Genomic DNA, 72,089 nt, shown 5'->3' on the forward strand with positions numbered 1-72,089 from the left:
TATTAGAGAAATGCAAATCAAAACCACAATGAGGTATCACCTCATACCTGTTGGATTGGTCTTAAAAAAAAAAAAAAAGCGGGGGGGTGTGCCTGGGTGCTGGGTGGCTCAGTCAGTTAAGCGTCCAACTTCGGCTCACGTCATGATCTCGCAGTTTGTGAGTTCCAGCCCTGTGTCGGTCGCTGTGCTAAACGCTCAGAGCCTGGAGCCTGCTTCAGATTCTGTGTCTCCCCCTCTCTCTGCCCCTCCCCTGCTCATGATCTGTGTGTCTCTGTCTCTCAATAATAAATATTTTAAAAAGGTAATAACAAGTGTTGGTGAGGATGCAAAGAAATTGAAATGCTTAAACACTGGCTGTGGGAATATAAAATGGTGCAGCCACTATAGAGCCACTATAAATTTAACAATAGAACCACCATATGATCCAGCAATCCCATTCCTGGGTACTTATCCAAGAAAGTTGAAATCAAGACCTCAAACAAGTATCTGCATTCCCAGTTCATGGCAACATCTTGGGCTTTTGTTGTTGTCTTTTTTCCTTTATTTAGAAATTCTGCCCATGTAGACTTTACATTCTATCAAGTGCAGTGAAGTGATGACAGGATGGAAAAAGAAGGAATTCAGTCCAGGCACCTAAGCTTTAATTAGCACTTTAACATTTACCATCAATATGACCTCCTGTAGGTCATTTAAATTGCCTAGGTCTTGATTTTCTTTTCTCTCAAGGATTATCATATCCTCTACCTTAAGGGTTGTTCTGAGAATTAAATGGGATAACTTGTGTAAATGTAGAGTATCACCCAAATGTTTGTTGTTGTAACATGAATGAACAAAACAAAATTCTACTTATCCCATCCCCCTTCACAAAATAGAAACAAATCCACTGTAGAATTTGAGTTTTCTAGTCTTCATCAATTCTGGATTATTAACTGGAAAAACTAGTTTTTCCTGTCTCTTTTGCCATGTAGATACACAAATATTTTGCTCTTAAAAAAATGGACAATAAAGTCTATGTGGGTATGTACATAATATGTTAAGTTTTCTTGGATGAACCTTTCTAAAACTGTGCACCATCCTTATGTAATAAATTTATTTTCAGGCAAGGAAATTTTAAAAACATATATCTATGTTAAAAACATACCTGATTGGGGCGCCTGGGTGGCGCAGTCGGTTAAGCGTCCGACTTCAGCCAGGTCACGATCTCGCGGTCCGGGAGTTCGAGCCCCGCGTCGGGCTCTGGGCTGATGGCTCAGAGCCTGGAGCCTGTTTCTGATTCTGTGTCTCCCTCTCTCTCTGCCCCTCCCCCGTTCATGCTCTGTCTCTCTCTGTCCCAAAAATAAATAAACGTTGAAAAAAAATTTAAAAATAAAAACATACCTGATAATTGCTATTACTTATGCTCAGCCAGTGAGTCACAGGTTCCAGGACAGAAGACTAATAATCAAAGTTGATATAGCTATGAAATGAAGCCGAAGTTCTCCTGGTCAGGATGTCCAGCACTAACTTCCCATTGCGAGCATCTATGCTGGGGAGGGGAGGGAGAAGGGTGATTTGGTCTCCCAAGATGGTACCCCTTTATTTTACATTCAACTTTCTGTAGTTCTCTTGCGTTACCCATTCTACCACATTGTTTTCTGTAGCCCAACATACCAAATCAGTTCAGTGGTACTACAATGCTTACTGGAATATGGAGACAACTTGTGGGGATGAACTATATATACCTGAAGCTAATTTCCACACAAGGTCGTACTATTTGGTTGGCTCGGTAGTTCCTTCCGAGCGTTTTCAGTTTTCCCTTCATTCCTTTTAGTTCACAGTGCCTGCTGAGTATTAGAGACTCACATGGAAGAGGTTGTTTTTGTTGTTATTCTTATTCCTAACCCTGCATTTTATATCCTGGAGATGAACTTGACACATCTATTAGCACGTCTTGATTCTGATGCCACCCACAGCTGCGTCCTTTCTGGCCCATGATATGATAGACTCATAACGATAATTAAGATTTGGCATTTAAACTTAATTTGGATTTAAATACTGGCTTTTTAATCTATAGCTGTGTGACCTAGAGTAAATTACTCACTAAACCTAAGGTTCCTCATATGTAAAATGGCATTATTACCAATTGCAAATGGTTTTGTTAAATTTTATGTGAAGAGGCATGTAGAACACTTAGACCAGTACGGCACATGTGGAAATTCTTATTTTCTTTCTGCGGCATACATTGTTGTTTTTTTTTTTTAATTATTTATTTAAAAGAAAAACACACAGGTATTATGGAGAATATTACAAACTTCCCTTAAGTTTAAGGGGGAAAATGGGAGATTTGAAAGAATTTTTGCACATACTTTGGGCTTCTCTAGGCTATACTTTCAAGCTGCCACCTATTTATTTTTATTTTCCTCTGCTATTTCAGGGGCAATTTTTGAGAAGCACTATTTATCGTTTGAAACTTACCTATTGCAAATTATATAAACATCAGCTGAAACTGACATAAGTGGAAAATGGGATTTGAAGGTTCATATTGCTAAAATGTACAAGGGTAGAATTCAGATGTAGCTGAATCCCAGATTCCAAGAATACCATATAGTAAGATTTTAATAGGTCTCTGTTATTAAAGATTGTTTCCATTCATCATTTCTCTGATCTGGATCAACTTATTTTCCTTCCCTCTGTCTCTGTCTCTGTCTCTCTCCTTTTTTCTTCTATGTTTTCATTAAGAAAGTCCTATAAGATCTTAGTCACTCTGATTCCCAAGTGTCATCATTTTCAAGTAGGTTTTAAATCTAAACTTTATCCTGAGTGGTACTGCTTGTTCCATTTCATCAAGCTAGCACTAACATAAAAGCACATGGGAATGTTGAAGAAGACCTTTATCCGATGGTATGGTGTTATATGGCAAATGGAAGTCTCAATCTCCAATAAAAAAACGAAGAAAGAGTTGGGGCACTTGGGTGGCTCGGTCCGTTAAACTTCTGTCTCTTGATTTTGGATCGGATCAGCTGTTCGTGAGTTCAAGTCCTGTGTGGGTCTTTGCTGCAGGAGCTCGGGCTCCTTACTGGATTCTGTCTCTCCCTCTCTCTCTCTGCCCCTTCCCCATTTGGGCATGCACATGCACTCTCTCAAAATAAATAAACTTAAAAAAAAAAAGTAAGAAAGATTCAAGATTCCCGCTCTTCCCTCCTTTCTACTGAGGTAATGAATAGGTAGGTCACAATCTTAAAACATTACCCTACTTGATCTAAAATATTTCACCTGAATACATTTGGAGATTTTTACATTTTGTTTATATTTTGCCAACATTACCTACTTATTTTCCGGACTATAGAATGAGTTCCCCAAGGGAACAGAGTGTCTATTTTTACATGTATTTCTAAAACTTAGCACAGTGGCTGGCATATAGTAGGTGGCCACAAAATGTGAATCTATTTTATTTTATTCCCAAATTGTAATAATCTATTGGATTAAGTTTAATTACACATTTTCAAAAGTAATCTCCTAAAATGATGCTCTCTTAATTGCATAAAATGTATAAATTAAAATATGGAATGTAAAAATACAGAATTTTTTTTTTTCTGTAAAGAAAACAGTAGTAAGTTTTTTAGGTTTGCAGGTCATATGATCTGTTACAGCTAATCCTTGTAGTGGGAAAGCCGATACACAAGTGAATGGGTAATACTGTATTCCAATAGAACTTTATTTACAAAAACAGGCTATAGGCGGATTTGGCCCAGGGGCCATCATTTGCTAACCACTGTTCTAAAGCAAAGCCGAAGGTATGCAAGGTAAACTTACGTTTTCCAGAGGGACCAACCATTCAAGCTGCCACACACTGACAGTTTCCCAGGACAGGGGACTTTCAGTTTGAAAAACAGGATGATCCCAGGAAAACTGGAATGGGTTGGTCATTTAACAATGAATACCTACTAACATTAAATCAACACTCAAAATGTTTCAAATTAAAACAAAGCACCTGCAATATTCTGGATTATCTGGTGATCATATAACATGTAATTTTGATACTAAGTATAAAAGTCTATTTTACTTTTTTCATTATTTAAATTTAGACAGCTTTAAAATGAACATATGGCAGTAATTATCAACGTAAGATAAAAGGATATTAGTCAGAGGAAAAAAATAATGTAACAATATAACAATATAAACTTTTTTCAATTTACATCATATAGAAGTTCTTCACTTAATCTGGTTCACTAACACATATTTTATTCAAGCAATAAATGATGTCTTCCTGTAATAAAAATCCCAAATTAGGCTTTTTTATAGGCAAGAAATTTGAAGAGGTTGCCAAATGTGCTTAGGAAAATCCCAGTGACTTCATGATTCATCATTTGTATTGAAAATTAGAAGGTGAGAAAATTGAGAGGGAAAAAAAATCTCACTAATAAGGATTAAAAACAAATGATTCATTTCTTAAACTTTTTTCAGAGAAGCAAATTATAGCCAAATTATAGGCCTGACAAACCATAATTAAAGCATAAGAGGAATTATGGGGGATTGAGAGGTGAAGAAGGCCATGTTTCAACTTAAATATCAATTTCATTTAGCGTCGTTAAAATTAGCTCTTTCCTGCTACAAATTCTTTTAGTTTCTGAAGTCACTATTTAATGAAAAGGGAAATGGAATATTAGAGCCTACCCATATAAATCAAATGGGATGAAGCATGGAGAGGAATTTATATAAGTTTTAAATAATGTGCATACACAGACATGCATAGTATTTTTACCTGGAGATTAGAAGAGAGGTTTCAAGTCCAAGAATCAAGAGAACAATAAAGTGCGCACATTTCTCTTTTTCCCCTTTGCAGTTTGAGTGCTTCAAGAGACTTTCTGAAATTATTGCTGTGAGCAGTGTTTCTCTTTGGGGAGTTTTAAAATTTGGAGGAGAAAATGACTCTGACTTCTGATTTTCAATCCAAGCATTCATACAGTGAAAATATAAATTCAAAACTCAATTTATTAGAATACCTTGAGAAAGGAAATGACTTTAAATTAAATGCTTGTTTAGCTGATTATTAATCAGGAGCATATTTTGCTTTTCTACTTTCCATTTTGTCTCATATTGTATTAAAATGACATAGGAGAACCATACTTTGCTTTTGATAATCCAATAATAACCACAAAAGAACCTGTAAACTGAACAGGATTTGTATTTTCTATCATTGTGTATCACAAATCTATGCTCTGTACAAAATCTAGATGCTTTAGGTGTACATTAAATGAGGGCAAGAGGGTTTGGTTTTTTGCTTTAGAATTTTAATTGCATTCATTTGTAATCCGGTAGAGGAAGTAAACAGCATACTAGTAACATTCATCAATGAGAATAGGGTAAAAAGTGATTTCAATGGAGTCTGGCTGCGTGAGCCTAATCAAATGAGGCCAGCAGTGTTAACGCTCTCTCTCATTCTCTTAGTAATAACAGCTCATTCATGAAAAACTTTATAATCATTTTATTAGCCATCCTTGTCAGAGGTCTAGTAACCTTAATTGAAGGGTCTTTGACTGAGGAAGAAATGGAAGGATAAAAATGTAAAGAGGGCACTTGTGGTCTGAATGTGGTCCATGCAGTTAGCATATCCCCCTTTTCCTGCTGGACAACATCCAAAAGCAACAAGAAGAATGGGAAACAAAAATGCAAACTCCATTTTCAGCAAAAGTAAGAGACAGCTCAAATCTCCAGAGCCCAAAATAGGTGTAAGGGCTGCCAAAAGCAGTGGAGACTGAGCAGAGCAGAGCAGGGGCTGTGTGGGAGGAAGTCGAGAGAAAATGCCGTGGAGGGAATTTGCTAGCAGCAGGCAGGGGCCAGCTTCTGCAGATATCAGAAAGAGCAAAGTGACAGCTCAGAGACGTGAAGGGTGCGCTCTGGTTGTTGAATCCAGATCCCTGTTTGCGACACAGGGTATGGGTGCACTGGCTGGCAGGAGAAGCAACCCTGGACCTGACTTGATTTTGAGACACTGAAGGGGGAGACCTAAATACAGAATCAGAATCACTCATGAAGCAGCCATATGTACAGGGAAGCAGGTTGGCTTGTGACAACAGAGTTCAAGATAGTCTTTGCACTATCTTGCACCTGCCTATACCATTGACAGGGGAGAAGCGGTAGCTATGTGAACCAGGGTGCAAAAAATGCCACAGCTCTGGCAATGACTCGACTCTGGCAATTCTTTCACATCGGAAACTCCTGCAATATTTGGTCCAGAAAAATGCATCTTTTCAATGATGAGTGCAACGAGAAAAACAAAAGTGAGAGACCACAAGAAAAAAATGAAAACAGAAACAGTAAACAATAAATAACAAAGAATATTCACCTGGAAGGCAGCATAGCTTAGTCATTAATACAGTGGAGTCTGGAAGCAGACTGCCTATTTACAAATCTCTGGAATAAGTTAATTCACATCTTAGTGCCTCACTGTCCTCAGCTTGTAGAACGGAGTTCAAGGTAATACATACTAAATGGAGTTATCAGGATGATTGAATGAGTGATATTTGTAAAATGCTTAGAATAGTGCCTTCAATGGACTAAATTGTATATAAATATTACTTTTGAAAGCAATATGAAACACATGTAAACTTACTTTGATTTAAAAAAAATAATTTAATGGTGTAATGACCACTGTGAAGCAAGACCACAAAGTAGAAATACAAGAATTAAGGGAAATAAGGGGGATATTGGAAGGAAATGAAAAATGAGTTAGGATTGCTCAAGAAAGGATAGAAAAAAAATATCTAGAAATAAAGGCAACATTGGACGGATTGCAAGGGAGAATAGGCACAGTCAAAAATGCAGTAGGTATACAAAGTGTAGAAATTATTAAAATGACAAAATGAAATAGAAAATTAAAATTTTTTTAATGTTTACTTTTGAGAGAGAAAGAGAGCGTGAGCAAGGGAGGGGCAGAGAAAGACAGAGACACAGAATCTGAAGCAGGCTCCAGGCTCTGAGCTGTCAGCAGAGAGTCTGAGGTGGGACTCAAACTCACAAACCGTGAGATCATGACCTGAGCCAAAGTGGGACGCTTAACTGACTGAGTGACCCAGGTGCCCCAAAATAGAGAATTTATTTTTAATTTTAGTTTTGATTTCCTGCAGTCATGTGGGATGTCAGGAGTATCAAGGAGATCTGATCAATCAGGTGAAGTGACATCACAGGCATGTGAGAGGCAAACAGAAAAAAAAAAAATCTGATTCTCACAGAAATTAAGTAATGCCCAGAATTAAGAATCTGAGGCCAGTCCCCTTGGACTCCCATGGCCATGCTTTTAAAGATTGTGATAGGTAATATCATCTCTGTCTCACAGGCTTGTTGTAAGGATCAGACAAGAACAATTCTTCTATGGCACTTAAGAAACTATAAAATGTGGTACAAATGTGTGTTGTTATATATCTACTGCATACCTGGTTTCACTGTAGAGAAAGAGAAGATATATAAGTCAGAGTAGGTACAGCTGATCAGAATGCAATTAAGTTTTTCCTCTTTCTGTCTTCTTGAAGCCAGAAATAATTTCAGCTCAAAACTATTCCCCAAGAGTCAGCAAACACATTCAAAGTCCATGCCTCTGATGGTCCCCTGCCTGAGCTATTCTACTCCTCAAACCTACTAGTCTTTTTCAATCATATTCATGTAATGAAACCTACTTCAAATGTCACCTCCCCTGGGAAACTTTACTTAACCCCTCCATAATGGTGAGGCTACCACTCAACTGCATTTCTGTCTCTAACCTTATGTAATGTAATGTGCCTTTTATCCCTCACTAGCCTATGTTCTCCTTTGAGCACAGGTACCAAGTCTGATTCTTCATTGAACAGCCAGGCTAGCACAATGATTAACAACCTAGTTGGCATTTGATAATGGCAGAACGGACAGATGACTTTGCTTAAACTATTAGGGCACATACAGTTTCCTCATGGTTATTTAGGTGGAAGAAACCATACACTGGTCCTCTAAGTTTTAAGATGTATTAGTTAATATTATATTGAGATCAAGATTTCCAAGCATTTGTTAACCACTTCTCTTCATGTTTCCAATTTCATCTTTGTTCATGTTGACTATTAAAAACGATAGATTGACATGTTATTTGCCTTTGTTGGGAAGAGGAGTTGAGTAAGTTGATGACATATCCAGGGCTAGGATATGGGATGACAAGAAGAGAAGGCAGGTAGAAATGGAAAGTGATAAGGAGTCTTCTCTCCCGTCTTGCATTCCACCACCGCTGATAAAGAGGATGGCTGATGGCATATACTCCTATGGACCTAATCCAATCACCGCTGAGGAATTTTACCAGAAGACAGATTACAGTTTACAGAACACTTAAGAGACTGGTAACATGATTTCTCAAGAAAAAATAGCATAAAAATAGTTGTTTAAAGAAAAACTGAATGTGAGAATAATTCCAGGAAACATGAAAGCTGAGTGAAAGATGCCAAAACTGAAATACATCATTTATCAGATTTTATTCTTTGATCTTTAAACCCCAAATTCTCTATTCACCAAGATATTCCAGGAACACTTTAACCACAAATTCAAAATGTTTTGTCAATATTTTCTTATGATATCTCATAAAAGCCCTCTGTGGAAAGGAGTATGATGTGTAGTCATGCCCATTTTCCAGCTGTGGAAATACCAAGTGAAAAGGCACAGGGAGGTACCGTGGGTCTCCAGGATATACCAGCTGGGGGTGTATTTACTTTAATTGTGACCAGCCAGTCTGAGAGGTTTTGTCAAACATATGTACACTTTCTTTCCAAGCAGTGTACTGACATTTTCATAGAAACTGGAGGAGTCTGATCAATCCACAGCATTACAGATGACCAGAATAATTCTCTGAACTTTGTGTTGCCTGTGATAGAAAAGAAATGTGATGAGAATAGAATCCTATCAATGTAAGGGAAAAAAAAGTTCTAATTCTCCTTGAAGACCATCCCAAAGTACCTCCTCCTAAGAGCCGTGACACATTCCCTCAATCACGTATCGTCCTTCTTCCTTTTACTCCAGGGCATTTAGTTTCAATGGGCTTATGGTGACTTATTTAAACATTTATGTCTCTATATTATACTCGTAATTCTTACCTAAACAGATTGTATGTCTGCTGATGTTCACTTATCTGTGTGCTCCATATGGTACTTAGTAGAATATTTTTTATATGGGAACTCCAAATATATTTTAGCTATATCATAGAATAAGCCTTAAAGGATTTGATCTATCAATCAGAAAACAATTCCCCATCATGTTAACTCATAATAACAATTTCCTTTTAAAGAATTGAAAAATTAAAATGTTTCTGTAACATCAACAACTAAATAAATATTCTATAGCTAATTGCATTACTTATTTAGCAAGTTTCATTACCTATTTATTATATGCCAGGCAGTGGAGATACAGTGTAGTACAATGAACAAAAGTCCTTAGCACTCATAGTGCTTAAAGGGTAGGGAGAATAAGCAAGTAAACAAATAAAATAAATTCATATTATGATACATGCTGTAAAAATAAAACAAGATAATACCATTGAAAGTGATCAGGTAGGTGGCTACTTAGATAAAATGGTTAGGAAAGACCTCTATAAGGAGGTGCTATCTGAGCTGAGATCTGAACGGAGAGGGAGCCTTGCAAACATTGGTGAGGTGAGGAGCATTCTATAGTTAGAGATTAGCAAGTACAAAGGTCCTGAGGTAGAGAACAGCTTGTGCTCAAGATACAGAAAGAAATCAGTGAGGACTGAGGTTATTTTGCTTGGGGAAGTATAATAGAAAATGATGTTGGAGGCAGAAGTAGAACTGAAATCATGTGAAGTTTTATAGACCATAATTAAAGTAGGTTTTCTAGTTATAACATCAACCATATGCTTGTCTACATAAGATTTGAGAGCCACTTTCAGCAGCATCTGAGCAGGCCCCAATGACCGGTTCTCACCAGTGAAATATGAACAGAAGGGCTTTGAGTCACTTCCAGGCCAAGGTAATAGAAGACTGTACCTCCTCCACCTTCCATATTTTCTCTCTTGCTGGAAACAGAGGACTCTGATGCCCCAAGCATGTCGGAGCTACTTGATGAAATTAGCCCCGAAGAGAGCTTTTCATCAACTAGGGACACGGGCATTGAACGCTATGTGAGCAAGAAATAAACTTCTGTTCTCTTAAACCATTGAAATGATTCGGTTTGTTATAACAAGTTATAAAATGCAGTTCATACAGATATGATGTGTGACTTGCAATTACACTGATGACTCTGGCACTGTGGTCATAACCATAGGGCTCAAGCACAGAAGCAGGGAGGCCACTGAGGTTGTTGCAAGTGTCTTGATGAGCAAGGATGCTCACTGGGCTTAGGAAGTGACATGAAGATGGAGAGCTGTGGACCAATTCAGGACACGTTTGGAAATTAGACCCATCAGAAGCTACCGACGAGAGAGAAGGGAAGTAAGGAATGTTCATCATCAGAGTAGTGTTTTATGATTTCTCTAAGAAGGCTTTACATCTGAACAATTTTCACTTTCCTCTCTTCACTGGTATGACAGGGAGCAGTTTTGCCTTGGAAAGTTCTTATCAAGTTCTTATTGGTTTTACTGATATTTAATAATCTTTGAGGAATTATTGAAATTGAAAGTAATTTGAGTCTATGGCCATACCACCCTGAACATGCCTGATCTCGTCTGAAATTAATTTGAGAACTGTTAACATAACCTGATCTTTTCAATAATGGCTTATGCCTTGACCTGAAGAAAATACAATAAAATTATAGTCTTCTTTGGTTTGGAGAATGCACTTCTATTTGAGTTGCCTAAATTTACATTTGTTTTCTTCAGTAACCACATCATATAGCTGCCTCATCTTGAGCCAATGGTTAATAAAATTTCCCAAATCTTTTTTTTTTTTCCCCATTAAACTACTTGGGAATAAGTTCATCTGTAAGTAAGAAAAATCCAACTACATGTTTGTTTGCTCGCTTGCTTGCTTGTTTTTACTTTACCTTGAATAATTAGAAATCCAAAGGTAGTGAGTCGAGGGTTGTTCTGAGGAGCAAAGCTTGCCCAAAACTTATGACATCAGTGTTTTAGTTAGACATGTGCCTGTTTGTTACATTGATAACTTGGAATGTCATAGGTGGGAAACACAAAACCTAACAGTATTTTAGCCATTGTAAGATAAGGAGTATGAATTTTCCTTTGGAAATCGGCTACAACAAAAGTATCATAAATGGTTCCCAGGCAGGAAAATAAAGATAGAAGACAAAGAGGGAAAGTGACAGGTGCTAAACTAGTCTATCCTTTTTCATTAGGAAAATAATATTTCCTGGAAGCTCTCCTGAGAAATATTCCAGTCATATCTCATGACCAAAGATGGATCTTATGATCGCCTATTGTTGCAAGGGGGTCTGAGGAGATAATGAATTATAACTTGAGCACATGATCTTTCTGAACAAAATTGGTTATATTTAAGGAAAAAAGAGAATGTATTAATTAGTGTACAGCCTAGTGTGCTATAATATAAAGCTCCCAAACTAGTGGCTTCACAGTCCAGGGTTAAGTGAATATTCATTCTAAGGCTGGTAGGTATCTGTCATCTTCTGTGAGGCCCCACTTATAGACCTAAAAGTGCACCACAGTTGCACCATTTCCCAGGCATCTGCAAGGGGAGAAGAGCCTAAGGGAGCCTAAAGGAGTATACATTTTTGGGTAAGGAAGGCTGGAAAATGTAGTAGTTAGCTAAGCATCCCTATGTCTAGCTGAAACTATGAATTTGGAAGGAGAAAATGGAGATCTAGCAGGGTGTAGGGAAGTGCAACAAGAAATTTATCAAAAACACATCTTTTCATTCAGATACACAGGGATCTGTTGGTCAGCTACCTCTGGACAAAATTATTCAGCAATCCAAAGCGTACTACTTATGTTGACACCTATCTTATGGTTCTCCATCTTATACAAATATATGATTAACGAAGAAAGGATAGGTTCGTTCACTCCCTTATCCAATCATTGATCAAATACTTACTGAACATCAAATCCCCAGCTGGAACTAAGATCCAAAGGGAGGAACAGTGCAAAAAAAGATGAGCGAAAACAGTACAGGAGGGCACGAAAGGTCAAATATGCTCAGTGAAGGATAACACTGGTTTAACGGGCTGTTATCACACAAGACAAGAAGAGAAAAGGCTGGATGGTACGCTGAAACCAGATGCCAGCATTTAGAGTTGGAATTTATTTCCTTAAACAGTGCAAAGCTATGAAATGTTGTAAATAAGAGCGCAACATTATCTAAAGTGTGTTTTGGAAGATTACCCTGGCTGCAGTGCAAGTATTTGCTGCTCAGTGGAAATGAAATTGAGCAGGGATTCATAGCATTGTGACAGTCCACATGGGAGATGACGAGGGACATCAGTTGGGAGGAAAAGAACAAATGAGGGAGAAGCAGATGCAGCAACTCGCTGTATTTGAGGAAACAAGAGAAAGGATGGAGTGCATCAGACCAGCTAATCTTTATGACTAGGGGTCTGGTGCTAAAATTAGCTGGAAGGTAGAAATGCAGAAAGAACACATGTGGGGAAATAGCGAGCTTAGTTTCAGGCTTCAGTTGGAGATCTCATTCCAGGAGGCGGGAGGAGACACAGTAACTATGATATGTGACTAATAAAAATAAGCATTTTGTGCTTTGCAACAGTTGTGCTATGGATATTCTCATATTTTTCTGGGAAACCCTCCCAACTCAACATTTGGCTGCAGTCATTATAAGCCCTTGAGAGTCATTCAGGAAATTCCATACACGTATGACTCTACTTTGAAAGTGCACACCCAGGAAAAGACCCAACAAGTTATGATGCATTTTGTAGAGTCAGGACTATACTATGCTAACAATAGACCTGCAGAAGGCTGGAGCCCTCTAGGGACTTGCTCTAGGAAACACCATATATGAGGCTAGATTCCATGGGTGATGCAGATCTAAAGGCTGACATGAAACTTGCCCCAGCCGGACAGGATAGAATGGAGGACAGTTTTTTAAAAAGGAAGGAAGGAAGGAAGGAAGGAAGGAAGGAAGGAAGGAAGGAAGGAAAGGAGGAGGGAGGGAGGAAGAAGGGAAAAGAGAAGAGAAAAAGAAAAGAAAAGAAACAAGAAAAAAAAGAAAAGAAAAGAAGAAAGAAAAGGAAAAGAAAAGAAAAGACTCAAGAATACTAAAAGAGCTAGCTGAGTCTCTAGGAACCCAGAGGATAGTTTTGTAATAATATGGCATCAAGTGTCATTAAGTTAAAGATTCACAAATCATCAATAATTGATCATGAGTTGCTAGCCATTGAGACTTAATCAAGGCAGAGATATGTGACTTATGCATAAAAGTATACTTTAATGGATGACTGATGTCAGGGAAGATTTTTCCTATAATCAAACTCTCTCGTCACTCCTGTGTATTAATATACTATATTTTGACCTAGGCCACACCCCTCCTTACAGTCCCTAATCTATTTTTCTGCCCCCCCCCTTTTCCTATTTCTTTCCAACTTGGCTTTTCCAAACTTCTGTTACTGCTGGAATCCTGTTTCAACTCATCCTGGGACTCTTTTTGTCTAGTTTGCTGCATTTGGAAGATCTTGCTGAAATTGACCTCTGGCTATGCTCTGAAACTTTTCTATTAAAAACCACTCCCTAGGGCACCCCATCGTGGCAATGCCCCCTTCAGCACAAGCCAAGTTGGAAGACAGGTAGCAATATGTACTTGGATGTCTGTGCACTCCAATTTTTAATATTTATCACCTCTAAGGTTGGAACTGATCTTGTCAGTAAAGTATTAGGGTCATGTCATATAGTTATATTCATCACCAATAAGTCGGTCTGTCTTATTCAACAAATTTTATACTAAGGATCCAGGAATAGTGTTGGGCAATGAGATCACACGGATAAAAAGACACCAGGGGTACCTGGGTGGATCAGTTGATTAAGTGTCCTACTCTTGATTTTGGCTCAGGTCATAATCTCACAGTCATGAGATCAAGCCCTGTGTTGGGCTCTGCGCTGAGCACAGAGCCTGCTTGGGATCCTCGGTCTCTCTCTTTCTCTGCCCTTCTCCCACTTGTGTGTGTGCTTTCTCAAAATAAATAAATAAACATTAAAAAAAAAAGACATGAGCAGCTGTCTGCAAAGTTAAGAAAATATTGCCAGTTAAGACAATAAAAAAATTTATTACAATATACTGTGTTCTATGATAGTTTGCACAGAGAGGTTTTCTCAGCTAGCATGTTTCTATATGTACCTAGAAAGCCTCGCTTACCCAGATAGCTAGCATCGAAACCAATTACAAAATCATAAGTACCAATATATGAGCTATTTAGTTCTAACTGATGATGAAGACTTGATAAAAAAAAATCCAAGCATGATGCTTTCCATTAACTTTATTTATATTGAACAAATATGTTTGCTGATAAACCATTCATTATACTATAGCAATGACAAGAACAGCAATTTTCAGAATTTATCCAGGAAACTCTGGGGAGGGAAGGAGTGTCTCCCAATATATTTCAGGGGATCTGCAGGCTCAAAACTATTTTCATAATTCTACTAAGACATTTTTTGATGTTTTCACTCTCCTTCTCTCATTAGTGTTGAGAGAATTTTCTCAGAGGTTACATGAGACATGATATTACAGGTTGAAAGCAGAAGATATGAGGCATTGTCTATTAGCTATACATAAAAGACATTTTTCAAAAATGTAAAATAATACCACTACATTTTCTCATGACATTTTTGCTTTAGAAAATGTTATTTTCCTGGAAATACATTATTGAATTGAACAGGTAATGGATTTATTTTTTAATGAATTGATAAACAAAATGCTTTAATGTTTTTCTCAGCTTTAATACCTTATAGGTTAAATATTGATAGATATGTCATATAATCAAAAGTGTTTGGGGTGCTCATAATGTTTAAGCACATACAAGGGCCTTGAGAACAGTTTCAGAACTGCTGCCCTAAATCAGTTAATGGTATTCAGAAATATATGGAACGACTTCTGTTTTTTTTTAAGTATTTCATTTTTTAAAAATGTTTATTTATTTTTGAGAGACAGAGCATGAATGGGGGGGCAGAGAGAGAGGGAGACACAGAATCCGAAGCAGGCTCCAGGCTCTGAGCTGTCGGCACAGAGCCCGACACGAGGCTCAAGCTCATGGACAGTGAGATCATGACCTGAGCTTAAGTCGGACACTTAACCGACTGAGCCACCCAGGCGCCCATGACTTCTGCTTTTTTAACAAAGAAAAGATGAGAATCAGAAAGTTTCAAATAGAAAATAGAAATATATGTTAGAGAATTTCACATGACACTGCTGAACAAGGAACGCATTGTTTTTACATAAGGGAAGGAGAGAAGATACATTTATTGGCAATCTGGAAGAGCTTCAAGGAGGAGGTGAGGACTGGATCCATTTGACCCTTAGAAAATCAATAACTTTATATCTACTTCTTCGGGAGTGACATAATTTGAGAAGATTCAAAACCATGAAGTCAGAGTCAAATAGATATTTCTTTAATTTCAGTAGTCAAAGAGCAAGTAAGATGTCAATACTGGCTGTCCAGGCAAGACCCCAATGAGATGCCTTTGATCTGAACAATAACTCTATTGTAATTAACACAAATGCTGCATATATTCCTTTCTCAGTTTGTGCGCACAGATCTCATGAAGCCAAAGGGACTTCAGTACATGTGGCAAAGTACGAACATATTATTGATCAAAACCTACTTTTTACAAGGGCTCTATAATTTTTTAAAAGATATATATCACCTTTCAATTTTATATTTCAAATAAAAAATTTTACTCTCATGTGTCTACAGTAAGACATGTTATGGGGCACCTGGGTGGCTCAGTCAGTTGAGCGTCCTACTTTGGCTCACTTCATGATGTCACGGTTTATAGGTTCGCGCCTCCATTCGGGCTCTGTGCTAATGACTTGGAGCCTGGAGCCTACCTAGGATTCTGTGTCTCCCTTTCTCTTTGCCTCTCCCCTGCTCTCACTCTGTCTCTCTCACTCTCAAAATAAATAGACGTTAAAAAGAAGAAGAAATGTTGCAAATTCTTTTGAAATAAGGCCGAATATTGACAGCATTCAGGGAAATGCTATATGCACTAACTCCACATCTGGTCCCAAGAAATCAATAAACAAAAATTTCTCTTACATGAGACAGAAAAATACCTGTAAAAACCAGAACTATTTTAATGTCTGAATAATGAAAGTTTATATTAAATGCTGTTTTACAGTTTAAAAAGCACTTTAAATTATAGGAAAACTTGTACATGAATATTCATAGCAGGTATATTTGCAATAGCCAAAGCCAGGAAATAATCTAAATGTCCATCAACAACAAGTGAATAGATAAAATTCACATCCATACAATGGAACACTACTCAGCAATAGAAAGAAATGATTCCGTTACAACAAATGAACGAATCTCAAAATTGTCAAGCTGCTTGAAAGAAACCAAAGGCAAAGGGTACAAGCTGTAAGATTTCATTTACGTAAAATACTAGAAAATACAGAACTAATCGATAGTGACAGAAAGCAGATGAGAGGTCTCAGAGTAGGGAGAGGGGTTCAGGAGGAGGAGGAGCAGGAGGAATGGACAGCAAAGGGGTACAAAGATTCTTTTAGAGTGATGAAAATATTCTATAATTTGCTTGTGGCAATGGTTTCACAGGTGCATACCCTGTCAAAACTTGTACACATTGTACACTTAAAATGGATTCAGTTTATTGGACATAAAATTATGCCTCAATAAATTTGGTTCTTACAATGCACTGTAACACAAATAACCTAATCCCATCATTTCAAGGACCCTGTGACACAGTAGAGAAAATTGCAATCTCATTTTGTGGATGAGGAAATGAGCTCAAGACATGCAGTGACTTTCCTAGAGCCAGTAACTCTGATTTTGAGAGGGACAGTTGTGAAGAGTAGGGACTTTCAAACTTTCTCCTGTGATTTTTTTTTTTTTTGGTAAAGTGCAATATTCTGCCAATCCCTGTTGTATAAAACAATAAATGCTGGGATGCTGTGATTGGAGTAGAGAAGGGTGTTAGAGTGGAAGAGGTTGGGGTGGGGGGATGCGGGGCAGACATCTCCATAGGATTCTAGGGTTCTGACACAGCTTGACAACCGGAAAGTGATGCCACAAACATGGATGCTGAACACTGAAAATCTTGCTTCAGACTTGTCTGCTCTGTCATTCACTAGCTCCAAGTTCATGTTTGCACATGCAATTGACTGTCTTCACAGAATTAGTTACATAGAATTTTTCAGTGCTTATGCCTCTTAATGTTTTGAATAGTTAATCTGTAGTATAATAAAATCTGTTAATTTGCTTATTAAACATGCAAGAATATATCTAGGTGTCTGATATTTTGAATACTCTCAAGAGTGTGGAGGGTGAAGAAGATCCATGCAATAATGTTCCACAAAATGAATTACTAGGAGAATTCATGAACATTGGGCCAATGGTGTTATATTTGTGTCAGCAGGGAAAGGACTAAGCAAAACCTGAGCCTTCTCTTTGACTCCAATCTCTCTCATATCTACCAGGTCACTACAACAGACTCACCCAACTGAATCTCACTTGAAATAATATCTCTTCACCTCCATGGTCACCACTATAATTCGGAACAACCAACATCATTCTCCTCTATGATAGCAAAGGTCCAGTTTCAATCTCCATCAATCTACTCCACACACTGAAGCTGAAACATTCATTATAAAAGTGCAATCAGTCCCTGCCATTCCTCTATATAAAATCCTCTCGTGGTTCCTCATTTCCTTTAGGAAAATGTCCAGACTCCTTCTTAGGGTTTCCAATGTCCTAATGAACTGGATTCTACTTTTCTCTCAGCAACATCTTCTACCACATGAAACCCTAAATTCTGTCCTTCAGCTAAATGAGTTTTCCAGTTTCTCAAACACATGACTGCTGGGCTTTCAGACATGCAATCACTTACTCTCCCAGAACACCCTTCCTCTCTTGTTTTCATTTAATGCTCATCCATGCCTCATTTTAGCTCTCACTTCTGGAAGCACTCTTTCACATCCTCTATCTTGGTCAGATGCCCTTTCTAGGGCGGAGTGTACCTATCAGAGTGGTTATCACAGTATTATAGTGAATTCATTGTGTACACATTATCTTAGGATCATAAACTCCTGGACACACAAATATCTTTCTGCTCCACCATGTTCTCTCTGGTATCTAGCATAGTGCCTGGCACAGAGTAAAAACTCAAGAAATATTTCTTGAATGAATTTACTGAATAAGCCATCTTAACAAAAGGCTAGGGTGTATGGCTCTGGACTGCCAGGTGGCACCAGATTAAGATAACATATTGGCTGCACATGGGACACACTGCTTTCTTGCAAAATTAAGGTAACAGAAAGTGAGTGTGGGTTCATGACTCAACATCTCTTCTGGCTGAATATTATATGAAATAGTTGAATTTAGTTGAAAACAAAGTTTTTCATCTCTGTAGGAAGAATATACAGAAACACTATCATTTCCAATGATTCTTTCCTTGGCAAGCAGGATCTTCTAGCATTTTAATCCATAAAGCACTTCCATGATTAGGTTTAAGGTTTGCTGTGGGTATAGGGCCTTGTCCAATGAGACTAATGCACGAAGGTTAAAGAGGAAAAATACTGGTAAGCTTTAAGCATGTTAGGATAATTGGGCTCAACATGCATAAATTGCTTTCAGATGAAAGGCTCTAAGCAATTGTTAAATTATAAACATTGAAAAAAAATTCTCTGCATCCAATCTAGAGAAGAAAAGGTTTCCATTTGTACAGCAAATTAGATTCAGGTATTTCTGTAGGTCAGCATTTTTTTTTTTTAAGGCCAAGGAAGCTCTTTTGGCGCTTGCTGTGTCTGACTCAGAGATGGAAGGGACCTGGGAACTGCGGAAGCCTTTTTGCCTTGCACTTGTCCCACAGCAATTACATTGGAAGGGGTCCTAGACTTGTGGGGTGTGGGATGTGGGATAAATTTGGAGAAAGACCACAATATGTAAACAAAACCTGCCAGTTTTCCAAAATACCTAACCACAAGACTTCACATTTTGGCAGCTTAGAAAGAGTCAAATGTGCTTTATTCTGACAACAAGTTTTATTCTCAGCAGGGAGAGTTATGAATCCCAGTTAAAGCAAGCAACCACCAATAACCAATGTTAGAGGAATTTTAAAATATAGCCTGTGTAGTAAAACTTAGCAAGCACATGTTCAGAGACAATATTCATCAAGAAACCAATGGCATCAATGGAATCTTTGAAGTGTATGTGTGTTTTCAAAATCCTTTCGATGAAGAAATCCTACAGTAGGAGAGCTATTTCTAAAGACAGATTAATAGCATTACACTGCTCACTTTATGTTAATTACATCTTCTAACTTGCAGTACCATCAACTGAATAATAGTGTTTGAGTCTTAGATAAGATTTTATTAGGAATTTTCCATTTTCAGTGTCCTAAAAGTGCTATATTTTATATTGTCGTGATTTGACTTTGACTAACTAGCACACTCCTTAAAGCAATCAGAAAGTCAAAGAATAGATAATCCATCTCAAAGCATTGTTGCATTTTCCCAGAATTTCAATAACGCTGTTGGTCAGACAAAACAATTGCTTCAAATCCCAAATAGCCCTAAACTTGTACCATATCCGTTGCCAACTCACATTTAATCATGCCCAAGGGTGCTGTTCATCTTCCCCGCCTTCTGGAGGGAAATGGTCTACAGACTCTCTCCCTCTCCAGAGCCAGGTCGTATCAAGTTTGAAGAGCAAAGGAAAGGTAAACAGCTTAGTTGCCTTTAAGAACGCTGATGACATTGCTTTGATCAATTTCCAGAGAAAAGGGTAAGCGTGGACTAAATGGTCTATGGTACTTTGTTAAAGCCTGAGGTTCAGAAGTAATGTTGGGGGTGGACTTGGGAAACCCCATGATGTAAGTGGTGGATTAGAGCATTTCCAGGTACTGTCTCAGAAGAAAATTAGGAACTATAGATTAGGACTAAGTAGTTTATTTTACTTAAATTTTAAATGCATTTATTTTTCTTTAAAATAAATATTCCTTGTATTCCCCTAAATTTGTGATTTTATTAATTGGATTGGTTTTTTGTTTGTTTCTCAAGGTTCACATTTTTTTTAATGTTTCACGTTTTTTATTTAAATTCTAGTTAACATATAGTGTAATATTAGTTTCAGGAATAGAACTTAGTGATTAATCACTGACATATAATACCCAGTGCTCAACACAAGTGTCCCCCTTAATACCCATCACTCATTTAGCCCATCCCCCCCCACCTCCCCTCCAGGAACCCTCAGTTTTTTCTCTACTCTTAAGAGTCTCTTTTATAGTTTGCCTGCCTCTCTTTTTCTTTCCCCTATGTTCATCTGTTTTGTTTCTTAAATTCCACATGAGTGAAATCATATGGTATTTGTCTTTCTGACTTATTTCACTTAGCATAATACACTCTAGCTCCATCCATGTCATTGCAAATGGCAAAATTTCATTATTTTTAATGGCTGAGTAATATTCCAGTGTGTGTATATGTGTGTGTGTGTGTGTGTGTGTGTGTGTGTGTGTGTACCACATCTTCTTTATCCATTCATCAGTTTATGGATATTTGGGCTCTTTCCATAATTTGGCTGTTGCTAATAGTGCTGCTATAAACATTAGGGTGCACGTGCCCCTTCAAATCAGTATTTTTGTATCTTTTGGATGAATACCTAGTAGTGTAATTGCTGGGTCATAGGGTAGTTCTATTTTTAACTTTTTGAGGAAACACCATACTGCTGTTTAGAGTGGCTGCACCAGTTTGTATTCCCACCAACAGTGTAGGAGGGTTGCCCTTTCTCCACATCCTCTCCAATACCTGTTGTTTCCTGCATTGTTAATTTTAGCCATTCTGACAGGTGTGAGGTGGTATCTTGTGGTTTTGATTTGTATGTCCCTAATGATGAGTGACGTTGAGCATCTTTTCATGTATCTGTTAGCCATCTGGATGTCTTCTTTGGGAAAATGTCTACTCATGTCTTAGGAACTTTAGATTAGGACCAAGTAGTTTAAATTTATTAAAATCCTATAGTGATTTATAAATAAAATGCTTTTTTAAAAAAGGCACATTCATGCATCTATTTTCCCATTCATCCAAGGAATATTTGCGTAGTACTTATTCTACCCTTGTCTGGTACTAAGCTCTGCCTGGTACTGAAGATGTGACAGTGAATAAAAATGAGACACACTCTGCCCTCATGGAACTTCTTGTCTGGCAGTTGTACAATGTGTGTGTGTGTGTGTGTGTGTGTGTGTGTGTGTGTGTGTAGATAAAGATACAGAAATAGGGAAATATAAAATTCAGAATTGAAATACCCTTTTAATTTTTTTGGCAGGAAACCCCAAAGAATTGGAAGGGGAAGAGCGGGCCTTGCTTCCCACCTTTGTACTGTAAGAGTTAATGAAAGATAGTCCTTCCTTTCCCATCTCTCAGCAGCCAGGACCAGACATGCTCTCTCCTAGGAATGTGAGCTTTGAAAGCACATGACAGTGGCTCAGAAACAATTAGAAATTCATCAAGAATGCTGTACCAGCAGCCTTCTGAATCCACAGCAAGGCAGCAGGCTCAGTGGTGAGGTCCTGAGCACAGAGGAACCCTGGTGTGATTTGGCTCTCAGCATTTAGCTGCCCTGTCTCAGGCTTCCTACCAATTTCCTCTCCCTGGTTTACCTGTGATCTCATCAATCTGTCTCCTGTACTTGTTAGTGCTCTGGTTGAACAGAGTTCCTGTCTGATGTTTGTCACAAAGAATAGCAACTGACTGAAGGGGGAGCATTCAACAATTAGAGCTGGCACTATCAATTAATTATAATCATGGTGCAGTGTTATGAACAAACGGTATATTTGTCTTTTTGGGTATAAAGCAAAGAAGATATTTAGGAAGCCTGAGACCCAGGCCATATCTAGACTGGAGAAAAAGTTTCCCAAAGACCCAACAGAATGCTAGTTATGGAGAGGAAAGTATGCTGAATCCCTGGACCCAAAGCAAAGGAAGAAAACTATACTGGAATCCAATACGAACCTGTGACAATAAACAATAGGAAGACCTCTATAGAGTTTTCACATTCCCATTAGGGTTATCTTTGCTATTCATTAGCAGAAACTGAAGAAATGCCTCAGAGATTTGTATTCCTTTGTGCACTTCACACAATACCTATATCCAAATGCCTACAGCTTTACGTCTGTCCCATTCACAATAGGACGGTCCAGTGCAAGTTCCCTTCACGTCTCCCCTAGACTGGCATCCCGGGTTCTTGTGTTCCACCTGTCCAATTTCTCCTTGTCTTGGCCATGCAGGTGATCACTCTAAAATGCTATGTGATTATGGGAATTCTCTTTCTTAGAGTCCTTCTAGGCCATTGCATCACCCCATCACCAAAAGGATCAAGTATATGCTCCTTAACAGACAGAAAAGCTCTCTCTAAGCCTTACTCACGCCTCTCACCCCCTATAACTTTGTCTTCTAGCAGCATTGCACTACTTATAATTCTCCAAACATACCAAGTGATTCCATGCCTTTGTACCTGCTCATCTACCAAATTCTCTAAGCCTGGAATACTGTTCCCCCCATCCCTTGCTTCTCCGCCTTCTCCTAATTTTAATTCATCTTTAATTATTCAGCCCAGATATCATCTTTTCCTGCAGAAACTTTCCTGGAACTCCTGGGTTGGATAAAGAGCTCCTGTAGCAACTGCATACAGATAGAGATAGAGATATGGATGTGTCATAATACCACATTTTATTGACATTGTCTCTTTAGGTCTCATCTTACCCATTGTCTTGTCAACTTAGGCTGCTTTGATAAATTACCATAGATTGGGTGGCTTAAACAACAGAAACTTAACTTGTCACAGTTCTGGAGACTAGGAAGTCCAAAATCAAGATGCCAGGCAATTCAGTTCCTGGTGAAGGCCCTCTTTCTGGCTCATGGATGGTTGTCTTCTTGTTATATCCTCTTATGGAGGGAGGAGAGAGATCACCTCTCTTATGGCTCTTCTTATCATGACACCAATCTCATTCACAAGGGTCCACTTCATGTTATTATTACAATCCAGAGGACCACCTCTAACATGAATTTAGGGATGATAAAAACGTTTAGTCTTTAACACATGAAAAAATTTATTCTGATATCCCCAACACCTAGAATAGTCTCAACAAAAAATTAGGTTTTTAAAAAATATGTTGGACAAATTTATGTACATAATTTTCTCATCAATATCAGTAACAAAATGATAACCTCTGGTTTTACTCAAGACCTTGACTTATTTAATGTGATTTCTTTTGTTTTTCTAAGAACTGTCTCTTTTACCTTACTTGCTGATAATTTCAATAATCAATAGATTCTCCCTAGAAAAGTTAAAAGATAGAGTGGATGAAGAAAATAGCAAGACAAGAAAAAGAAATACGAAGGAGTAATGTCACAATTGGAGACACTTGCAAAATGAAGAAGGAAAGAGTGGGAAATGAGAAGGCTCAATTATGGTGCGTGATTCAGCCACAGATTAGAAGGTTGTATCTTTGTTCTAGTTTCCTTCACTTCTATTTTAACTGTATGAATCTGACTTCCTGAAATAATCTATTTCTAGTAACATATATTCAGCCCTGACGTGCGTGATTCCTGTCATGGGCCACATCAAACTGTGAAAGGCAAAACACCCATATTCCTGACAATGCTTGGTGAAGGAGCACTTACTTAATTCCTGAGCCACTCAGGAAATAAGTACAGCAAAGGTCTTTGTGGAGGAGCATGTCTCCAGCCAGTCACAAGTCCCCAAGAATATGGCCGTTTCCCTCTTTGCACACACTTTACTAATACTCCTCTGTTTTTAACTGAGGGTGAAGAAGGATCAAAAAGCTAAGAGCAGAGGGTTTAGATGATAGACAGTCCTAGATTAACCTCCGATTCTATCGCTTCCCAGTTTGTATGACCTTGAGTTTAGTGGTTAACTTCTCTCAGCTCAGTTTCCTCATCTCAGAAATGGGGGCATAATAATGGCTAACTCACAAGCTTTTGGTGACAAGTAAATACTGCTAATGAGCTGTGATGCTCTTAGCACTATGCCAAGAGCACAGTGAGCATATTCAAGAAATGACACATGCATTAATTCTTTCCAACTGAAAGGAATCCATTTTGGCCCATGATGACTCACTGTGTCATATAACATGAGGCCAGACACCAATCTCCTCCTTCTGGCTGACCTCTGCTGTGTCTTCCAGGTAACTAAGTGTGCAGCAAGCTCTGCCACAAAGTCATCTTCTGAGGAGATAATTAGTCTCTAATTCTCTGGCCTAAAGCATCACTGTCTTTGGAACACTGGGATGATCCTGCTACTGTCCTGGAAGATCCTTCTCTCAGCCATGCTAGGGGCTCAGTAGGCTGAGCGTTCAACTCTTGATTTCGGCTCATGATCTCCTGGTTCATGGGATCGAGCCCTGCATCGGGCTCTACACTGACAGTGCTGGGCAAGCTTGGGATTCTTTCTCTCTCTCCCCTCTTTCTCTCTGCCCCTCCCCTGCTTGCTCTCTCTCTCTCTCTCTCTCAAAATAAAATAAATAAAAACAAACTAATAGCATGCTAGACTCATGGCATTTGCACTTTCAACCTTTGAGAGTATGGCCATATCTAGGTATGCTGCCTGCCACGTGGTTCATGTGTAGAGGCAAGTACTTAGCCAACAAGTAAGCCTGCCTGATTATTCAGCTTCTATATCTTAATTAGTATGTGTGAATTTAGGTATTCTGGAACATCTCAGGATGTCTCCTTTGTAAATGTCAAGGGTGTACCATATGTGTAGAGCCCCATTTCCAAGAAAAGCATCATGCATCACCTAGAAACAGATGTATCTTAACTGAATGCAGCTTGGAAGGTCCTGGGTGAGATCTCCTTAAATGGGTTGTAGAGGGGCGCCTGGGTGGCGCAGTCGGTTAAGCGTCCGACTTCAGCCAGGTCACGATCTCGCGGTCCGTGAGTTCGAGCCCCGCGTCGGGCTCTGTGCTGACTGCTCAGAGCCTGGAGCCTGTTTCCGATTCTGTGTCTCCTTCTCTCTCTGCCCCTCCCCCGTTCATGCTCTGTCTCTCTCTGTCCCAAAATTAAATAAAAACGTTGAAGAAAATAAATAAATAAATAAATAAATAAATAAATAAATAAATGGGTTGTAGACCCCCCTTTGAGGTACACACCAAATGTCACCACCTCCTCTGTGAAGTCCTCCCTGACTTTTCTCAGTTGTTTGCTACTTCTTCTTCTTTGCTTCCATAGCATAGTATGCATAATCTATCATAGCATTTATCGTTTTACAATTGGTCTCCTTAACTAGCCGTAGTTACTTAAGAACAGAGACTCTATCTTTGTATCCCTAGTACTTACCTATTACAGTTTCTGTAATTATCTCTCAATAACTGTTTTCCTAGAAGAATGAGCCATGAAAGGCCATACTCATTCCGTGATGGCTGCACTACAAATCATACACCTATAGAATTGGGTTCTACCTGCTGATTCCACTAGATTTTAGGTAGATTGGTCTGTTTTAGTTTTAGCCGTGCAATGTCTTCCTGGGCTCTTCTGCTACCATATAAGAGGATTCCATCTAGTATCCTGGTGTATCTTAGATTGATATCTCCCAACAAATTCACTCCTCTGGCACAGTTTGCCCTTGAATTGTCACCGCTCTATGTCTCCTGCTGTTGGTAGATGCCACACAAGACTAGCCAAAAGCCAAGCTGCACACTACTAAGACTTCTGGAGCAGTTTTTATAAGAGAAAAAAATTTCAGAGATAGGAGTAATAGCATGTGTGTGATTTTCCCAGTGCCTGTCATGTTCTGGAGCAGTACACGGGGACCCCACAAGGTCTGGGTGTCAGTCTCCAGAAGAAGAACCCCAGACCTGTGAACTGAGTGTCTAGGAAATAACAGCTCCTCCCCTGGCACAGGCAGGGGCTGAGATCCAATAGAAATATAATGGATGGAATCTCAGTTCCAGCCCTGGTTCATCAGCCAAGCATTCATGGTTAGGGAAGATACATTTTGGGGTCCAAGCGGTGCGGTTGCAGCTTTGTAATATGGCTGGGTGGTGGCATGGTCTGTACCTCAGCATTCATGGTTGGGGTAACACCAGCCCTTCTCTGGCATAATCAGGGGGGTTGAGGTCACAGCCTACATGATGTGGTAGATGGGTAACATTTTTCATCACATCAGCCCTCTATCAGGATCCATGGCCTGAATTACCCAGCTATAGCTGCTTTCATGTAGCTTTGCAGGAGGACAGCCTGTAGATGAGGGGTACAGGACAAGTTAAAACCTGATCCTTCAATGAATGTAGTCTTTTTATGGTTCTAATTCATTAGGATCTGCTGGGCCTAAGTAAAATAAATGAATTAACCTCAACCAGATTGGCTGACTTCTTATACTCAAAATGGCTAACACTCCTCTCTCTGAAACAAAAGTGATCATTAAGCCTGTGAGAGCAGGGACTGCATCTAACACCCGAATGCAACCCTGGGGTCTGCATTACTGCTCTTGTTGAGTCAATGAAAGAATGAACCTTCAGTTATGGGAGTTAGACCTTATTCTTGTTTGACTTCGACATGAAAGGGGACTCAAATGTGTTTATTTCTTGAAATCATCATATAACCAGAATAAGGGCTAGTACTATTTAAAAGGGTGATCCTTTTATATACATCCTTTTTTTTATACCATATCTCTCTACCACAGCTGTTACACAGTACCCTAATATCTACTTTCTGCCTTTAGAGTTCCTTTAGAGAACATAGTCATTGATCAGGTGAGAATTTAAGAAATGACAGCAGTATGAAAGCCCTGAATGCTGACTGGACTTACTGACTCACTTAGTGAATAGAAAATGAAAAGAGAAAAAGAGTAGCCTTGTGCTGGAGAAACCTGGCACCCATTATCTTAACCAAGTGATCAAGGTTCACATCAGTGTGATACAGCATTTGGATGGCATCTACCCTCTGGTATACCTCTGTGACATTCTTGTCAAAACCCATAACCCCACTCTACAACAGAGACTTCAGACAAACCAACATTGAAGAACATTCTACAAAACACCTCATCAAGACTTATAAAAAATGGCAAGGTGATTAAACACAGGGAAAGTCTGAGCAACTCTCACAGACAAAAAGAAGCCTAAGGAGACATGTCGTGTGGTGTCCTGAGTGAGATCCTGAAACAGTAAAAAGGACCTTATGGAAAATAAGTGAACAAATAAGCATGGAGTCTAGTTAATAGTAATGTATGAATATTGGGTCCTTACTTGTAACAAACGTACCGTAGGAATGTCAGATACTAACAATGGGAAACTGAGCGAAAGCTATACGGGAACTCTTAATTCTTTCTATCATTTCAACTTTTTGGTGGATCTAAAACTACTATACATTTAAAAAAATGTTTTTAACATTTACTCATTTTTGAGAGACAGAGAGAGACAGAACATGAGCAGGGGAGGGGCAGAGAGAGAGGGAGACACAGAATCCGAAGCAGGCTCCAGGCTCTGAGCTGTCAGCACAGAACCCAATGCAGGCTTGAACTCATCAACTGCGAGATCATAACCTGAGCCAAAGTTGGATGCTTGACCAACTGAGCCACTCAGGTGCCCCTATTATATGTTGGTGTTTTGTTGTTGTTGTTGTTGTTGTTGTTGTTTAAGTGAAAACTACTTGGGGCACCTGGGTGGCTCAGTTGATTAAGCAGCCAACTCTTGATTTCAGCTCAGGTCATGATCTCATGGTTTGTGAGTTCAGACTGCCATCTCGAGCTCTGTGCCTGGAGTGCAGAGCCTGCTTGGGATTCTCTCTTTCCCTCTCCCTCTCCCCCTCCTTTGCACTCTCCCTTTATTTATAAACAAATAAACTTAAAAAAAAAAATGAAAGCTACTTGAGTTTCCGTAAAGGAGCTTAGAGCCACTTGACGAAAGCAGGAAGAATACAGTGCCCAGAACGGGGTCTGGCACACAGTAAACAGTGGACAATCTCTGTTGAGTAAGTTTAATGGCGATAAAATTTATACGTCATATAAGCTATTTATTTGCAATTAAAGAGAGTTTTAAAAATCCTTAAATTGTAAAGTTATGGGAACAATTACTTGAAAGGAGGAAAAACAAAGTTTTCATTTACCAAAAGTTTCCAAAAGATATTCAAACCAGGGATAATTTAAGGAAAGTTACAGAGGAGGCAGCACATGCAATTGGTTAGCGAGTGGCCCAGCCCAACGGAACATTGCTGTAAGGGAAAAGGGAGAGGATCCGATTAAAAGTAGGTATGTTTTCTCATGTGAACTTTAAAAATGGATACCATTTCTTCTTTTGCCTTTTGTTTGTTGTGGCGAGCTCTAGGCTTCCATTTCTCTTGTTTTTATTTTTTTTTCTTGTGGCCTTTCTCATATTTCATGTTTCTTCTTTCTTACTCCTCTGATTATCTTCTTTCTTATTAATCTCTCATGACCCAGCAGCCCCAGGCTGAAGGTTGATTCACTTTAGGGGAAATGCCTTCGTTCCCTGTCTTCTATTACCAGGCACCTGGCTTTTGGGCCTGCCTGTTGCTTTTTAGCATTTTCTCTATGGACACTTGCAGGCACTTAGAAAGTACTTTGTGATTAATTTTTCTTATGTTGTCTATATCTGGAAACAGATGCACGTCATCTAGTTTGTTCATTTACAAATCTGGAAAACGGTGTAGATTTGGTGGCAGAACTTATTTTCCTATGAATACAGTGGCAATAACAGTGTTGTGCTCTTTTAAAATATACCCAAATGAAGTTGTATAGAAAGACACATACGTTTGTATCCCTTTCTTTGAAATATATATTTTAAACCTTCTTCAGTTTTGGTATTTTATTACCTGAGGAATCAGAAAACTTAGTTTCTGGTCTCCTTCCTGAGAGACTCTGGACAAGTCATTTAATTCTTCAAGTCTCCATGTGCCTAGTGGTGAAATGGAAATACTCTGTATAACATTTGACATACTCAGAGAAGCAGCCAGTCCTGATGCCCTTTCCAGATGTAAAATCTGTGATTCTAAATTTGAATCAGTATTTGAGGGGCACTTCTCTGCACATTTTACTTTGCAAGGCAACGAAGGTAGAGATGCCATCGAGAGTTACAGAAAGTCCAAGACAGCTTGTGCACTTGACATTCAAGGTGTGGAAAGAAGAGGGGAGGGAGACACCGCAGGTTTCACTGGGCTTTAAAATCAAGCAGGCCAATAATGTACCAGTTCAAATGGGGATGGGGCTCTCCTGCCAGTTACTCTGTAGACAAACATGATCATGTCCTTCTGAATCTACTAATGAGAAATTCCTGATCACACATCTATGTTGGTCGATAATTTATATATTTGAGTCAGATTTTTGAAGAAGACAGAAGTATATACTCAGTTGTGCTTATATAATTTACCGCTGCTGCTAAAGTGTAAGTCTAAACAAAATATTTATAGAACCATTTACTGATACATTGTTGTTTGTACAAAAAAGGTTTAACTCCTAGATGGGAGTTACAATTTCACAATCTGTGGTTATCCCTTTATTTTATTATTATTATTTTTGTAAACCAACTGTGTAATTAGCCAGCACTTTGGGCAATCTGACTGTTTGGTTTTTAAACAAAATGACAATTTCTTACATATTTTTGTTTTGAATAGTAAAGGATAGCGCTCACAGTTAATGGAGTAGAACAGAGAATTTTCACAATGTCATTATTTCACTTGTGTGTACAAAATGATCATTTCATTTTCGTACTGCTTAGGCATATTTCCTTCCTGAAAGGAGAATGATAATAACATGTCGCTTTCCCTGATTGGACTGACTCTGAAGTATTATTTGATTCTGTCCTCATACAAACCCTATGATGAATAGAATAATGCTGTCGTTCCCCCATTTAACATAAAAGAGAATAGAATAAGAATTTTATATGGAAGTTGGGGTGCCTGGGTAGCTTCGTCGGTTAAGCGTCTGACTTCGGCTCAGGTCATGATCTCATTGTTCGTGAGTTCCAGCCCCGCGTCGGGCTCTGTGCTGACAGCTCAGAGCCTGAAACCTGCTTCGTATTCTGTGTCTCCCTCTCTCTCTGCCTTCCTCTGCTCATGCTCTGTCTCTCTTTCTCTCTCTTAAAAATATAATAAACATTTAAAAATTAAGAAAAACAGAATTTTATATAGAAGTGATTGGCAAAAAGTTGGAATCAACGTAAATATTTGTTTTCTTTTTTAATAATCTTTTAAAAAATTTGAGTATAGTTGATACACGATATTACATTAGTTTCAGATGTACAACACAGTGATTCAACTTCTCCATACAGTATGCTATGCTCACCACAAGTACAGTTATATCTGTCACCATACAACGCTATTACAACATCTTTGACTATATTCCCTATGCTGTACATTTTCTTCCTGTGGCTTATTGATTCCATAACTGGATGTCTGTATCTCCAACTCCCCTTCACCCACTTTCCCATCTCCCCATCCTCCCTTCACTCTGGCAACCAGCAGTTTTCCGTCTTTACAGATGTGATTCTGCTTTTTGTTTGTTTGTTTATTTGTTTTGTATTTTAGATTCCACATATGAGTGAAATCATACAGTGTTTGTCTTTCTCAGTCTGACTTATTTCACTAAGCATAATATCCTCTAGGTCTGTAGGTCCATCCATGTTCTTCCAAATGGCAAGATCTCATCCTTTTTTTATGGCTAATATTTGTGTGTGTGTATGTGTGTGTATACCACAACTTTCTATTTGTCTATTGATAGACACTTAGGTTGTTTCCATATCTCGGCTGTTATAAATGATGCTGCAATAAACATAAGGGTGCATACATCTTTTACAATTAGTGTTTTTGTTTTGGGGGATAGATACCCAGTGTTAGAATTTGAATCATAGGGTATTTCTATTTTTAATTTTTTGATGAAATGCCATACTGTTTTCCACAGTGGCTGCACCAATTTACATTCCCACCAACAGGGCACAAGGGTTCCCTTTTCTCCACATCCTTGCCCACATTTGTTATTTCTTGCCTTTTTTATTTTAGCCATTCTAATAGGGTGTGAGGTGATATCTCACTGTGGTTTTGATTTGTATTTCTTTGACAATTAGTGATACTGAGCATATTTTTATGTGTTCATTGGCTATCTGTATATCTTCTTTGGAAAAATGCTTACTCAGTTCCTCTGTCCATTTTTTAATCGGATTGTTTGGTTTATTTATTTATTTATTTTTTGGTTCAACATGAATATTTAAACTTAAGGTAGTTCACAGATCATGATAATCCATTTATTGGAATACTATATAGCCATTAAAAATGATTCATAGAAAAATATTTGTGACTAATGCATGTACATTGACATGGGAAGTTTCATATATTCTTATAAAATTACGTGCCCCATATTCTGTTTTTAAAATGTGCATATATTTATTCCTAGAGATATATATTTGAAAAGATATATTGGGAAGTAAGTCAATACAGCAAATTGATTATAAGTATGAGTTTGCAGTGAAATAGATCAAATTATTATTTCTGGATTTAACCACATACTCATTGACTATATAGTTTTAGATCTATTATTTGTTCACCCTAAGTCTATGTCCTACTTTGTATAAAGTAGGGATAAAAGTAATGCCCTCAAAGGTTAATACTGTGAGGATCCAATGAAATGATTCATGTAAAACCCCAAGTCTAGTTTTCCACACACAGCAGTCATTCAATAAACTTTGCAATGTTTCTTTTTTAAGTTTTTTCATTGATTTTGAAAGAGAGAGAAAACAAGGAAAGGGCTAGAGACAGAGGGAGAGAGAGAATCCCAAGCAGGCCCCACATTGTCAGCCTGGAGGCAAACATGGGGCTTGATCTCATGAATTGTGGGATCATGACCTGAGCTGATATCAAGAGTCGGGTGCCCAACCTGCTGAGCCACCCAAAAGCCCCTAAATTTTGCAATATTAACAAACATCCCTAGGTCACTGGTTATGAATGGTTTTAATGTTGTTTTTCTTTTATGCATTTTCTGATCCTTAAAATGATTTAAAACTTACATTTTATCTTGTTTTGACTTTTAATGGTAACAGATTTTGCAGTCTTTCTAAAGCACTATTATTGCATTATTGATGCATGACTTGCAAGAAACTCTACAAGATAGTTGAAAATGTCAAATAGCCATTTCCAAGCCGAGGCTTTCACGGAACCTAGCACTGCCTTTATTACTGAGGAGACATGTTCTTCACTGAGACTTTTACACAGGTGTCTCTTGAGGATATCAGTGGGGTCTAGAAGTGTACTCCTTTATTAGAGATTTAAAAATGAAAGGCTTACAGGGTGCCTGGGTGGCTACTGTTCTGTTGGATTTCAGGCCACCAGCATTTGCGTCCTCAGTTTCTTGGCTATCTGCTTCCCTTGACTCTGACCATACTAGATATTTCCCTTTGTCCCTTCTGTGCTTGTGTTTCTGTTCCTATCTCATGGCCTTAATCAAACACCTGGACTTTACATCTCAACCTTGGAGTCACGTCTTGACTATCAGTGTCTGAGCTTTGCATTGAACTGGACAACTTCCATTTCTATCCTATATTCCCTATTACTAGACTTATTAGTATTGATTCTTTTCCCTGTAATCCACACAGTTCGCATTAGGTCAGCTAAATCAATGACCTGATTTTTCTAATACTTTCATGTGATCATGCATCAGTGCTAACCTCCTAAGTAATATCATGCATCTTTCCAGGAAATCAATGATGTTGTGCCATAAAGAAGTGATGGATGTGAAAAACTTTCAAAATCTGTTCTACTCTGCTTAAGCCATTGATAGAGACAGTGGTTTACAGTGGAGAAATGCGGCTCAGAAAACAGGCCAAGACCTGATCCCTAGTGCCTCTGCTGCAGAGAAGACATCAACTTAGAAAAAATGTGAGTGACACTTCCATATTTCCCACATCCCAGCAAGAGCATTCAAGTGACAATTTTACTCTATTTGATGGTTAGAGTTGGAACGCTTTGCTCTCATCTGTAGTTATTTTGTTTTATGTCTATAAATTTTACAATTGGATGTTAGCAAGTGGAAATACTTCTGTATTGAAACCCTATTCTAGTAGCCAAGCAACTATTCTGTTAGCATCATCCTAAGATGTTTGGCTCTACGAATGCTCTGCACACAATATCTGAGAAGGAAAAAAAGAAAGAAGAAGAAGAAGTAAATAGTATAACAGGGTGCCTGCGTGACTCAGTCGGTTGAGCATCTGACTCTTAATTTGGGCTCCGGTCATGATCCCATGGTTGTAGGGTTGAGCCCTGCACAGGGCTCCACGATGAGCATGGATCCTCCTTAAGTTTCTGTTTCTTTCTTTCTCTCTGCCCATCTCCCCAACTTGCAGTCTCTCTCTCTGAAGAAAATAATAAAATTTTTAAAAGCCACAGATAACATAACAAATAAGCATGTTGAAATAGGGCACCAGACAGCAAAACACCCTGCCTTGGGGGAAGGGATGAAGAAAAAAAATGAAGAGAATTTTGGGGTCATTTTATATAAAGACAAAAAAATCTATTATGTCTCTCAAAGGATGATGAAGGCATTAAAGCATTGTAGGACAATTCAATAACTGATATTAAATTCAACCATACCCCTGCTTAGAACTTTTTAGTAGTTACCTCCCCTTTGCCTACAGGATAAGAATCTAAACTTTTTAACCTGATGTACAAAACTTTTCACAGTCAGGCTCTGGACTTCTACCACTTCTCCACAAGCTATAGCCTAAGTATCGGAGTTAAGACCTAGAGAAGGCCCTGGAAATATAATCGTAATACTCGCATTATTTGACTGTTTGCTATATTCCATGTATGAAGCTAAGAGCCTTTTGAACACTATGCCACTTTATAATATAAAAAATATGGATATTGACCATTTTATAGATGAGGAAACTAAAGCTCAAGTTAAGGCTAACTAACACTATCCCAGAGTTTCTTGCTAGTAAGTAGACAAGTCAATGTTAAGTCCAGGCTGTCCGATTCTTAGTAGGTAGTGGTCTCAGTCCTTTCCCCTGAACCCCAGGCATCTGTGGTCATTCTCCCACAAGAGAATGGCTCCCACCTTGCTATCAATCCTCTAAATCACGATTTCAAAAAAAAATCCCCAAAATATATATCAATAGGAGAGATTAAGATGATTCCTGCTTGGTGCTCAGCAAATGTAAAATTCAAAGGGGCATCAGGTAAATGTGTAACAAAATGTGTTGTCTTTTTGATGGGATAGACAGAAAACAGAGGTCCTGATCCACTTCAGGTAATTAAAGGGTCTGTGACACATCTTGAAGTGAAGAGGTATGAATTCCAGGGCCCTGGCGGAATTCCAAACCACATAATTATACCTTGCACTTTCTACCTAAAATTTTTCTCAGAGTTTCAGCTGAAAAATAAATTCTTCACTTCCCCTACTAAATATTGCCACTGTGGCTTGTGAGGCATCATTAGCTTCTTTAAGCAGACCCTTCCTCTATTTCATTGAAGAATCAAGTTCCCCTGAAAAGTGGCCCAGAATAAGATCTTCCCATACCTTGTTGGATAAATATGGTAGTATGGCCAACTCAGTCCTAGGAAGAAGGTAGATAGGCGATAGATAAATAGATGGATACACAGACATTAAAACCATACAGAAGTCAGGTAATAGAAAATTACAATACTGGATTTCTTTGACTTATTGTATGAATGCTTCATTTAAGCTACCACCTACCTCTTGCACAACTGGTGGTTTGAAACCCCACCCCCCATCCCGAAACAGAAGAATCATTTTAACTGTAACTGACTGAAATAAAGATCAAGGGTCATTTGCAATGGTCTTCTGAACTGGATTAGGTTTGGCTTTCAAGTGTATTGAAATTTGTCTCAAATAATTATACCAGAAGTGTGTAACAAATGTAGCTATGTAGATGTCTCTTTATTAAACTGATTGCATCTTTTTTACACTCGTACAATGTAAGTAGAATCCTGCTAAAATATTCATAGAGATGAAGCAGAGAAACAGAGAAAACAGAAATTTGAAATGAACCGCTAATCCAATTTATAATTACATACTTTATTACATTAGGGAATGGCTAGCATTTATTGAATAATGTCTTCAACCCTATGCTAAGTGCTTTACAAGCATCATTCTGAGAAGAGGACTCTGGGCTTTCCTGAACTGCCAAAGGGGGGAAATGGGTTGAGAGCATCCACTCATGTTACCATTAAGGAAGAGGAATCAAGTAATTCCAACATTACTTATTAATTCCCAAATAGCACATTGTATAATGGCATAGCTTCAATTTAAATTAGTTTTCGATAAAACAACATTTCAAAGGAATATTGCACTTGAAATTGCTTAGATGAAGAAGCAAAACAGATGATCAGAGTAATCACAAGTTGAATGAATGGTCTGTGAATAATAATTGCTTTGATACTATAAAGCTGTATCTTATCCCAAGTCAAGAAATCTCTAGCTGTTCAATCTTTTTTTATAAAATCTGAAATTTTAAAGTGTTCTAATCCGCATTTAGCAGTTTATTCTCTCAACCATAGCAAGACTCCTTATTGGTACTATAGCTTAGTCTGTAAAAGCACAGTAAAGGGCTATGCCAGGAAATAAACTAATCTAACCATCATTATGCAAAACCATGCAAAACGATCCATACGATGTTTTGTTGCAGAATGTAGGTTGTTCCTACCTGATTTGCTATGTGTACATGTGTCCATATACTCAAACTCTACCCTTTGTTCCAAAGGGGAAAAAACAAACAAACAAAAAACAAACAAACAAACAGTATTAAGCACTTCCCACTTGCAAATTGAAATTTTCGATTTTAAAAATATCAGTCTTTTAGGATTTCATTGTTCATTTCATTTAAGTTCACCATTATCTTTATGCGATGCACCTTGTTAATTGTTGTCTTCTTCTTAAAGTAAGTTACGCTTTGTGAAATGGTCAGTGCTACTCACAAAATGCTGTCAAACTGTGAATTACAGGAGCCTTTGATGGAGATAATAAATATCAAATAACATTGCCTTTACTTTTCCAGACTGCATTTCTGTCCAAGCTTTGGTTTCAATCAATACCATTATTGCTACCCATACATTTTTGTCATTCCAACAAAAATAAAATTCTTCGTCTTTCCAACTGTCAGATAACTGTGTTAGCCATTGGAATCTTTTTTTTTTTTTGCTTGTTTATAGTTTTAATGGAAAGACATTAACTTTATAACCAGCATTCTTTGTGCAACAGAGCCATTGTCCTTAGGTGTAAAGATGGTGGGTTGTTTGCAGCATTATTGAAATAGGACCAAAACACCAAAACTTTGAAAGATAATTGCTCTACTTCTTCACATTTTTCTTTGTATACAGCACCTCAGTATCATTAACCAGTTTAGAAATAATCTGTGATTAACTGTAAGCCCTAAGTCATGTCCCAGAGACTCGGCTTACATTTAGTCAGAATGATACCCCATGAGATTGGAGCAGCAGATTCAGACTCCCAAACACTCAGCATTTCTCCAGTATACTACTGGCCACACTGATCATTATTTACATAATATCTGTCTTTCCCTTTAGATTGTAAGCCTCATGAGAGCAATGACTGCAACTTATTCAAGTCCATCTCTGCAGGACTTAGCTAAATAGCTGGCTTATACTAGTTGTTTAATTAATATTTGTTGACTGGATCTGTGAACAGAAACAGAATATGTCTTCTCAGTTTAGGTGACTATTTTATTCTTCTCATTGTAGTCTAGAACAAGCCTACTTGGTTACAAACAGCTGTCAAAGTAGGGAGGGCATGGAACAAACAGAAGTTTCTTTGGGGCCAGTCAGGGCTGGACATAGAGATCCATGGTTAGTCCTGACAAAAGAGTTCTACTCAGTCCAGACTATCGTAGTCATGTGGCAATACCAGAACTAATTTTTTTAAGAGAAGCCAGATCTTGTATTTTTACATGAAAAAATAGTTTCTGAGTTTTTTAAAATACACTTTAGGCCATCAGAATGTGTCAGTTCCCCATCTTCAGCATACACATAGCAAATTTACAATCTCTGATCTATGCCTTCTATTTTTCCTTAGTGTATAAATTCATAAAGAAATATTTCTTGGTAGTTTGCTGCTTCCATTTGCTAAGATAGCTAGTATTCATATTAAAATCAAGATTATTATCAAATTTTGCTCTGTCCCTTTCCATGTTGTCTGGTTCTTTAGTTCAATTTTAACTTCTGTCTCTCCTCCGCCAGTGGGGTTGTTCTGATGATAAATGTTGCTACCGTTCAGCCACAGTGGAGTCATAGTTTGAATGTCTTTACCTGTCTTGAGATAAGCCTGAAGTAGCTACATTCTGTCACTGTGGCCCATACTGAAGGTGGCCAAAGACAGGCACGAAACTGATTCAACCATGGGGTCTTCTCTCCAAGGTTAGTACATTCCCTGTCATCCTACAAGTATATCATAAGATTATGGTTAATTTTAATCAATCTGCAATCAGACTTCCATTTCTGCCTCCATTACTCAATTTCATGTGGACTTTACATGAGCTCTAGTCTGCCTTTGAACCCTATTCTTTTTCCTATGGGAGGAAAAAGTTCTTCAGTTACCCCTAATCAATTTTGTCTAAACTCTGACATTAGTATTCAGAAACAAGATCGTCCCCCCCTTTCATAGATCCTTCATACAGTTAATGAACCCAAGACCCCAAGTCAATGGAACACTTTCTATTGGGCCCTCACTGTAGAATCACAGCTGCATCTCTGCCTGCGTTACACCTGCTAATCCCATAAAGGGTGGTGTCTTTGTTCTTCAGTCCTGGCGCTGAAGAGAAAAATGGCATCTTGCAGTGAATCATGTGCTCCTGTCGACCACAGTAAAATAGTTACTGTCTGCTTTATTCAGTCACCAGTCCCTTCAAACTTTGACTGATTTTCTATCCTCCTTTCTCCAACCCCCTTGAAATATTTTTTCCCCTCTCTTCTGGAACAAGTTATGTGCTACTGTTTTTGACACTCATATCCCAGCCTCTTTCATTCCATTGTAAATTAGTTACCTTTGCTTTTGATTCCCTGAGAATTATTTTGTTTGGATTCTTTATTCTCTAATACCCAAAGATATTCTAAATCACTTGTTTCCCCCCTTATATATACTTTTTTTTTCCTTATCATCTATTCTAATGTCCAATGCTTTAGCTATAAACTAGGATGGACTGCCTGACCCACCTATGGATTTAGACACCAGAACTTCTATACAAAGAAATCTGAAATTCAATAAAATATTTTACATTTTAGCAAATTAAAACGAGCAATGACCTGAAGTCAAAGACTCCAGTGCATCAGCTTAGAAGCAACTTGGTCTTTGGCAAATAATTAACCTTGGTTATGCTTTCTATTTCTAACCTATGATTCAGTCATGACTTGGGCATGCCAGCCATACACTTTTTGTGATGTTGCCGTGAGGGTTAAGTGAGATAATATTTGTGGAAGTACTTGAAAACCTAAAAAGTACTAAACAAATAGATAATATTATTAAATAATGCAGCTTTATGTTGTATCATTTCTTACTGCCTTGAAGGATAAGGTCATGTACAGCTGTGAGTGTCTTAATACACAGATAGTACATATTTAATGCCATATCTTCCCAGTTATACACCATCTCCTCAAGTAAACCAAGATAATATGTTGCTTTTGGCTATAATCTGGAAAGTGGGTTGTGGTCTGGAGGGTAGGTTGTGAGAGAAATAAAGGGACAAGGAGATTTGCTTTTCTTAGCTGTTTGCTTTAGGTCTGTTCTTTTCTAATATTAGCTGCTCTTCTGAATTTAACAGTTTCTCTCACTGTATGTCAACCGTTCTTGGTTTTTGGTCAGTGCATGGTGCCTGGCTTCTGCCCATCAAGCACACTGATTTGCCTAGACTTGGAGTCCAGCCCAGCCCTTACTCTGACTGTATCTCTGCCTTAATCAAGGACCCCTGGCCCTAATAAGATATTGTCTCACTGCCCATGGCATAAAAATTCCCATACATTACATGGAATTCCTTGCATATCAAGTCTCACTTTCACATCCTGGGAGCATGAATACTCTGTGCCTACATCTTAGTGCTTATACTCCTGTCCCCCAGGGGACTCTGATTCAGTCTGCCTACTTGGACCTCACCCAGTCAGGTATTAACTGCCTGAATTGATGACCCTTTATAATTTTTCTTTCTTCACAGGGGTGTTAGTCACCTGCTTCTCAAAACTACCCCTCTAGATTGTGAGTTCCCTTGAGGACCAAACCAATTCCATTACTCACTCATCATCTCATCCCCAAAGCCTTGCCTCAGGTTGCTAGTTGATGAAAACCTTGTGCAGCCAGCACCCTGCTGGTAACTGCCTTGCTGCCAAGATATGCTCCACATATCTGGATATCTAGACTTCAGAGTGTCCTAGACCCAGGGGGTCCTGGAACCTTTGGTTTATATGTGACTGTTATGCAACTGGACCACTGACTAGCTTGCTCGGTCTGTTTCCTGTTGATTTGCTCCATATCCCAACCCAATTTGGCTGTCCCTATTTCTCTACTCTTCCAACCTGTGAGAAGCTCTTGTTGCAGATGAAAATAATTGAGATAGCTGGGCACGACCTCACATAAAGCCTCCCAGCACTGGCATCCCCTGGGAAATGGTTGGATATGCAGAATCTCAGGCCTCCAGACCTGCTGAATCAGCATGTATATCTTATTAAGACCCCAGGTAGAACGATTCATATGCGAATTAAAGTGTAAGAGGCACTGACTTAAAGCACACACACACACACACGCACACACACACACACACAGTGTATAACACAATAATGTATAATAAAGCACATCTAATATACTTTAAGATTTATATGCTATATAAATAACATATTTCATAAAATGTAAATAGAGTGTAAAAATAATAGAATACCAATTGACTTATTTAATTTCTTTGTGAAGCTTATACATTATACAAAGTTTTTAAAATATCTGAAAATAGCAACAACAAACATCAAAGGAACATGAAGCAGTAAAATATCAGAGAATTCATTTTTGTAAGACCTGGTTTTTAGTATACCTTTGCTTCAGGTTAAGCAGTCAACTCTTCTGGGCCTCTTTTCTATATTAGAAAAGATATAATGTAAAACTAGGTGAACTCAAAACTTGTCTAACATTTACGGTTTTTATAAATAATTTTCCCTGATTCCTTCAACCCACAATGTTGTAGTTATGTGATTACTGAAGCTCATCTTATCAGTTTGAACTTTTATCAACCTCTCTATTTATTGGCTCTTACCTTTCTTCTAGAAGTGGGATTTACTCTAGTCAGGGTTCTTTTGGCTGCAAGAAATAGAGACTCTGACAGTGACCAACTGTCCCAGTTTGCTGGGGATGGAGAGGTTTCCCAATAAAACGAGGATGGTTACATGCAAATTGGGATGGTTGGTCACCCTACTCTGTCCAGATTATGCCAGAGAAAGGAGCTTATTGAGAGAATGTACTGGCATATAATGCAAGAAAGCTCAATAAAACTTCAGAGAAACCATCATCACTCAGTTTTATGGTCCAGCCACCCAATCCTCTTTTTGTCTATCATGGCGTCTTTCCTTGTTTCATTATATCAACCCCATTCCTCTCTGTTCACTGACAGGTTTCCTTTGCTTAATATTTGTTTCTGTTCCTATACAACTTCAATCATGATGAAAATGTAGACTTTGTGATGACATCCTATCTCTAGAGCAGGACACAGATTTTAATTCCAAGTGAGCTATAAACAGGCTGTTCTTAGCGTCAAATGGGCCATGGCTAGAAGTAGACAAAGAAGTGAGGTCATGTGTGATTGAACACTGCGATTTTGGAGAGCAGACCTTGTGCATTTGGGCTATCCCTTAGATGGAAACATGAGTCAGGAAGGCTTTCCAATTGGTATCTAGTATACCATTTTCATTACTAAGTACTCTTGCCTCTATTCAAACTTATTCTTAGATGCAAGTTCACGTACAAACGTGAAATACAAGCATAGCAGTTCTCACTCTGTAGCCAAATGCCCTTAAATGATCTCAACTTTTCATAGCACAGCCTATTCTTCTAGTAGTTCATTTTGAAGCCTTCCTTGAGTATCCAGCCACCTGGTTCCAAACTTCATGATCTGTTCTTAGAGGTTTCCCAATTGCTATTTTCAAGGAGAAGCATATCACAATCTGTCCCAGATTTTCATATTTCATTCACAAGACTTATTCCTTCATTAATAAGGTGACTTGTTGTGTATTTTAACATCATGATTTTATAAAGCACAAGTCCTTTTACTCAAATACTTTGAGAAAGAAAGTGCAATATGGCTTTCAACACTTAAGCTTAAAATCTTACATTCTTCAAATTAATCCATAATTACTTAGAAAGAGTATGTGATTCATAACATAAATTTCTGTGGGTAAGTGCAAAAAATCATCATATTTTAAACTTCTGATATGGTAGCTTTCTCTGTATTTGAACTCTACAATGAAACCAAACAACAATTTCTCTTCCTGCTGGAGAACTCTCCCTTTTTGCTATTTCTTTATGTAATGTGATTACGGATCCATTTCTGCCTCTCATTTCAGGGCTTTAATTTGCTTTGACTATTATTTAGATTAATATAGTACAATCAAATTTAGGAAGTACTATTTCAAGAGAGATTTATTTCTATTACATATAGGAAGATATCCAGAAAAAAGAAAGCTGTAATTATAACTGATATGTTTTATCCTTTATAATTAACAAAACCAGTAACATCTATCTTCCCAAGAAATGTTTCAGATACATTTTCAATTTCCATTCGTCAAGAAATCTCCTTTAAAGAACAAGGCATACATTAGGCATAAGTGATAATTTACTGAATTTCTACTGCTATTCTAAAATAGCCATCAATAATAGCCTTAATAAAATGTATGACTTATAATCTGGCAACCAGTTACAATTTATTAAACTAAAAGAGGTGAGGTGACTCATTGATTCACAGAAAATGCTCTCTGAAATACTTATTTTATAATCAGCCAGGTACATTCAACCTTCAGATGTACACATCATCAATCACTCAAAAGATATAAATAAATAAGAACTATTCATTTATTGGGTGAATATAGACATTCATCTATAAGCTTGTGATGCAGTTTTGGTAGCTCAAGACCACAACTCATGGACAGTTAAGAAATTTTCCTGAGCTAGTAAATGAAAATCTCCTACTGGTTACATTGACTTTACCATATATCTATTTTATTCAGGTAAACATTGGCTTGCTTTGTAATCAATATATGTTTCTCATTTGTCTTTTGCACAACCACCCTAGTTTGGCCTCCATCACTTTAAACTAGATCATTTCTCTCCTACTTAATAAATTCTCTACAGTTTCTTCCCTCCATAATCCGCATAGTATATTCTGCCATAATGCTCTTCTTAAAACAGTGATCTTAAAATGGAACTCCTTTACCAATGGCCTCTAATTTTATATCAAAAAAATCATCTTGAAATACTAAAATTATGGAATCATGAATACCTCAGTTGGAAGGAATCTCAGAGATATCCAGTCCCTTCTCCCAAAGCATATATGCTTTATTTATCCTAGTAATACTTTATTTATCCATTCCACAGATATTTGTTGTATATCTACTATGTTTAGATATGAGTATAGGCCTAAAGATATGGTGATGAACAGAACAGACTATAGTTGCTTTTTGGAATTGACATTTGTGTGAGAGAGAAAAACAATAAGGAAACAGGAAAAACAATCAAGTAGTGGTAAGTGCGTTGAAGAAAATTACACAGTGATGTTGACTGCTTGGCCTCTTTAGATTATATGCTCAAGTGAAGATGCATGAGTTTCCTAGGGCTGCCATAACTAATTAGCATATAAAGGGTGGCTTAAAACAAATGAATTTATTCTCTTATGGCTCTGGAGGCCAGAAACCCAAAATCAAGATGTTGTCAGGCTTGTGCTCTCTCTCGGGGTTCTGGGACAGGGGTGGGGGAAGCATTCTTGCCTCTTCTAGCTTCTGAAGATAAGACATTGCTTGACACGTGCTTGCATAACTCCAGTCACCACCTCAGTCTTCACAAAGCCTTCTCAGCTCTCCATGTCTCTTCTCTGCATGTCTCTTTGAAGACCCTTGTCATTGGTTTTAGGTCCACCTGGATAATTAGTTCATCTCATCTCAAAATCCTTATATATATCTGCCAAGACCCTTTTTCAAAAGAAGTTCAAATTCACAGTTTCCAAGATTAGGATATGGACCACCATTCAATCCACTACAGGGAATTTCTCTAAAGATGTAATATTTAAGTTGAAGCCTAAATCACAAAAAAAGAAACCAACTATGTGAAAATCAGGGAAAGAGATCCCAAGAAGAGAGACCAGCCAATAAAGGAACTCAAAGCAGAACCAAGCTTGACATATTTAAGGAAGCAAAAGGAAATCAGCATGGCTGAAGCTTCATAGTGGAGAGAAAGAGTCATACAAAATGAGTTCACAGTGCTATGCTGATCATGGATATCATGTAGATATTTAAACAGTTCGCCTAACTTACTGCCAACATTGGGAGTACAAATTTTATGTTTAGTGAAAAGGAAACCTTGCAGAATTGTATGTAGGACAGTGGTACAATGGAATTTAAGTTTCAAGAATTACACTGGTTCCTTTGTTGAGAACAGATTCTAAGGAACCAACATGGCCTATAGTTTTTTGGTAGAAAATGTTATTATTTCCTGAAATGAGAAAAACCGTGAGAGGAACATGTTTGCGGTAGTGAAATTAAGGGTTTGATTTTGGCCATTATTCATATGGAAATGTCACATAGTTGGATATAGGAATCCAGCAATTAGGATAAAATGTCAGAGCTGAATATATAACTTTGGTAGTTACTCTACCTCTGCTTGGCCAATATTGCTGATCACTTAATTTTTAGGAAGTCAACTGTATTGTTGCATTAGTAATTAGATTACAGTAATTAGATTACTAGTAACTAGTAATTAGAGCTAGTTTATAAGCCATACAAGCTCACTGCTCTCTTTAAAGACTTCATGCCCTCTCTGCTATGTTGCTTCCTGACCAACAAGCACAACAAAAAGAGACTTACCTAACTTATTCACTTTGTCCCCAACACTCAAGTTTTCACTGAAATCACAGATGTTCTGAAAGAGACTCCAAAAAAGGAATTGAAAAAGTTGAAATTCAGGCAATATAGTCCTCGTGATTCGTATGGCTTCCCATGGTATCAAACTATCTGGAGCTATACTCATTTGGATATGTAAGTTGTGGAGTATTTTTTAAAAGATTCTTTATGTTCAAATCTTACATAGATTTATATCTGTGCATATGTGTGTATATTTATGCAAACATACACATATGTAAAACATGGTCTAAATGTGTGTGTATGTGAGAGAGACAGAGAGAGAGAGAAAGAGAGAGAGAGAGAGAGAAAGAGATAGCAGATATGGTTGGGAAGAAAAGAAGAAACACATCACTGCTTTAACCAAGAATCCTGTAGTAATTGTGTGAAGACCTTATACCCGTTGACTTCAAGTTAAATAAGTTTAGTAATTAAATAGTCTAAGTTATCAGATTTGGTCTGACCCCTCCGTTTTACTTTTATCTCAGCAACCATGAAGCAAAGTTTTTTCCAGGATAGGCAAGCTGACTACATAAAACTGCACAAAAAGCTCTGAAGTGCCAGCGTGGAGAATACTTTGATACAGAAACAAATAAACCTGTGTAAGTTAGCTGTCCCCAGGGTCAGCACTGGAGAGTGGCAATTGCAGTCTCCAAGATCCGCTTTATCTGTCTGGGAGGCAGTGTGATATTTGGGCTTTGAACCAAAACACCTGGGCTTGAGTCTGGATTGAATTTCTATCACTTAGGAATGTGACTTTATGAAATTCGTATAATTTCTCTGAATCTTAATTTTCTTTTTGTCTGTAAAATTTTCACATCAGTTACCTCATAGGGAAATGACAAAGTGATTTGAAGTAGATCTCTATTGATTTTTTTTTTAGTGTTCATTTATTTTTGAGAGTGAGAAAGAGAAAGAGAGCGAGCCAGGGAGGGGCAGAGAGAGAGGGAGACACCATCTGAAGCAGCTGTCGACACAGAGCCCGATGTAGGGCTTGAACCCACAAACTGTGAGATCATGACCTGAGCTGAAGTTGGACACTTAACAGACTGAGCCACCCAGGCATCCCAGATCTCTATTGATTTTTATCAGTTATCAACATAAAACCCACTTTTGTAAGTTCTCAGGAAACTTGAGTCCACTGACACCAGTTATGGGAACATTGATTAAAATAAAAACTGTGGGGAATGACCCAGGAAAGGTGGTGAATTACAAAAGAAGATTAAAAGACTCCCCACCTCCCACAGGGAAGAAGAAATGGGAATAAATGTATGAACCTTCAGAAAAAGGAAAGTACAGACCTTGAAAAGGGGGAGAAAAACTTTAAAATTCCTTACTGCTGGTGGCTGTTCCAGTGTGAACTGGACCACAGAAGATGTAGTATGTTGTGAAATAATGAATATAATCACAGAAGACTGGAGGAAGGTTGTCTGCTTAGGATTCAAAGAATATCTGCCCACAAAATTGGCTTAGCCTAGGTCTGGTCTGTATATGGACATGAAAAAGTAAACTAATCAAAAAATAAAGAAAAGGGGCACCTGGGTGGCTCAGTCGGTTGAGTGTCTGACTTTGGCTCAGGGTATGATCTAGTGGTTCATGAGTTCAAGCCCCACATTGGGCTTGCTGCTGTCAACATGGAGCCCACTTTGGATCCTCTGTCCCCCTTCTCTCACTTTCCCTCTCCTGCTCGTGCACGTGCTTTCTCTCTCTCTCTCTCTCAAAAATAAATAAACCTTTAAAAATAAAAGAATAAAAGAATTTAAAAATATAATAATTAAAAATAAATAAATAAATAAATAAATAAATAAATAGTAAATAAAAAGTAACATCAATGGTTAGCTTGAAAAATGGCAAAATGTAGACTTCTCTGGATTAATTAATACTTTGGGTGTTGTCTCTCTGTTTAAGTTGAGATGTATACTTTATACTTACCTCAAGTATCTCTGATATGTTCCCGGAGATTTTGTCCACTATAAATATAGACTAGTTGGGAACTTTTCACCTGCTAATTGTGTAGCCTGTGATAATATCAGAACACCATGGGCCAAAGGTACTTCAGAAAAAATAAATAAGAAAATGGTGCAAATTAAAAATTTTTTTTCAACGTTTTTTATTTATTTTTGGGACAGAGAGAGACAGAGCATGAACGGGGGAGGGGCAGAGAGAGAGGGAGACACAGAATCGGAAACAGGCTCCAGGCTCCGAGCCATCAGCCCAGAGCCCGACGCGGGGCTCGAACTCACGGACCGCGAGATCGTGACCTGGCTGAAGTCGGACGCTTAACCGACTGCGCCACCCAGGCGCCCCAGAAAATGGTGCAAATTAAAGATGTTTATGGAGGAGTCATTGCCCTGAATCAGGGAATCTACTAAACAACCAAGAAGCTACCTTAGGAGTCATCTCTTTGGAAGACCACCCAAATAAGGGTGAGGAAGATATTTATTCACAGGAAGAAAAATAAAGAAAATGTTTGCAGAGGGTATCAAACTTTTTGGCACCCAGAATATTTCTTGGTCCATTACTCTGTTATTTTCGAATACTGCCATTAGCTAACTTCAGACCTAAAGGAGGAAATGGGTATTGTGTATACTTAAAATGTTAGTGCACCACAGGGCTCCAAATCCACTAAAAGAAGTGGAACCAGTCCTGTCTGAAAAGACAGTTCAGTAATTTGGGAAAGGCCAGATGAAGTTCCAAGTAAAATACTGATCACAAAGGAAGGCAGATGAAACAGATTATAGCCCACAGCTAGGTTGATTTGTTTTTAATATTATATCAGTGAATTCATGATGCATGTATATCCGAAGGCCACAGCTGCTCAAAATGCCTTTGTCCTATTCAGCGTAAGTTTGCATGCCTTCCCGGAGAATGGTTTCTGAGAACCTGATTTTCTTCACTCCCTGAGTCCCTCCCCTTTTGAGTAAAACAAAGGGCACACAGGCAGCATCCATCTCTTCATGTGGTTGTGTTCAGTGTCCTGATTCATGCTTATACCTAGGCTGTCATCTGGACCCCATCTCCCAAAGTAACGAGAACATCACTGTTCTCATTTCCATTAATTATCACTGACCTTTGATTATGTGGAAATAACCTGGGCTACAGAGTAATTTCTAACTGGACTGGGATACCAGTGCTCTCCTCTCCTGACCATGTGGCTCAGGCTAAGTTGTTTTCCCTTCTCTAGGTCTCAGTGGACCTTTGGTAGGTGAATTCTATTGCTTTTATCCCAGAAGTGCTCTTTTAGTGATTGTTGCTTTCCTGTGTGGCTACCAATGGAGCAACTTAGAAAGAAGATGGACATTGTCTCTGAGGGGAAATAATGAGTTAATGTTTGGACACGCTGGGCTTGAATAGATAGGAATGTGACCAGCCAGGTGAGCCCATTGTTGTTTTCAGTTTTACCTGACACTTAGTTGAGGATCTAAGCTAACTACCCCTGGAGTGGTATGTACATTATCTGAACTTGTTCCAAGCAGGGTGCTTTTAAAACTTCCCATGGCTCACAGCTTTCTTCAGGTCCAAGTCCAAATATGGCATGAAGTTTAAAGCTATCTGTGCACCCTGCCTCCTCTCTTCAAGTGTGATGATGTTCTGTGTATACGGGGTGTGAGATGACTCTGCCTTGCTGGAGATTACAGCATAGAGCAGACAGAACTCATCTGGGTACACACGCACAGCCCGGAGATTTAAGGTCTGTAGGCATCAAGGAAAGCAACCTGAGGGGTGACCCAATCCTTAATATTGAAGGGGAGGAAAACCTCTCATATTATTCCCTTACAACAATGAAATATATATCCTTTGTATTCAGTATCTTTGAAGAAGAATCCTCTATACACTGTGTATGTAGCCCATTGTTTGTAATCTTTCCAGGTACAATGCTTTTCTAGTGTCTAATTTAAATCTCTTGCTATGATATAGGCCTCCTCCCTGCTATACTCAGTGAAACAAGTCCACTTAAATAGCATTCCTTTGTATATGTTTACATTATTTGAAGTATCTTCTCTTCCACAAAATCTGCAAACCCCATCTCTTTAACTTCTCTCAGCAATGCAATATCTCTAAAACTTTTTAGTGGAAGTATTTATTTTTATCTGAAGTCTCTATCAAAAGTCAAGTTCTATTTCAATAAAAGTGGGTATCATTTATTACACGTAAACACACCTTTGTATAGGTAACAGAATGATGACATTCTGTTAAATAATATTCTAGGAGAGATTCATGATCCTTATGGAGTCAGTATTTCTTTTCTACTTAGAACCCTGTGATGGTTCTATGTCTGTTTCAGTCCTACCTTTCAGTAAAATGCTAAACTTCCATATTTGTCTTTTCTTAACCTAATTTTCACATATTTCAAGAAAGTGTTAGTGAACTTTATCTTAAAGTCTTAATCTTTATGTCATTCAAATGATATAGATGATGTTTGAGGTCTACAATAATCTCATTATGGTTATTTTTATTATTTAAAACCGAGTTATTTTAAAATCCATTCTATAATCTTTGAATACAGGCTAAGAAAAGTGATCTTGTCTGGGAGGGATGATTTTGATTTCTTCCACTAATAGTGGAAACTTTAATGATTTGTCTAGGTCACTTAAGTGTGTGTGTGTGTTTCCTAATTCTACTTGACCTTGCAGTAGTCTTTAGTTTCTCTTTGAAAATATTGACTCTAAATTTATTTTGAACTGCCTTATATTCATAACACATTCATCGTATTTTTGACCTCCAGTGTTTCTGATAAATTCTTCACGCTGCTAGAAATCAATATGGAAATAGATTTGTTAAGGCTTCCATTAGGCCTGATTTTCTTAGGGATAATATGTGATATGGTAGTAAACATCTTGTTTCTGCTTCTGTGGTACTTCTGGGAATTGAACAGTCTGCCCTCAAGCAAATGCATCTCAAGCCAAGGAGGGATGCACCCTCATATTCTGTTAATTGATTGAAAGGGCAAATGATCTATAGGAAAAGTTGCATCATTAACTTAATTGAGGGCAAAGCCTAATTAGAGGGGAAATGAAGTAGACAGTGCCAGAGACCCAGCAGGCCTTCATCTGTGATGTCAACAAACAGACCTTGTAACTAGAACCAGACAGAGACTGCAGGCCTTCATTTACATCTTCAGTTTCAGTGTGAAAACATTCACTCTGCGTGTGTGTGTGTGTGTGTGTGTGTGTGTGTGTGTGTTCAGCAAAGAGAAAGGCAAAAATTTACATAGTTAGATAGAAATCAGTTCCTCCCAGGTGGAGCTGCCTAGTGGGGAATCAATATGTTTTAAACAAGTTAACGGGGTCGTATGTGTTTGAGAGGGCAATCTGAAACACATTTGAACTTTAAATTTGGGGAAGGGGTCAATCCTATTCTCAATGATAGAGTGGCCTTAAAAGTAAGTCAAATACAAAGATTTTTTTTCCATCTTGAATGTGGGCAGATCACAGTGGGAATTTATTTGGGACCTGATGATATTACCATAGGAACAGATATGAACTATTTGAACACATTTTGATAGACACCAATTTATCCTATAATAAGTAGCCTTCTTGAAATAGGTACAAAATTATAGTCATTACAGAACATCAGAGAGATTGATTCCACTGCAATGTAAGTTGGAAGTGAAGATATTCAGCTTCCTCTGTAGTCTTTAACTGAACTGCTTTCTAGCAACACCTGACAACTTGGGTATTAGAATCAGAAGCTGCTGCATCATAAACAGCAATATTAAAGTTTAGATGTTTCTTAAGTGTTGTAAATTTAGGTTCAGATCTGAACTGAGATAGGTGGTGATGGTCAGAACATGTGCTCTTTGTCCTTCCAGAAAATTTTCCATGTCCAACTCGCCATTGAGTGTGCTTTCCTCTGACTGCAGCAACACAAACAACATCTTTCACAAGAAATGCCACTTGAAAGAAATAAAGATTGCAAGCAGACACATTGCGGCTACAACACTAGTTGTTAAAATACATAGACATTATTTCTCAATTCAACTGTTGTCCTTGACTGTAAAAACTGGGCCCCATTTCATATTTCTCATGCATACACAGATTTCTATATTTAAATAAAAAAAATCACAACAATGTTAATAGAAAATATGGCTAATAATATAGTTCAGCTAAGAAAGAGAAAAGTCACACATTAATTCACTACAATTTTATTTAGCTGAGCATACCAACCAGATGCTATATTTGATCAATAAAATCAGACTTGTGTATATACATTAAAAAAAATCCTAATGACATTGGGGAGGACACTGGTAACAATTTGCACTGGTAGGAACTTAAAATTATATGGATACATTGTCTTAGAAATCTGGATCAATAATGATATTTTCAGACTTGATTAGGAAATTTTCTTTTTCTTCTATCATTTATTTCTCTGAAAACTTATACTTCTGCTTTTCAATTTTGATTCATGCACAGACTGCTGAAGATTTTCAAACTGTCAAAACCATATCAACAGAAAGAACTAATTGCAGACGAAGTTCGTTCTTTTTTTTATGTTTATTTATTTTTGACAGAGAGAGACAGCGTGAGCAAGCAGGGGAGGGTCAGAGGGGGAGGGGAGACATAATCCGAAGCAGGCTCCAGGCTCTGAGCTGTCAGTGCAGAGCCAGAAGCGGGGCTCAAACCCGCAAACCATGAGATCATGACCTGAGCCAAAGTTGGACGCTTAACCGACTGAGCCACCCAGGTGTCCTGGACAAATTTTGTTCTTACTGGTCATGTGGTCATAAAGAATGAATCTATTTTGCAGCCACTTTCTTATCATCAGTAGAAACATTCATGCTTCCACAATCTTTTCTTTGTAAATTCTAAAATCACAAATTTCATCCAAAAAATAACAAAGGAATCAGTGGTCTGTTTTAATGATTTCCCTCAACTGTAGAGCTAGACTCACATTAACAACTGAGTGTTACATTTTGTTTAAATACAGAGATAATCTCGTTTTCCTCTAGGATTGCATTTGTTGAGAGATTATTGTCAGGCAATACGACATGTAATTTTTAAAGTAATAATAACAGCATATTCATTTTCTCAAATTGAAAACCAAGGAGTTCTTGGCTTGTTATGTTTAGTAGCAATGTTTTCACTACAAATCCACAAAATTTTTTATAGATTTTTAACATTTTTCTCATCATGTCTGTAAAACAGAAAATGTGAATCTGAGATAATAATTCAGACCTCTGGTGGATTGGTAGTTTTGGATTAATTAACTTAAGTTCCACATCATACTGCATTTGCTTCTGGAGAAACATCAGTGAGAGCTTTTGCTACCTAATGAGCATTGGAGAGGAATGCAAAGTTCAGGTTTCCATGTAGTTCAGATTCTACTGCCTGAGCTGATAATAAACACTGGCTGGAATTGGGCAATGAAGAATACAGAACATAGACCTTCCAAATCATGGAATTCAAATTCCTCCTAGAGCCCCCCTTTTTTTTTTACATTTATTTATTTTGATAGAGAGAGACAGAGCACAAATGGGGGAGGGAGATAGAGATAGAAGGAGACACAGAATCCAAAGCAGACTCCAGGCTCTCAGCTGTCAGCACAGAGCCCAACATGGGGCTCGAACTCACAAACCGCAAGATCATGACCTGAGCTGAAGTCGGACGCTTAACCGACTGAGCCACCCAGGCACCCCCCTCCTGAAGTCTTAAATTCCATTATTACAGAATCCAAACAGCACTACATAGAAGAATCTATAGCTTAAATTTTTAAAATTTCATGAAATAATCCTGGTATTTTGTCTACCTAGTGTCAAATCTATACAATTAATATTTTTATTTTCTTCTAAATCCTTAATATTAAGTCATCATAATGTTCATTCTCATATTGAGTCCCCATTCTTGTGTTTTCAAGGAAAGTATTTGGGATTCTCTTTATCAGAAAGACCTGGATTTGAATCTGAAAGCTATCTATCACTCGCTAGTCACGTGTTCTTGACGTACCTCTGAAACTTAAAATTTTTCATATATAAAGTTGGAATAATAATAATAACATGTATCTCATCATATACTTGTAAAAGTTCATGAAAGTTAAATGAGACAGGGGTGGGGAGATGTTTTATCAAATGAGATAGGGGTGGGATCAACCTTTTATTCTAAGCACAACTATTCTCTCAGGAGTCACAACCCTTGTTCCAACTCCAAGCAAGTGGAAAAGGGAATAAACTGCTAACAATAAAGGGAAGATAGAAAGTGGGGGTAGTCAGTAGTAGATAAGAGATTTCAACGAATTCTGGTTAGATAGGACCAATGGAAAGCTTCTGACCAAAGAAACAAAGGGGAGGAATCCGCATTCCAGAGACGCCCATGAAGAATCTTGATGGGAGCCAATCTTCTGGGCAGCAGCACTGTGGGCTCAGAGTTGACCACATGGAGAGTGGGAGTAAGGAATGGAGCTAAAACAGGGGCATTAAAAGAACTTCTGTGCTCCACCTTTCCAACCCTAGTCCCTCAACCCTCCTGCCGACAGAAAGACTGGAATTGCAGGCCAGCATTTACCTCTGGGCTAAACAGTATAAGGCTTTATGGGAGCAAGGGGAGTTGGGGTGGAGTTCACAAGCTTCCCATTTAAAGCTAAGACTTCCAGTATGGATAAGGAAGATCAAACACTCCTTGCACTAGCCTTTGAAGGCCCAGCTGACCTCTGGCTTTCTTCCTGCCCACAGCACCACACTGTAGTAAAGTGAAGTGAAGTCTGCCAACTGAGCTGGAGAACTTCATTTGCATCCTGAATAGCTTTCCTATGTTGGGGAGAAGTCATTGTGGAAACTGACCTGTCTATAACACATCTACCTCTATCTCCATTGGCCACCTACACTAAGTCAGGCCTTCATGTTTTCTGTTTTCTGTAAAAACAGAAAAACGTAAATCATCAGGATAATGTAGAGAACCAGTAATTACAACTACAATTTATTAGTACTTATATATGATAGATACCAGTCAATGTCTTTACAGTTTTTAATAATTTAATCCTTTTAGAAATAAAATCTCATTTAGATAGGTAATTATAATTACTATTTTACAGTTGAGGAAACTAAGTCGCATTAGAAGCATAAGCATCTATCCAGAGCCACATAGTTAATAAATGATAGCGCTGAGATTGAAAGCCAGAAGTCTGACTCCAAGAAACTACATTCTTAAGAGCTATAAAGTACTATCTAGCTCTTTAAGTTCATTTTTAAAGTTTTTTTAAAAACAAGATAAAAAATATAAACAATTCAGAGAGTACAAAAAAAAGTTTACCTTTAATTACTAAAAATTACATATCAAAAATTACATATCAAAGAGATATGATAGCTTATTTCATGAACACAGAAACAGAGAAAAAGGGAGTTCTTACAAATTAAAAATATGACTGCCAAGCATAAAAAAAATCAATGAATGGAAGCTAGAAGCAAAAAAGCATCTGCACTGACAACACAGAGCCTGCTTGGCTCTGTCTCTCTCTCTCTCTCTCTCTGCCCCTCCCCCCCTCAAAATAAATAAATAAAACTTAAAAAAAAAAAGGTGAAAAACATTTGCTTATAATGGAAGAAGGACCACCACAATGAAACCTAAGAATTTTTTTAACAGCTATACTGGATGCAGATAAGTCTTTGGAGTAAATCCTTTCAGGTACTGAGAGAAAATTTTCTTGAGACCATAATACAGTATAAATTCAACTATAAATCAGGGGTGGCAGCAAAAGGAAGATATTTTCACACTAAAATGGATGAAACAAGATATAGTGGCATAAGCATATTATTTGTACCTATGTATGTAACCACCAGAAAAACTAAAAATTTCAGTAGTTGAAAATGTATAATTCTGAGAAGTGAGTATGGGCATAAGAATGTATGAGTCAGGAGACAATTTTATTGTATGCCATTTTGTACTCTGATTTTATTTTACCATTTTCGATTATTTATTTTTATATGCTTTATTAAAATTGAAAATGTATTTAAAGCATCTAGTCAATTTTTAGTATAGATAGCCATTAAATGTTGGTGACCCACTCTATACCATGGTACCATTTACAAACCCTAGGTCTATCACATGTTTGCTATATGAGCTTGATGAATTATTGAACTTTTCTCTGCCTCAGTTGTGCCTTCTATAAAACTGGAAAAAAGGGAGCAATCATTGTACTTATATGTGCTTAGAATGTTTCACCATTCAGTAAATATTAACAATTACTAGTATCATTTTAGTTTCCTTTGTAACAAACTGACCCTGTTCTTTATGATTTTACAGCAATTTTTTATTGTCCACTGCTTCAAAACTAGATTTAGACAAAATACTTTTTAGTTATGCAGTGGGGTTCTAAACCAGTTCTGAGAAACAAGATTTTTAAATGTTAAACATTACTTGCTCTTAATTTAAACAAATTAATGCCATTCGATTTGAAATTTGACTTTATCCTCTAAAGCAGGGAACAAGACTGGGATATCCACTCTCACCATTGTTATTTAACATAATACTGGAAGTCCTAGCCTCAGCAATCATACAACAAAAAGAAATAAAAGGCATCCAAATAGGCAATGAAGAAGTCAAACTTTCACTATTTGCAGATGACATGATATTCTATATAGAAAACCCAAAGGACTCCACCAAAAAATTGCTAGAACTGATACACAAATTCAGCAAAGTCGCAAGATACAAAATCAATGTACAGAAGCCTGTTGCATTTCTATACACCGATAATGATGCAGCAGAAAGAAGAATCAAGGAATCAATCCCATTTACAATTCCACCAAAAACCATAAGATACCTAGGAATAAACCTAACCAAAGAGGTAAAAAGATCTGTACTCTGAAAACTATAGAACACTTATGAAAGAAATTGAAGCAGACACAAAGAAATGGAAAAACATTCCATGCTCATGGATTGGAAGAAAAATATTGTTAAAATGTTTATACTACCCAAAGCAATCCACACATTTAATTCAAACCCTATCAAAAAAAAAAAAAAAACACCAGCATTTTTTATAGAGTTATAATAAAGAATCCTAAAATTTGTATAGAACCACAAAGACCCTGAATAGCCAAAGAAATCTTGAAAAAGAAAAGCAAAGCTAGAAGCATCACCAACAGAATATGGTCAACTAATCTTTGAGAAAGCAGGAAAGAATATCCAGTGGAAAAAAAAGATGGTCTCTTCAGCAAATGGTGTTGGGAAAACTAGAGAGCAACATGCAGAAGAATGAAATTAGACCACTTTCTTACCATACATAAAAATAAATTCAAAATGGTTGGAAGACCTAAATGTGAGACAGGAAACCATCAAAATCCTAAAGGAAAACACAGTCCATAGCAACTTCTTACTAGACACATCTCTGGAGGCAAGGGAAACAAAAGCAAAAATGAACAATTGGGATTTCACTAAGATAAAAAGCTTCTGCACAGCGAAAGAAACAATCAGCAAAACTAAAAGGCAACCGACAGAATGGGAGAAGATATTTGCAAATGACATATCTGATAAAGGGTTAGTATCCAAAATCTATAAAGAACTTATCAAACTCAACACCCAAAAAACAAATAATCCAGTGAAGAGATGGGCAAAAGACATGAATAGACACTTCTCCAAAGAAGATATCCAGATGGCTAACAGACACATGAAAAAATGCTCAACATCACTCATCATCAGGGAAATACAAATCAAAACCACATTGAGATACCACTTCACACCAGTCAGACTGGCTACAATTAATGACTCATGAAATAGCAGGTGTTGGAGAAGAGGATGTGGTGTGTGTGTGTGTGTGTATATGTGTATATATGTGTGTGTGTGTGTGTATATATATATATATATATGTGTGTGTGTGTGTGTATATATGTGTATATATATGTGTGTGTGTGTGTGTGTGTGTGTGTATATATATATATATATATATATATATATATATAATGGAATATTACTCAGCCATCAAAAAGAATGTAATTGGTACACCTGGGTGGCTCAGTCAGTTAAGCATCTCGCTCTTGATTTTGGCTCAGGTCATGATCTCACAATTCCTGGGATTAAGTGCAGAGTCTGCTTGGGATTCTCTCTCTCCCTCTTCCCCTCCCCTGCTTGTATGTGTGCTCTCTCTCTCTCAAAATAAATAAATAAAACTTTAAAAAAGGAATGAAATCTTGCCATTTGCAATAGCATGGTTGGATCTAGAGTATATTATGCAAGCAAAATAAATCAGTTAGAGAAAGGGAGAGAAAGTCATAGAGAATGAACTGAGGGTTGAATGGAGGGAGGTGGGTGGAGGATGGGCTAAATGCATGATGGGTATTTAGGAGGGCACTTGTGATGAGCACTGGGTGTTATATGTAAATGATGAATCACTAAATTCTACACCTGACACCAATTTTACCATATAAGTTACCAACTAGAACTTAAATAAAACTTGAGGAGAAAAGAAAAATAAAATTGAACTTTACCCTGATTATTTAAAATTTTATATTCATACTAACATAGAGAGTTCATATATTTTATATTTATAGAATACAGTTATTAAACATTTTTTGAATCTCAAAATTTTTTAATCTTAATCACATTTGCTTTATAATTTTCCTAAAGATTGCCTTACAGGATATGACTCTTTCATACATAAGGGTTGGCACACTGCAGTTTTGAGAATTGTGTTCATAGGTACTTGTCAACCTTGGAAGAAAGTGTCATCATGGGAAACATATTTAATTTGTGTCTACAATATCACTGCTCCAAGGGTAGTGGTTTAAATAATAATACAGAAGACATCCATGACCTGAAAGAGTTACTACAACAAAGTACTGGCCATCAGAGTTGGATGCTGTTACTTCCTAAAGTTTCCATTTGAAATATGACTCTAAAAAATTATCAAGACCTTTACCAAAAATACATTTTATAGTTCTGGAGGTCAGAAATATGTAATGAGTTTCACGGGGCCAAAACCAAAGTGTTGGTAGGACTGCATTCTTCTGGAGGATGTAGGGAAAAGGGGTCAGTTTCCCTGTTTTTCCAGCTTCTAGAGGCCTTCTTTACTCCTTGACATGTGGCCCCTCTATCTGCAAAGTCCATCGCTTCAACTTCTGTTTCCACTGTCACATCTCTCCCCTGACTCTCATCCTCCCAATCCCCCTCTTTTAAGGACTCTTGACTACATTGGGCCCAAGCAGATAATCCAGGATAGATCCCACCATCTCAGCATCCTGAATTGAATCACATCTGCAAAATCCCTTTCACCGTGTAAGGCAACATATTGGCAGGTTCCAGGGATTAAGATAAGGGTATCTTTGGATAACTTTTATTCTGTCCACCACACTGAAGTATGAAATTAATCTTAATAATAGTAATATAAAGGCAGCAACCATCTTGATAGAAGCCAACAAATGTCATCAAAATGAGTAAACAAATGATACACATTAGAACCAACTTTATTCTATGACTAACACCTAGAACAGAAAATACTATTTGACATATAACTATTATATTTGATTGACATGGTGACTCAGGAGTTCATATTTTAAAAAAATACTTTAACTTCATGGATGCAGTATATTAATGAATATGTGGGAGGTAGGAGGAGGCTGGGGAAGTTATGGAGGGAGGGAGTAAAGCATGACTCATTTATCATTTTATACCTAAATGACTCATGAAAGTTATAAAATGGAAACTTTGTTATCCACTAAAATAATTTCTCAATGCAATCTAAAGTAAAGGTCAAGAAAGCAGAGTTTTAATGGCATATGGTGGAAAGAAGAACTTTGAATCCATATCCCATCTCTTATACATGACCTTGAACAAGTATCCTAACCTCTCTAAGCTTTATATCGGTATAAAATGGGGCTGTAAAAGCTGCCTTATAGATAGGTTTAAGGGCCTAATGCAATCCTCTCAATCTCATGGTATGCAGTGAATTATATATAGTCTCCTCAGTCTCTACCAATGCATTAACCCTCAATATATTATATAACCATCCAAGTTTATATTTCATACATTATCTGTCTTCAGATAAACTACATCAGACTATACTCATTTAGGAGTCACTAAACTGGAGAGTCACCTTTATTATTTTTTATGGTTTCATTGAGTCTCAAAAGACATTTCTGAGGTTAATTCTAACCAGTGTTCAAAAATTAATGTAAAAGCCTGCTGTCTGATTCAGACACATATGTAACTTTATTTTTTTTTTCTGTTTTGTACTGGTTGCATCAAATTTTAGGGCTAAGTGATTTTAAATAGCTGACTGACAGGATGTTTACTTCAGTGAAATACTGTTCACCATCATGTCTAGGACTTCCTCCAATTCTCTAACTTATTCTAATACTACAATATAATACAATACATACTATATCTAATATTGTATAAAAAACACAATCTCTACCTTTTTTCTCTTAAAATTTTGTAGACATATGAGCATTATTTTTCTATATTCCATAGTTGAAAATTACTTTGACTGTATTATTGATTTTGACCCCAGGATCTCAACCATATAATCAGAAAAAATAAAGCCACATGAAATTATACAATCTCAGTATTATAAGGGCCCTTGACAACCTCTTATAGCAATGTTTAAATTTTCCATGGGCATATGGTACAAATATCCATTTCTTAATGAAATGTGTGATAATTAAGACTTATTGGAAGCAAAACCTCTGACATTGTCATCTAACACGTAGACTATTGTGAGGTATTTTAGAACTTCTCAAGTCATACCCAGCATAGGGCATAATATCTACATACATGTTTCAAAGCTGATTGTAATTTAAAATAATGACAAAATAGATTTGCAAATAGGGTTTGCAAATATCTCATGAAATTTGAAATGGTTCCCCATTTCATAAACCTGTAGTCCTGGAAAGCAACTTGTGAAGTTTAATAAATCATCTTTAATTAAGAATAAGAACCTGGCAATTGCTTTCCCAGATCCAAGGGAGATGGATGAATTAATTACCAGATTTGAAAGATTTTTATCATTATATCTATCTATATCTATCGATCGATAGATAGATATTTAATTTTTTGTTACCTACTGGTAATTACATTAATTTAGTCCAGTGACATTAAAAAAATTTTTTTAATGTTTATTTTTGAGAGACAGAGAGACAGTGCAAGCAGAGGAGGGGCAGAGAGAGAGGGAGACACAGAATCTGAAGCAGGCTCCAGGCTCTGAGCTGTCAGCACAGAGCCTGACATGGGGCTTGAACCCACAAACTGTGAGATCATGACCTGAACCCAAATTGAATGCTTAACTGACTGAGCCACCCAGGCGCCCCAGTCCAGTGACATTTATATACCCTCTGCTCAGAAAACAATCAATTCAAATATTCAGGTAGATTTTTCAATATTGAAAAAATAATTAAGACACTGCCATGTTAGGGGCACCTGGGTGGCTCAGTTTGGCTAAGTGTCTGACTCTTGAGATTAACTCAGGTCAGGGTCCCAGGATCATGGGATTGAGCCTTGCATCAGGCTGTGCACTGAGCATGGAGCCTGCTTAAGATTCTCCCTCTGCCTCTCTTTCTCTTCTCTTAAAAACAGCAACAAATAAACGAAAAAGACACTGAAATTTTATTATCAAGGATTAATTAAAATATATTTAAGGAGGAAAATTATCAGAGCATTAAAGAAATTAAGAAACACTGTAGTTTTTCCAATGAATGGTCTGAGGACTGCCAGCATCAGGTGGCCAAGTGTACTTGTTAAAAATGTAGCTCCGTGGCCTATGGAACCCACTAAGTCAGATTATGGGGGAATAGCAGGAATTTCTTTGATTAACAAATGCACTATAGTTTGCAAACTATTAATTCAACCACAAAATATTTGCTGAGTACCTACTATGCACCAGGCACTATTCTAGACTGGGGATTAGCAAACTATAGCCTGAAGACCAAATCCAGCCTGCCACCTGTTTTTATGTGGTTTACGAACCAAGAATGGCTTTATGTTTTTAAGTGGTTTTAAAAATCAAAAGAAGAATATTTTCTGGCACATAAAAATTATATGAAAGTGAAATTTTAGTGTCTATAAGTGAAGATTTATTGGCACACAGCTACATTCATTAATTTCAATATTGTCTGGAAGGAGGCACCTGGCTGGCTCAGTTGGTGGAGTGTGTGACTCTTGATCTCAGAGTTGTAACTTTGAGCCCTAGGTTGTGTGTAGAGATTACTTTAAAAAAATGAAATCTTTACTTATTTATTATTTTAATTGTTTTTAATATTTGTTTATTTTTAAGAGAGAGAGGGAGACAGAGCGTGAGCAGGGGAGGGGCAGAGAGAGAGGGAGACACAGAATCCCAAGCAAGCTCCAGGCTCTGAGCTGTCAGCACAGAGACCCATGCGGGGCTTGAACTCACAGACTGCGAGATCATGACCTGAGCTGAAGTCAGACACTTAACTGACTGAACCACCCAGGCGCCCCCACAAAATAAAATCTTAAAAATAGTATAAAAAAATCAATATTGTCTGCATGCATTCATGCTACAAAGGCACAGTTGAGTAGTTGTGGCAAACTCGTTCACTTCACAGTAGAACGAAGCACAGTACAAATAATAGAGACATGGCTACAACTCAACAGCATGTCAAGTGTCATACATATCCCTATACTGAGGCATTTTACCTTGATTTTTATTATCAGCATAAATCCATCATATCAAAACAACAAAATACAAGTAGACCTTGAATGTCACACGTTTAAGGCACAGATGAGTATGGATTATTTTGTCATGGAAATTAAATGTCAGGGGCGCCTGGGTGGCTCAGTCGGTTAAGCGGCCGACTTGCGCTCAGGTCATGATCTCGCGGTCAGTGAGTTCGAGCCCCACGTCGGGCTCTGTGCTGACAGCTCAGAGCCTGGAGCCTGCTTCAGATTCTGTGTCTCCCTCTCTCTGACCCTCCCCTGTTCATGCTCTGTCTCTCCCTGTCTCAAAAATAAACGTTAAAAAAAATTAAAAAAAAATTAAATGGCAAAGCATTGTGTTTCTTATGCAAAGGCAACATAGCTGTACTAAAAGAATACAATATGTTTCAACATTTCTAGACCAAGAACTCATTACAATATTCTCAACTTGCAGGAGAGCAGGACCAGAAAATTAGAAAAGTTAAAACAAAATGTCTCATCTTAGCAGATTTTTTCACAAAATAAAGTACTATGCCGAACTACAACCAGAAAAGTTGTATTTGTTAGCCATGCAAGTAAACATATTTATTGATGGTGATGTAAATAAACTGACTTTGACATAATAGCCAAAGAAACATGTCTGGAGAAAACAAACTTATTTAAGAATATTTACTCAAAAAATTGAGGATAATGAGGGCAGCATCAATAGCCAAATAAAATATGAAGCAAATGATTTTGAATAATTTTCCTTGGCTTTTGATGAATCGATAGATGTTAAAGATGCTGCGCCCTGTTTTTTACGTGAGGAGGCAACATGGAGTTCTTCAGAGGTGACTGAAGAATCAACCCCTATGAAGAGTTAGCATATAACAACTATAGGTTAAAATACTTTCAAATATGTTGAGAAAACACTAAGTCAGTACAACCTGAATTGGAATCTGCTAAGATGTGTTAAAACTAATAGTGGTAAAAATGGGCACGGAACAGAAAATGATTTAGTCGACAGAAGGTAGAAAGTGTTTAAATGCAAAGTGTTTAAATCCCACTTTTATTCATTGTATTTATTTCATCAGCAGGGCTTTGCAGAAAATCAATCTACCATATGCTCCAAACCAATAGTGTCAGTAGCAAATTTCATTTACTCTTATGGGCTAACAATCATCACTTCTATGAATTTTTGTCATAAATAGGAGATGAATATTCTGACTTGCCCTATAACGCAGAAACCCACTGGTTTAGCAGTGAGAAAGTTTTGTTGTGATTTCTTTTATGTGCAACTCAGGGTCAAGACTTTAAAATTTTTATGAGTGAGAAGAATTGCCTTCAACCACTGTTTTCAAACACTGAATGGCCTTGGAAGTTAGCTTTTGCTGTGGACTTGATGCTGTTTCTTTATGAATTCAACCTAAAATTACCACGCCAAACAGCACTGTATGAGAAACATGTACTGCAATAAAGTCATTTTGACAAAAACTAACACTATCTGAATCACAAGCAATGTCCAGCTACTTGATTCACTTTCCAATTTTATCAAAGGTTAAAGTAAGGAGCAAGATCTCCATTCCTCCACAAATGTGTAGTAGATATATTTTCTGACCTCCAGTAACATTTCTGAAACATGATTTAAGTGTGAAGGAAATTTTCATATTTCAAAAATCCATTGAACTGTGCATTTGATGGCTAAAATTAACAACTCAGGAAACAACAGATATTGGCAAGGGTGTGGAGAAAGGGGGACTCTCTTGCACTGTTGGTGAGAATACAAACTGGTACATGCACTCTGGAAAACAGTGTGGAATTTCCTCAAAAAATTAAAAATAGATCTACCCTATGACCCACCAACTGCACTACTAGGAATTTATCCAAAGGATACAAAAATGCTGATATGAAGGGGCACATGTACCCCAGTGTTTATAGCAGTGGTATCAACAATAGCCAAATTATGAGAAGAGCTTAAATGCCCATCAACTGATGAATGGATTAAGAAGGTGTGGTGTATATATATAATGAAATACTACTTGGTGATGAAAAAGAATGAAATCTTGCCATTTGCAACAACGTGGATGGAACTGGAGGGTATTATGCTAAGCAAAATAAGTCAGCAGAGAAAGACAGATATCATATGATTTCACTCATATGTGGAATTTGAGAAACTTAACAGATGAACATAGGGTAAGGGAAGGAAAAATAAGATAAAAAATAGAGAGGAAGGCATTAGAGACTCCTAAACACAGAGAGCAAACTGAGGGTTGATGGGGGTGGGAGGTGACGGGTAGGTTAAATGGATGACAGACATTAAGGAGGGCACTTATTGGGATGAGCACTGGGTGTCATATGTAAGAGATGAATCACTGGTTCTACTCCTGAAGCCAAGACTACACTGTATGTTAACGAACTTGAGAATAGAAAACAAAACAAAAAAACCAAGAAGACACACACACATACATACACAAAAATAAATAAATAAGTGTTTAGTGTAGTGCTACAGTTCCTACATCTCAGTGGGAAAAAACAGGACGTATTATTTGCACATAATGATGTAGTTTTCTTCAATTGTCTTTTACATGGATTACTGGCTATTTTCTAACATTCAAATAGTATATTGCCTATGGAAGACATTTAGAAAATACAAAATAATAAAAAAATATAATTACTTGAGTCAAAAAAAATAAATGTACATTTGAGGAGCTTCCAATGTTCAGGTGGAAATTAATAATCAAGTGGAAATTAATAATTAATAATGTGATCACTTGCTAAAATGCAAATATCAAGAGAAGAATCTAATAGAATGCTATAAATGCCTTCCAAATGATGACTATGCTCAATTAAAGTCAGATGCTAATGGATACCTACCTGTCTGAAAGGACATTTTTAAAGGTGCAATATATAGAGGCAACTAGGTGGCTCAGTTGGTTAAATGTCTTACTCTTGGTTTTGGCTCAGGTCATGATCTCATGGTTGGTGAGTTGGAGTCCCACGTCAGGCTCCGTGCTGACAGTGCAGAGCCTGCTTGTGATTCTTTCTCTCCCTCTCTCTGCCCCTCCCCTGATTGTGCTCCCTCTCTCTCTTTCAAAATAAATAAACTTTGAAGAAATCTTTGAAAAATAAAAATAAATAAATAAAGGCAAATATATAAAATCTCATACACATTTTACAAATCAGCATTAACAGATAAATATTTACAGTCAATTTTAATGATAGAGAACTAATTTTGTACTAACATTGAACCATAAGTAAGGAAATGCTATCACTTCCCAAGAAAGAATTATATTCTTATTAGTAGATCTATATTACAAAAATTACACTTTGTTGTTATTATTATTTAAAATGTTACAGGGGCGCCTGGGTGGCGCAGTTGGTTAAGCGTCCGACTTCAGCCAGGTCACGATCTCGTGGTCCGTGAGTTCGAGCCCTGCGTCAGGCTCTGGGCTGATGGCTCAGAGCCTGGAGCCTGTTTCCAATTCTGTGTCTCCCTCTCTCTCTGCCCCTCCCCCGTTCATGCTCTGTCTCTCTCTGTCCCAAAAATAAATACACGTTGAAAAAAAATTTTTTTTTAAATAAAATAAAATAAAATGTTATCAATGCAAAATTTGTGGAAAATTTTCCTCTCTTACATAATATTCTTCATTTTGCCTCTTTGACCACAAAGCACAAAATATATTTACTATCTGGCCCTTTACAGAAAAAGTTTTCTGACCTCTTCTCTGAATCCCCATTGATTATAATCCCTTTGAGGGAAAAGACTGGGCCCTATACATTTTGCTGCTTCCTCAGTGACCAAAACAATTGTTGCTACCCAATGAATGATAATGGTACGAGGTGACTAGACAGAACTTTGCAGTGAGTTGAGAAAGGATTCCTTTGATTGACATGATGATGATGATGATGATTTTGAGATGATATCATGTAGAAATTGCCCTCTTTAATATGTTGCTGGAAATAAATTCAAGGCATATAAATGATTAATCAAAGCAATTACAAGCAATTTCTAACAAATTAATTCTGTCAACTTCTCCACAGAGAATTAGTGGATACAGGGATATATGATAGGCAGAATCTAATTTTGTTTGTTTGCTTTATACAAAGGAAAATGATTTCCACCAAACATAACTTAAACTTTGCATTTTAAAGGAGCTCATTTCATGGTGTATGTTTACATTTCAAGTGGAAAATTGTATTCTAAAAATCAAGTAATCAAATCACAGTGCTAGGAATAATGGTATTTCCATACATTAAATTTACATAATTGAGCTTTCACAATGAGGATATTTGAAGTGCTTGCAAATTATCTCTTTTCTCCCTCTATCTTATACATATTAATCTCTCTATTTTATAAGTGAATTTTTTTCTCTTTTTTTGGATGTTTATTTTTGAGAGAAAGAGTGCATGCAGGGGAGGAGCAGAGGGAGAGGGAGACAGAGGATCTGAAGCAGGTTCCAAGCTGACAGCAGTGAGCCTGATGCGGGGCTCAAACTCAAGAACTGTGGAATCATGACCTGAGCTGAAATCTTGATGCTTAACTAACTGAGCCACCCAAGTGCCCCTCTAACTTCTTCATTCATCCCTACTTTAACTGCCTGTTTTTTTTTTCTTTCTCATTTTTCTTCTGACTTGGTCTCTGAATCATTGAGCCGGGCCACTGTTGGAGGTAAAGTTATCAGGTTGACCTCACTCAACTCTTTCTCATCCATCCACCATACTCAAAATGATCTTTCTAAAATTCAAAACAGATCTTGTCACTCCCTGGCATAATGATCTCTCCTCGGTGTCTTCAGTTTAAAACCCCACATCCCTAACATGATATATAAGACCTTTCATAACATGACCCAAGTCTACTTCAGCCCAATACCAGCCACATCCTGTACTGATTTCCCTTTTACCTGTTCTTGGTGTTCCCAAAGCATCAGGATTATTTCTCCTCCCCCTCCTCCTCCTCCTCCTCCTTCTTCTTCTTCTTCTTAAATTTGATACTTTGGTCATATGGTTCACTCTATTTATATTCTGACTCTCTCTTTTCTCTTTCACTTTCTGGATAGTTCTTTATTTTCAAAGGTCTTGTCCTCTGAATATTTTTCCCTGAGTCTGTGTTCCCTGCACCCGAGTTAAGTGCTTGCCCATAGCTCCTATCACACTAATGCATAAATATGTGTTTATTCATCTGGCTGTCCTACTCAACATGAGCTCCTTAAATGCATCCAGTCATTTCTTCATCCATCCATTTATGTGTTGTGTTCTCATACTTATTCTAATGTCTGGAATATAATCAGTTCTCAAGAGTGTATCTTGTGAATCAAAGCCAAGCCTTTGTAGGAGGCAAGGCCCTGGTCTCCATGGAACAAAAAAGTAACTAATATTTACCAAGTGCCTTCTATGATTAAAAAAACTCTTTCACATTTTATCCTCACAGCAACACTATTAGGTAGGTATCATTGTTCCCTTTTCCCAGATGAAGGAACTGAGACGAAATTATGGACTCAAGGTCATATAGCAAGGGAGTGTTATAGACAGGTTCCAAGCCTGGTCTGTCAATTATACTTCCATGTTCTACAAATCCACCTACTGGGCAATGGATTTTGACAAATATGTTACTTTTTTACTTGGTTTCTAATTTGCTAAATCTAGCTAATCTCATGAACTACCTCCTACCATGATGTTAATGGGTTTATACACTGGCACTCATTATCACTTCCCAGAGAAAGTATTTTAACATCAAGGAAATATTCTACAGAAGCTATTTTCAGCCTAACTGGGAGACATTTGGGGGTCATGATCTTTCCAAGGTTCAAGAAATTAGGAAAGAAGCTGCCTGGTTCAATTAGTGGGATTCAGATATGTGACTTTACATAAAAATGAACTCTAAGAGCATACACTGACATTGTTACTTATAAAGAGTAATATATGTAATATGCAACCCTCAGGTATAGTATATAATCCACACAGCTGGCCCCAGAAACGGAATAAAGAAAGTACCAGATCCTCAGACTTGTTTGCTAAAATCCCAAGGAATCTTATATAAATATATTTTAGCAAAAAAAAAAAAAAAAAAAAAAAAAAAAAAAAAAACACACACAAACAAAAAAAAACCACTATCAACAGCTGCCATTTGTTATATGAATATCTGTTTCATTCTTCATTTACTGAGCACTATGTGCTAGGTAATATGGTAAGCATTTATTTTTTACACAAACCTATAAGAGAGATACTATTACACAAGTTACCTTAACCCTGGAATAGGCAGGTTTGAGGGTTAAAATATCTAAACTTTGTATAAGAATACCTCACATCTAGGGTTATATAAATAAGAAAATGTCAAGGTTCAAAGTCAATGCCCAAGTTCTTTCCAGGGTCATAGACTCCTTAGAAAATGATGTTGATCTCAAGACACACTCAACATGGGAATCAGATCAGGGACTTTGCAGGACTGGAAGAGAAACAGGAGGAAAGGGGGGCAGTGAGTGTGGGTGTGGGAGGATGTGTGGAGAGGTGGAAGGGTGCATGCACAATAAAGGAGCTCCAGAAGAAATGGAGTATGGTGGGGCACTAAGGAGGTGCAACTTTACCTCTGTTTACCCAAATTTCCTTCTGACCCCCATTCTGAGTGTGAAGGAGACACTCACAAGCCCCCAGAAGGTCAGGGCTATTGGGTGCTATGGAATGCGGCCAGCATCTCAGTACCCATGTCTACTTTTATTAGAAGGAAATAAGGAGTGAAGGAGGACTTGGGCCATGGTAGGCCAGTTCCCACAGACCATTTCCAAGAGGCGATGTGTCCTCAGAAAACATCCACTTGTGGGTTCGTTTCTTTCTTTCTTTCTTTCTTTCTTTCTTTCTTTTTCTTTCTTTCTTTCTTTCTTTCTTTCTTTCTTTCTTTCTTTCTTTTTCTTATTTTTTTAATTTTTTTTTATTTTTATAAAATTTTTTTTCAATTCCAGTTAGTTCACATGCAGTATAATATTACCCTTATGGGTTTCTAACACAACAGAATCAATATATTATTGAAGAAATGAAAGATTTGCTGACACCCACCACCAACACAAATCAAAGATGTGTGTGTGGGTCTAGGTCACATTTTCTTTTTGTTGTGCTGCCTTGCCTTTAATTATTCCTTTTCTTTCTGCTGGTAGCTGTTTTATTTTAATATAAATTATTGTCAAATTGGCTAACATACAGTGTGTTAAGTGTGCTCTTGGTTTTTGGGGTAGATTCCCATGGTTCATCGCTTACATACAACACCCAGTGCTCATCCCAAAAAGCACCCTCCTCAATGCCCATCACCCATTTTGCCTTCTCCCCCTATAATTACTATTTTTAAAAACTGCTAAATGACCAGTGCCTTCTGAAAAAAGCAAGTACTACCAGATTATGTGAGGCAGATAATGACAATGAACTGCTTACGTCCTTTTCTATGTCCTTAGGAATGGCCTGTTCATGTGCTGGTACATAACTCTCCAGAACTCTTTTTTGTATACAAACACTTTTTTAAGGTTTTTTTAATGACATATTTCTATACATATTATTTGCTACCTAACTCTTCATTCAAAAGTGATCATGGACATCTTTTCATGTATCATAGACCCACCCCTCTCTTTTTCTGTTTTCTTTTTTGCCTTTCTTGCCTTCTTTCTTTTCTCTCTTCCTCCTCCTGCTCGTCCTCCTCCTCCTCCTTTTATGGATATGTAGTATCCCATAGTTTGGTTATGGTCTAATTTATTTAACTGGTAAATGTTTTGGTTGCCTACAGTACTTTATCATTAAAAACAATCTAGAAAGAACAAAGAACATATTTGGGTACATATCCATGTGCCTCTGGATAAACTTTTCTAACAGGATGGATTCCTAAAACATCATCTCAGGGACAAAGGGTATTTGCAATGAAGATAGATTCTCAGGTTTTTAACACCAACTATCTAAATTTATGTTAGAAAAAGATCTATGAGAAAAAATTTAAAGGCTGCCAAGGATTACTCCTGTAAATTCTTGCAGATGTGATTTGGATTTAAAAAAACTTTTTTTAAAGAAAGAGTGAATAACAAAGATATGCGTGCAACCATTAAAAACTCTGGGGGTGGGGGTGGAGTAAATAATCTGGTAATCAAGACTTGTTATCATTCTAACTTTTTTCATTCCCATAATCTATTTTGGTCTTAAAAATCTATAGTTTCTTTAAATCTCTAAGCTTTGATTTCTAAATCTAAGAATAACTTTTAAATATGGTAGTTAAATTCTTGAAAACAGTAGCACCACAAATCAAAACTATTACATTTGTATCTTAGAGATTTAGGATAGTACAAACTAAAAATTAAAAAAGGTACAAACTATATTTGTGAAATTTTCTCATATAGTTCACAATATTTGTGTTAATTTTATCTGAAAGGCAATTTGTACTTAAGGTATAATCAAATTTGTTTATAAGACCCAACACATCAATTGTTTTGGAAAATGTTTAGCTGGATCTCTACAGAAAGTGTTTAGTTTATACTACAGCTACTGTGATAGTTTGCACATTACACTTATTTATGAGCAGCATATCCTTGCTAAAATGTAAATTATTTTAGTGATGTCTTTGTTGTATTTATTTTTACCGCTCCCCATTTCAAGCACTGAACTCAATCAAGTCATCAAATATTGGTTTCATGTATCTTTTTGGAACAAGAATTGTAGAAATTGTGTGTGATGAAAGGTTTTAACTACTGTTAAAGAGAAAAAGAAATTGTGTGGTTTATATTTAAAGTGTGCACTCACACACACACACACACAAGTAGTAGAGTTGAAAGGAGAGAAAAAAGAGTAAAAGTTCATTGGAACCCTGTGATTTATAGGAAAAGGCTCAGCGAGCTCACATAAAAACCAAAGGGGGGAAGTGGTCGGACATTGGGTCAAATCTCCATTCAATGTTGTGTAATAAAAGGCTGACTGTAGGCTTTCAGCCTTGCTTCCAGTCATAGACAATGGCAATTGCAGAGCAAGACTAATAACAGGATTTAGCATAAATCCACCACAGGAAGTGAACAGTTGTACTGGCAAATAATTAGCCAGGAAACATTTTATAGCAGCATCAGGATGCATCCGTGAGCTTTCAGACTCAATGCATTTGTGATCATGAAAACATAATTAGTTCTCGGTGATTGTAATTTTTGTGTGTGTTTGTTGTAGAATAGTTCTTTCCCCCTCCTTTCTTTTCACAAGCGGGCCTTATTTTTCCTGTCCTAATTTAGCAGCCCCAGCAAGGGTTTTGAAGTCTCAAGGGAGGGGTTTAGAATGTTCTCTTTTTTCTCCTGCTGATGCTTTTTTATTGCAAGGTGGATGGTGTTTATTTTGCACGGCTAACAAGTGAGTTCAAAGCAACACGTTGCTCTTGAACTCCTGCCAGATTCCCAAAGCTGAAAGCCCCCCTGCCTGGTAGAGCCGACCTGTACTATCAAAGCCTGACTAATTTGCAAAGGAATGTCAAAATGACTGGTGCACCGCATTTTCCACCACCCGCTTCATTTGACACTTAAAGGAAAGCTAAGTGGGAGTGTAAAAGGAAGGAAAATTCATTCAAGGCAGCACACCCTATAATGTGAATTAATTTCACAAGAAAAATGGGAGCTCTCTGCTGAGTACTTCCCGTTTTCATCTTCTTTGCTCTTTCTTTTAGCTACTGTTTTAGTGAGGGCTGCTAATAAACATTATGTTTCTGTTCTCACATCATCCATATTAAGAGTAAATGCTGTCATTAGACTTGGCTCTGAAATTCTTTGTGCCAAAGTGCCTACATGAGGCTGCTTCATCTGATTCAGTCACACCACTTAGCAGCAGCCCCATGAAGACAAACACTTGGTTCAGGCCAACATTTTTCTCCTTTCAACACTTTAAAAAAATCGTTTCAATCAGAACCAAGAGATCTATGTTTATGAACAAATACAAATTGTTGTCAGAGGATGCAAGATTGATGAAACAAAGTCCTGGATGGGACTTTTGAAGGTATAGTTCAGACATGATTGGAAATTGAGTTCAGCTCACATATGTATTAATGCTAAAACAAAGACCACAGAGTCAGAAAAGCCAAACACAAGACCTTGATTTGATTTAGTCGGATTTTAATCTCTGTGTCCTGATTGCATTTTATAATCTCAAACTTTATTTAAAACTTGTATTGAAAATATGATATTCACATATTCTCACCAAGTAAGATCATCTACAAATCATTTCCCTTGGCCCTAGAACTTCATTTAAGCTGATACCTGATTGTTCTCCCAGTGCGTTCGCATAATTTATATAATTGCTATTGTTATCATCTAGGTGAACAGTAATCTCACCTTCAGCTTGTTCCCTGTGCTTGAGTTTTTACCATGAGTTTCTCTACTGTTACCCTTTGCCTGACATTGAACTGTGTATCTCAACATGCCTTATCTCTGTTACCAGAATATGAGGTAAGCTGGAGGTAAATCTTCTGGCAATGCCTCAGTTGCTTGGAAGTGAGTTACTGAGGTATGGTCAAGCTGTAGGTGTCTACAACTGAGTGCGTGTCAAGCTGAGTGCCATGATGCTGAAGGATGAAGGCCGTAGTCAGACAAACCCAGGTTTGGATTGCAACTGAAGCACTTAATGGTTATGTGAGCGAGACTAATTAATGAAACTTTCAAAGCCTAACTTCCTCATGTGTACAATGAGGCTGTTAATAGCGCCTACCTGGTGGCTTATTGTGCTCGGTGCTATTCATGTCAAATAGTAAGCACTCAATGAATATTAGCAATTGCAAAATCATAGCACATTAGAAATGATATGCTGCAAGAATCAAGAATTTCCTCAAACACTCAGGTGCCTGGGTGGCTCAGTTGACTGTCTGATTCTTGATTTTGGCTCAGGTCCTGATTCCAAAGTCATGGGATCAAGCCCAGAGTAGGTCTCCACACTGAGCATGGAGTCTGCTTAAGATTCTCTCTCTCCTTGGGGCGCCTGGGTGGCTCAGTCGGTTGAGCGTCCGACTTCAGTTCAGGTCACGATCTCACCGTCCGTGAGTTCGAGCCCCACGTCGGGCTCTGGGCTGTTGGCTCAGAGCCTGGAGCCTGCTTCCGATTCTGTGTCTCCCTCTCTCTCTGCCCCTCCCCCATTCATGCTCTGTCTCTCTCTGTCTCAAAAATAAATAAACGTTAAAAAAAAAAAAAGATTCTCTCCTTCTGCCTCTCACCCCACTCATGTGCTTGCTCGCTCCTTCTGTCTCTTAATAAATAAATAAATAAATAAATAAATAAATAAATAAGAAACATCTTATCTTATGGGACAGGAATCTAGAAGTAAGCCAGATTCCAGGTTTGGTGTGATCAAG

Source organism: Lynx canadensis, chromosome A1, assembly GCF_007474595.2.
Source record: "Lynx canadensis isolate LIC74 chromosome A1, mLynCan4.pri.v2, whole genome shotgun sequence".
Taxonomy (NCBI): domain Eukaryota; kingdom Metazoa; phylum Chordata; class Mammalia; order Carnivora; family Felidae; genus Lynx; species Lynx canadensis.